Here is a 71,028-nt window from a genome sequence, read left to right on the forward strand (position 1 = left end):
TAATAATAATAATAATAATAATAATAATAATAATAATAATAATGCAGAATAAGAATTTAAGTACAACAACTAGACAAATAACAATTACATTGTGGAATGATATAACATGTACAACACCATATACCTGCTCTTTTAAAAAAATTTAAAAAATGAAAATAATAATAATAATGATGATGATGATGATGATGATGTGTAGGTGTGGTTCCCAACAGCAAGGAATCGTGAGAAATCTCACTACTGTCCTTTCTTTTTTCCTCTCCAGCGTTTTCCAACTCACCCACGAGAAGTACAAGCCTTTTGTCTTTGCGGCAGAAACCCTGGCTGATCTGAGCATGTGAGTAGCCTTTAAGGCCCCATCAGGGTTGTGTTTGACCACTGGGTAAGAGGGCGTGGCCAGGGTGTCCATGGCCAGCTCAACATCAGAGGGGCCTGTGGGGGGCTCGAGTGCTCTGCCAGCAAAAACAGGCTCCTGAGCTCCGTTTTCGTCTGCTGCGGCCTCCCACAATCCTCTACCAGTGCAGCCCTCCCAAACTCCATTTACACCGGCAAAGGGTTGCAGGAGGCTGTGGCTGCCAAAAGTAGAGCTTGGGAGCCTGCTTTCTCTGGTAGAAGCACCGCGGTCCTTTGCTGTTTCCAGAGTAGCTCCCCGGGCCAGATCTAGGCCCCACCGCAGCCAGATTCGGCCCCTGGGTCTTGAATTTATCACCCCTGCTCTAATGCGTTTGATGCACACCTGTGAAGAGCTTGCGATTGTTCCTCAAGGAATATTGGCAGATCCCAAAGTCTTGAATGCCACTCCATCATAGAGGGTCACAGGAGCAGAGAAGGAGGTCTAACCACTTCTTAAAAAGAATTGGACTTCTTTACATATATTGTTTGCATTTATAATGTTGTATGCCACCCTGAGTCTCCTCGAGAAGGGCAGCATAGAAATAAATCAGATAGATAGACGGACGGACGGACGGACAGACAGACCGACAGACGATAGATGGATAGATGGATAGATGGATAGATAGATAGATAGGTAGGTAGGTAGGTAGGTAGATATAGATGATAGATAGGTAGATAGATAGAAAGGTAGGTAGGTAGGTAGATGGATGGGTGGATGGATGGATAGATAGATAGATAGATGATAGGTAGATAGATAGATAGGTAGGTAGGTAGGTAGGTAGGTAGGTATAGATGATAGATAGGTAGATAGATAGATAGAAAGGTAAATAGATAGATAGATAGATAGATAGATAGATAGATAGATAGATAGATAGATAGATAGATAGATATAGATGATAGGTAGGTAGATAGATAGATAGATAGATAGATAGATAGATAGATAGATAGATAGATAGATAGATAGATAGATAGATAGATAGATAGATAGAAAGATAGATAGATAGATAGATAGATAGATAGATAGATAGATAGATAGATAGATAGAAAGGTAGGTAGGTAGGTAGATAGATAGATAGATAGATAGATAGATAGATAGATAGATAGATAGATAGAGATGATAGGTAGGTAGATAGGTAGGTAGGCAGATAGGTAGGTAGGTAGGCAGGCAGGCAGGCAGACAGACAGACAGACAGACAGACAGACAGATAGATAGATAGATAGATATAGATGATAGGTAGGTAGATAGGTAGAATGGTAGATAGGTAGATAGATAGAAAGGTAGATAGATAGATAGATAGATAGATAGATAGATAGATAGATAAATAGATAAATAGATAAATAGATAGATAGATATAGATGATAGGTAGGTAGATAGGTAGATAGATAGAAAGGTAGGCAGATAGATAGATAGGTAGGTAGGTAGGTAGGACACCTTGCAACCTGGACAAATAACAAGCTGTATTTCTCCCCAGGTGGGTCAGCCGTTTGATCACGTCAATGACTAAATATACAGTGTCCCGTAAATCTGGGCCATCTAACCAAGAAGGTGAGTTCCAAGTGAAAGTACCGGTAGCTCATTTTCTTCTGGTCAGGTACATAAGACATGATACATCTGCATCACATGTATTAAATAAGGGATTCACCTGGAAACAAGAAGAAAGTTGATCCGGAAGCAAGAGGACAATTCTGAAAATATGAGACAAAGAAATCTGCCTCCGTTATAATATTTTGACCTAATATTAGTATTGGTATCTGTTCTGTGCACGACCCTCGGATCAAAACCCCTGACTCAAAAATCCTTTATTTTATGAATAAATCAAACTCTTTATTGATAGAAGCACAGATAACGAAAAACGGCCAAAAAGAACGGAGTATTTTCTCGTTAGAGCTAAATGTCAACAATATCGAGGAAAGGCACCAAACTCGGCCTAATCAGTAACAAAGTCCATTTAAGCATATAATTCATCCTATTTCAGTGTTTCCATTCAAATATTTTTTTCCCCATCAAATTCGACATAGATTGCTACAGCGAAACAGAAGCTGAAGATCCCGAGGATGACTGTCCTAGGCATAGCTTTGATCAGGTCAGTATTTTTTTTCGCCCCACTCCGAGTCTCCGGAGAGGGGCGGCATACAAATCTAATAAATTAAATTAAATTCTTGATGGAACAAGCAGGAAGAGGGAGATTGTGATCCCACTGTATAGAGAGCACTGGTGAGACCACATTTGGAAGACTGTCCAGTTCTGGAGACCTCACCTACAAAAAGATATTGACAAAATTGAACGGGTCCAAAGAAGGTCTTAAGCATAAAAAGTATCAGGAAAGACTTCATGAACTCAATCTGTCTAGTCTGGAGGACAGAAGGAAAAGGGGGGACATGATCGAAACATTTAAATATGTTAAAGGGTTAAATAAGGTCCAGGAGGGAAGTGTTTTTAACAGGAAAGTGAACACAAGAACAAGGGGACACAATCTGAAGTTAGTTGGGGGAAAGATCAAAAGCAACGTGAGAAAATATTATTTTACTGAAAGAGTAAGTAGATCCTTGGAACAAACTTCCAGCAGACGTGGTTTACTGAAAGAGTAGTAGATCCTTGGAACAAACTTCCAGCAGACGTGGTAGATAAATCCACAGTAACTGAATTTAAACATGCCTGGGATAAACATATATCCATCCTAAGATAAAATATAAAAAATAGTATAAGGGCAGACTAGATGGACCATTAGGTCTTTTTCTGCCGTCAGTCTTCTATGTTTCTAACATAATTGTAAAAATAGTGGGCTGTTCTTGCTTTAAAGTATCTTAATACTTTTAATAGAAACATAAAACATAATAAACTCATTTGGGACATTATTATTATTTGGGGGGAATGAGTGGCAATTACAACAGGCATCCTGAATCCTAAGGGATTGGGTGGCATAGAAAAATAAGTAAATAGATAGATAGAGAGAGAGAGAGAGAGAGATATTAGAGAGATAGATATTAGATAGATAGATAGATAGATAGATAGATAGATAGATAGATAGATAGATAGATAGATAGATAGATAGATAGATAGACAGACAGACAGACAGCATCCTGAATCCTAAGGGATTGGGTGGCATAGAAAAATAAGTAGATAGATAGATAGATAGATAGATAGATAGATAGATAGATAGATAGATAGATAGATAGATAGATAGATAGAGTAGATAGATAGATAATGATAGACAGACAGATACATAATGGTAGATAGATAGAGAGATTGTGATTTCCAAAAAGGCCCCGATTCCAGTATGCAACTTAAGGTGGGAATCCATTCATTTGACTGTTTTTGGAAGCGATTGCAATGTAACCATTGGAAAGATCACTGCAGAAGAATGTTGGATATGATGAGGTTAAGCTCGAGGGAAAGGAGCATATTTACTCATATTTTGTCTCCATCCTTTATTATCTTTCTTTATTCATTTCTGGCAGATAAAGCAGAAGGAATTGGAGAAAGCTCAGTTGCCATCAGGGGCTACCGGGAGTAGCCAAAACCTTCTGGGCAGCCCAATTTTGCAGAACAATGTAGATGAGAAAATAGCATCTCCCTCTTCTCCAGATAAGCTGACCTTCGATACCTCCCCAGGTTGCACTGGAAATAACGTGGCAGGTGAGATGTTGGGAAAAATCAACTATAATTGAACATCATCCCTAAAGCAGGATAAAACAGTGCAGATTTCTTTAGAAGTTTTCTGAAGTGTCCCCTTAGCAAAAGGCAAATTGAAGTAAGGTAAGTTGGAATAGCTGTCTCAGTCCATCAGCTTAGATGTTCAAGCTGATGAACTTGGACAGAGGAAATTTGATAGTAAACTTTAGGGCAGCTTTCTCCAACCCGAATCGTTCAAATATTTCAGACTACAATGTTTATCTTTCTCTGCCAAACTGACAGGCAGCATTGACACGAGTGTGCATACATCAGTAGCCAAAGATTTGACAACTGGGTATTTTTCCCATATTGAGACTGTGTTCTAAGTCAGTGTTTTCAACCTTGGCAACTTGAAGGTATCTGGACTTCAACTCCCAGAATTCCCCAGCCAGCGAATGCTGGTTGGGGAATTCTGGGAGTTGAAGTCCAGATATCTTCAAGTTGCCAAGGTTGGGAAACATTGTTCTAAGCACAACAAAATTGTAAATTAAGTGACTAACCAAAACCAATTTTCTTACATTATCGCTCGTATCAGCCGTCGAATTGACTTACTCTAAGATGTGTTTGATGGATATGTACAAAATGATTAATCATTCGATATTTTTGTTTGTTTGTTTGTTTTGTTTGTCTGAGGTTTTTTAATGTTCTGGTTTTAATATAAATAATTCAATAAAACTATTTTAAAAAAGAGAGAGACTGTTCCATTGGTACTATTATTTAGGACTTCCTGATGCCAATAAGTGTAAATAGATGGTGCCAATCTGTTCTTGAAAATGGAACTTTCTCCCCTCTTTCTATCGTCCTTTTTCTCTGTGTGTCTTTCTCTTTTTCCCCAAGTGGCGGGCTGGTTTTGTGGCTCTTGCCAAGGTCTGAATTGCTAATCTGCACAAAAATAAAGGATATTTTTAGTTGATGGCCAAATTATTATTATTATTATTTATTAGATTTGTATGCCGCCCTTTTCCGTAGACTCGGGGCGGCTCACAACACAATAAAAACAGTTTATAACAAATCTAATAATTTACAATTTAAAATATTAAAATATTAAAAAAAACCCATTATTAAACAGACATACACACAAGCATACCATACATAAATTGTATAGGCCTGGGGGAGATATCTCACTTCCCCCATGCTTGACGACAAAAGTGGGTTTTAAGGAGTTTGCGAAAGGCGAGGAGGGTAGGGGCAGTTCTAATCTCTGGGGGGAGCTGGTTCCATAGAGTCGGGGCCGCCACAGAGAAGGCTCTTCCCCTGGGGCCCGCCAACCAACATTGTTTAGTTGACGGGACCCGGAGAAGGCCCACTCTGTGGGACCTAATCGGTCGCTGGGATTCGTGCGGCAGAAGGCGGTCCCTGAGATATTCTGGTCCGATGCCATGAAGGGCTTTAAATGTCATAACCAACACTTTGAATTGTGACCGGAAGTTGATCGGCAACCAATGCAGACTGCGGAGTGATGGCGAAACATGGGCATACCTAGGGAAGCACATGACTGCTCTTGCAGGTGCATTCTGCACGATCTGAAGTTTCCGAACACTTTTCCAAGGCAGCCCCTTGTAGAGAGCATTACAGTAGTCGAACCTCGACTACTGTAAATTGACAGCTCCAATTAAAGAAATGAGCTAAATTTTGTTTCTACTTGGAAACCACTTTTGGACTTTGAGATGGAAATAAATGAAACTTTGATTTGGGGTTTTGTCAATTGGAAAGGTTTGTTGTTACAGGAATGGCTGGTTTATGTTATTATATAAAAGTAAAAAGTTGAGGTTTGATGTTAACACAGTGGTATCTTGTATCTTATGAAGATCCAGCAGAAGAAGAACTTCAGTCACTGATCAAGTGTCTGAAACAAGGAGGAGTGTCGCTTATGGGGAAACAGCAGGTGTTCACACGCGAATATTACCGGAAATCGTTTGTCAAACGTAACAAGAACCCAGAGATCAACGAGAAAGTACACCTGATTCGGACACTTCAAAGCACGCTGAAGGCAAGTGGAACATAACTTTGTGCTGAGAAACGGCTCCGTTTATGGGATGGATTCAGGGGTGGGCTGCTGGGGATTCGAAAGGGTTTGGGAGAACCTCTAGCAGTTCGGAGACACCCCCCCCCCCCCCCCAATGTCACTCCTGGCTGGTTCCACCCATCCCACCCCTCCCAGGAGTCCCCACGTGGCCAGTTTTGGATGCAGGTAAATGAGGGTGCATGCAGGGGCTTGGGAAGGGCGAAAAACACACCTACTGGAAGTTCAGGAAGGCCAGAAACGGCCCTGTTTCTGTCTCCAGAGCCTGGGGAGGCCGTTTTTGCCCTCTTTGAGGATCAAGGAAAGCCTCCAGAGCCAGGGGAGGGCAAAAATACATTTATTTATTATTTAGATTTGTATGCCGCCCCTCTCCGAAGACTCCCCCCCTGTTGTACAAGAGGCTGGATAGGCTACGCCCACCGTGGCCATGCCCAGTGATGGGCTGCAAAAAGATTTACTGCAGTGGACACTCCATTTGATGTTTCCTATGGTGTTTTTGTATGGCATTTTATTTGCTGTTTGTTTGTTTATCCTTTTAAAAGTGCAGAAAATTTCAATAGTTTTAAAATCCTTTCGGAATCTGGCCAGACACTTTTGGCTCTTGGACGCATTAGAAATATAATGAATAAAATCAATACGACCTCACGGGAGGAGAATTTGTGTCTGGAAGTATCGGGACTCACTGCTCACAGTCACTCATGCCCTCATCACCTCGAGACTCGACTACTGTAATGCTCTCTACATGGGGCTACCTTTGAAAAGTGTTCGGAAATTTCAGATTCTGCAGAATGCAGCTGCGAGAGCAATCATGGGCTTTCCCAAAAATGCCCATGTAACACCAACACTCCACAGTCTGCATTGGTTGCCGATCAATTTCCGGTCACAATTCAAAGTGTTGGTCATCACCTATAAAGCCCTCCATGGCACCGGACCAGGGTATCTACGAGACCGCCTTCTGCTGCACGAATCCCAGCGACCAGTTAGGTCCCACAGAGTGGGCCTTCTCCGGGTTCCGTCAACAAAACAATGTCATTTGGCGGGGCCCAGGGGAAGAGCCTTCTCTGTGGCGGCCCTGACCCTCTGGAACCAACTCCCCCCGGAGATTAGAATTGCCCCCACCCTCCTCGCCTTTCGTAAGCTCCTAAAAACCCATCTCTGCCATCAGGCATGGGGGAACTGAGATATTCTTTCCCCCTAAGCCTTTACAATTTATGCATGGTATGCTTGCTTGTATGTATGTTTGGTTTTACAAATAAGGGTTTTTTAAAGATATTTTTAGGATTGGATTTACATGCTGTTTTTGTTGCTGTTGTTAGCTGGCCCGAGTCGGCGGAGAGGGGCGGCATACAAATCCAATTGATAGATAGATAGATAGATAGATAGATAGATAGATAGATAGATAGATAGATAGATAGATAGATAGATAGATAGATAGAAAGATAGATAGATAGATAGATAGATAGATAGATAGATAGATAGATAGATAGATAGATAGATAGATAGATAAATAAATAATTGCTGTACAACAGGCTCAAGCTGAAGTCGCCAAAATATTTTCCGACAGCTTTGTAAGGACGGTGTGGGCCCTTGTCTCTCTCGAAAGGGATCTAGCGAACTATTTAAAAGCCCCTGGAAATGGCTGGGCTATTCTGGTCTCTGTTGTCCTTGTCAAAGTGAGTCATGTGCCAGTCTTAGAACATTCCTTTCCTTCCCCAGGCCAAAACTGCTGAGCTCCAGTTACTTGATATTCTACTCGAGGACACCGAACTGAACTCCGAGAAATTCAGGAGCTGGAAAGAACAACATCAGGAGTTATACCAGGAAATACAGACGTGGTGGGTTAAAAAACTGGACCAAGACAATGGCTCAATAGATTCAACTTTCGATCTCAACTTGGAGGCAGCTGCAAATCCGTAGCACCTGCCCTGTGACTTAAAACGTCCTTCCTGCTCAGCTCCATTTACACAGCACCAGACAGAAGTGCAGTTTCGTCATTTCTAAATTTTAGATAGGAATGCTTTACGAAAAGCGTCATCTTTAGAGGGCATTGGGATTACGGTTGGGGCGGTCGAAAAGTTTTATCCAGAGGGCAACGGCGGCTCCAAATGATTCTCTCATTTTAGAGAGATGGATTACAAAGACGGTGGCCATTGAGAAAGGATTGTTCGCTTTTTAAATATATATAACGATGGAGATTTCCTGACTGCAAAATAGAAGACCAACAGAGAAGAAAGTGGTTTTTGGTGCTAAGCATCTGGGAAAGAGCTGGCATTGACAGACTTTGCGCCCTTCAGATTTCTTCGAACCAAGCCATTTCCTCCAACATCTTTCAAGATGAAACTTTCTCTCGAGTATATTTAGCAACCGGGAGACATCTGAGTAAACCAGTATGTGGTTCGCAATAATGATAGTTTTATATTGAAAACCAACTTGTATTCGAAGCGGGAAACTGTAAACATGTAAGGAATGAGTTACATAAATAAATGGTACAATATGTTTCTAAAGGTAGTTAAATGGGCGTTTTCCTCCCCTTATTTTCATTTTCAAAATGACCATTTGCCAACAATTCAGCTGCAATATAACAGAATGAATGGCAATAATAATGGCACTTAGTCTTAGTTATATACTGCCCCATAGTGCTTTTCAGAAACATGGAAGATTGATGGCAGAAAAGTCAACGAAGCAGTGGAAGTGATGTGCCGGTGCCTGGAGGCTGTTGGGGCCTGGATCGGTGTCAACAAACTCAACCCAGACAAGATGGAGTGGCTGTGGGTCTTGCCTCCCAAGGACAATTCCATCTGTCCGTCCATCACCCTGGGGGCGGGGGAATTATTGACCCCCTCAGAGAGGGTACGCAACTTGGGCGTCCTCCTTGATCCACAGCTGACATTGGAACATCATCTTTCGGCTGTGGCGAGGAGGGCGTTTGCCCAGGTTCGCCTGGTGCACCAGTTGCGGCCCTATTTGGACAGGGAGTCATTGCTCACAGTCACTCATGTCCTCATCACCTCGAGGTCCGATTACTACAATGCTCTCTACATCGGGCTACCTTTGAAAAGTGTTCGGAAACTCCAGATCGTGCAGAACGCGGTCGTGAGAGCCATCGTGGGGCTTCCTTGATTCACCCACGTATCTCCAACACTCCGTGGCCTGCATTGGCTGCTGATCAATTTCCGGTCACAATTCAAAGTGTTGGTTATGACCTTTAAAGCCCTACATGGCATTGGACCAGATTACCTCCAGAACCGCCTGCTACCGCACGAATCCCAGCGGCCGATAAGGTCCCACAGAGTTGGCCTTCTCCGGGTCCTGTCGACTAAACAATGTCGTCTGGTGGGACCCAGGGGAAGAGTCTTCTCTGTGGTGGCCCCGGCCCTCTGGAATCAACTCCCCCCGGAGATTAGAACTGTTCCCACCCTCCTTGTCTTCCGTAAAGTACTCAAGACCCACCTGTACCGCCAGGCATGGGGGATTTGAGACATCTTTCCCCCAGGCTCCTTATAATTTATGTTTGGTACGTATGTGTTGTCTGGTTTTAATATGATAGGGTTTTAGTTATTTCTTTTAATATTAGATTTGTGCCATTATAATATTGGTTTTATCATTGTTGTTTAGCCGCCCCGAGTCTTCGGAGAGGGGCAGCATACAAGTCTAATGAATTGAATTGAATTGAATCCTCTATAATTTAATTTAATTAACCTTTTTTTTAAAAAAAAAAAGCTGTTCTGCCTTTTGTCTAGCAAAAAACAAAGCTGACAGAGGAAGGCAGAGTTTCATTCAGCAACAGGTTCCCGGTCACGGCCGCCCCTAAGGCAGCATCATGGTCAGATAATCAACTTAGGTCCATTCTTACATGATTTAAATCAGGGCTCTCCAACCTTGGCAACTTTTAAGACTTGTGGACTTCAACTCCCAGAATCCCTCAGCCAGCTTGAAGTCCACAAGTCTTAAAAGTTGCCCAGGTTGGAGACCCCTGATTTAGTTTCTACGGCCAGCGGCAGGGAACAATTTTATTCCGCTCTCAATTTCAATTGGGGGCGAGGGGCGGAGTTTGTCGCCAAAATAGAGTTTCTAATTGGACAACCGCAGGCGGTTCTAAGCCGAGGGTGAAGACCAATCAAGAGACAGCGAGCCGGACGCCGCGAGCTGTTAGTGGAACCCGCGCGTCTGGGATGTCGTAACCCTCCTGCTGGCAACGGTTGCTGCGCACGCGCGGTAGCCACGGGGGGCCGGCGGCGGTCTCTGAGGCGCAGTTTTTTCGCAGGCGGTGGTCGTTTAGTCTCCATTTAAAGTTCTCTTAAGTGGAGGCCCGGAGGTCCCTCGGAGGTAAATAATCAAATATTATTATTTAAACTCCTTGGTTTAAAAGTTTCCCAGCCCTGAAGAGCGTCTCCTTTTCCTCTCCTCGGTGCTTCAATCTCTGGAATTTTATTGAGGGGGGGGGGGGGAGAGCGCGACGGAAAGTGAAATTATGTACTTTGCTTTACCTCAATCGGAGCGCTCGAGACAGCGCGAACTGCAACGTCCATCTTTCCTAAGCTTCGACTTTCAGGCTGGAGATAATTGACGTCTGATGGGTAGAAAGGGCTCCCGGTTGGGGAAAGCGGCTTAGTTTGGAGCATGCGCAGAACTGATGCTGGAAGGGGGTCTTGTTGCATTGGGGAATCACAAAACACACACAACACGCACACGTATCCCCCCCTCCCCGCAACTTTGCTCGTTGAAGAGAGATTCTTGGTAATATAATGGTGACAGGAATGATTAATTTACAAGGATAGTCAAACAATTAACAATTATAGGATGGTAATTTGTACAAATAAAACGTTAGAACATTAAAATCATGCCCTCATCACTTCGAGGCTCGACTACTGTAATGCTCTCTACATGGGCTACCTTTGAAAAGTGTTCAGAAACTTCAGATCCTGCAGAATGCATCTGCCCCAAATATGGCCATGTCACACCAACACTCCGCAGTCTGCATTGGTTGCCGATCAGTTTCCGGTCACAATTCAAAGTGTTGGTTATGACCTATAAAGCCCTTCATGGCACCGGACCCGGACCAGATTATCTCAGGGACCGCCTTCTGCTGCACGAATCCCTGCGACCAGTTAGGTCCCACAGAGTGGGTCCTCTCCGGGTCCTGTCAACTAAACAATGTCGGTTGGCGGGACCCAGGGGAAGAGCCTTCTCTGTGGTGGCCCCGGCCTTTGGAACCAACTCCCCCCAGAGATTAGAATTGCCCCCATCCTCCTTGCGTTTCATAAGCTTCTTAAAACCCACCTCTGCCGTCAGGCATGGGGGAAGTGAGATATTCTTTCCCCCTAGGCCCCACAATTTACACATGGTATGGTTTGGTTTTATAATAAGGGGTTTCTTAGTTGTTTAGTATTGGATTGTTACATGCTGTTTTTTATTACTGTTGTTAGCCGCCCTGAGTCTGCGGAGAGGGGCGGCATACAAATCCAATAAATAAACAAATAAATAAATAAATTAGATAAGTCAGTGTTTCCCAACCTTGGCAACTTGAAGATATCTGGATTTCAACTCCCAGAATTCTGGGAGTTGAAGTCCAAATATCTTTAAGTTGCCAAGGTTGGGAAACACTGAGATAAGTAATGATAAAAAGTAATGATAGAAGATAATAGAACAGTAGGACAGGGATGGTAAGAATAGTGGTGCACTTATACACGCCCCTTATAGTCCTCCACTTATGATCACATTTACCAATAGCATTTAGGCTTATATACATGAGATTTTGAGAAGGTTTCAGACCAGTCAAAGAGCTTTGATTCAGTTGGTCTGATTGCATCATACCTCTGAAGAACTGATCCAAGCAGAAATCCATGAAAGCAGTCACCAGAATTGAAGTTTGGCTCAGGAAGATTGTTATCTTTTTATATTTATCCAAGTGTTATATTGTTGCTCTTATGTTCAACTCCCTAGGTATTGTCTGAAAATTCCAGATCAATCTGTGGTTCTAGAGAAAAGCTTTTATCAAATGAAGAATGGCTGCCTCTGGGGGAACATTTATTGGAATCCCCTTATCAAGCAATAATGATGGTAAATATTCACTTCAATCCCTTAATTCTTAGTCCCTTTAATTTTTTAACACCCTTTATTAGATGTAATTATAAAAATATTGAGACAAATAATACACTCGAGTATTGAGTGAGGACCAGTAAATTAGAGAATAGCTTCAACAGTTTCTGCAGGTTGCAACAGATTAGTGTGATCAGTTAAGTGGATCACATTCTGAGATTCATCCTCATAATTCTGTCTCCTTGTATATTCAGGCATGGAGATCTAAAAAGCAGTTTAATGTCCTGTGTGCATCCAAGTCTCTAAAGCATTGACTCCTCCTGCATGTGCTTGCCTGACAATTCTTTTAATAATTGGATACCTTTCTCCAAATACTTGTCCTATTTGACATTAAGAAACAGGTATTACTGCCTTCTATTGAAAATCTGTATACTGCATGAGTTTAAAAGAGGGCTGTGAAAATATCTACAGAACCTTCACATCCTGGACATAAATTGTTTCAACTTCTACCCTTAAAAAGACTAGAGCACTGCACACCAAAACAACTAGACACAAGAACAGTTTCCCCCCAAATGCCATCACTCTGCTTAACAACAAATTCTCATAACACTTTCAAATAAATTATTAACACTGCATTACTATTATTCTTTTCTTCTTTACTAGTATCTATGTCTTCCTGCTAATTACTATAACCATGTTGCTTGTATCTTTCAATTATATTGTTTTATTTGTTTCCTAGTATGATTTGATAGCTTATTAGTAACCTTGACTATCACTAAGAGTTGTATCTTTTTATTCTTGATGAATGGATTTTATTCTCCTTTATGTACACTAAGAGCATATACACCTAAGACAAATTCCTATTCTATTCTATTCTATTCTACTCTACTCTACTTAGTGCCAGGGATATTCTTCCTAGAAAATTTTATTTGGCATTCCTTCCTTATTTTGTTTGTGTTTGTTTTTCTTTTCAATTTAAAAATTACAGAGACTAGTATATGCAGTTTTCTTGACAATATCCCCATCCCGCCCCCCCTGAAATGGTTTGCCATTGTCTTTTTCTGGGGTTGAAAGGGAGTGACTAACCCAATATCACCCACTTGACTTCTGTGGCAGGATTAGAAGTCAGATAGCCATGTTTATAGTCCAGTATATTAACCACTAGATCAAACTGTCTTTCTCTAACTAAAATATAAACAGCACTAAGCTACTTTTCTGCTTTGTTGTTTTGGACAAATTTTTGATCAGTCCATTTTCCCCACATTTTTAAAATGGATTTTAAACTTTACAATCAACTTGCATTCCTAATAATCTGATTTGGTGTTATATATACATTTGAAATTTATATGGTAAATCTCACAAGAGGGAAACACTGTTAGAACACCATGCTCCTTGCAAACTTTAGCATAGTTGCTGTTGTTTTTCCTGTATTGAAATCGGAGAGCTACTAAGAATAACTTCATACGTCCATCTAGTTAGCTCTGGTATTTCCACGTCAGTATTTTCAGCATTCAAGACCTCCTTATCCCATACAGTGATTGGCAAAAACACTTATTTTAAGAAAAGCCTGGTGCTAACATAGAACCATTTACTGCATTTTCATAGCAGTAACTAGTTAACTGCTTTCTTGGAATATGTCTGGGAACAAAGGAGGATTTCAATTCAGTGGATGGGAATATAATTAAGATCTAAGGTCTTGATTTCTAAGTAAGTTTTGACATTTTCTAAAGCTTTAACTTGTGTTTTATGAGCAGTTAGAATGCTACATGATTACAAAATCTCATTTAATCAAAAAGGCTTACTCTGATTGCCTGTCTAGATCTTATTATTAGTCATAGCACACTATTAAGAAAGCTATCATTACTATAATTACTGTAAGCAGTAATTATTCTGGGCAATTTTCTAGATACTTGGTATACACAAAAGCCAGGGTAAGTGAAATATCAGCTGATATATAATGTTTTGTTTTCAATTCTGGTATTGTATTTTTTTTCCTTTCTAGCCTCCAGCAGTCCCAACTATGGTTCTTCATTTCAACCCATCAAAACCCAAGTGGCCATTCCTACAGCTCACGTCATGCCCTCCACATCGGACAGATCCCCCTGTCTAGCAAGTGAATCAAGCTTTCCTCAGACCACTTTGCCTTCCTCCATGCCAAATTCGCTAGGTGACACAGGAGGACCGATGTCCAACTGTGACTCTGACATTTTGAGGCAATCCCAGGTGATCAACCGGAATTCTCTTTGCCTGAATCAGCCTTCAACAGAAAATGGTTACAATCACGCATTGTTTTGTAGTTCTGGTCAGCCAGGTGTGGGATGTGTTCAGAAACCTATCAGCCCAGATGCTGAAGTTACCCAATCTGCTTTTCTAGATAGGCATTCCCTTGGTCCTTGGTCACAACTCCAGATGTATGCTCCAGGCAATTCAAACAGCACTTCTTCTGGCCTAGAAAAAGAATGCAATAAAATACTGCCGAATACTAAACCATCAACTGATTCCAGTAGAGTCTGTGGAAAACAAGCATCCTTGGGACTTAATGCTGCTAGTATGTTTTCTACTCCTTTGACTGCTCAACCTCAGACATTGAAGCAGGAAGCTTGTACAATACATCCACATGAAAATTGTGCACACGGTGCTTGGAAACAACATCTGGATTCTGTTCGACTGCAACTGGAACAGATACATGTAAGTTATTTATTTATTCATTCGATTTTTTTATGCCGCCCTTCTCCTTAGACTCAGGGCGGCTTACAACATGTTAGCAATAGCACTATTGCTATTGCCCCCACAATCTGGGTCCTCTGTTTTTAACCTCTGTCTCTTGGGAATGTCTGTAAATGTAGTTTTTCTGCCTGTAGCCTTTCTGCCAGGGCTCATGAGGAGTATGTAGACCAGAGCTAATGTTATTGCATATAATTTTCAAAGGGAACAAATGTTGAATGAGGGTAAATCTGTAGAAGCATCTTAATTTTAAAAACTGGCGTATTCTAGTATTGTACTCTGGAGAAATAATCCCCTAAGGGCTCTTATTGTAGAATCAAACCTTTAGTAAAGAAAACAAGAACTTGATGGCTGTAGATGTAGCTTTATAGGCTTTTGAAAAATGGTGGCACTGTATGTTTTCAAGGAGAGGTTGCAGGTAAAAGATATAGCATGAAACATGGGCAATAAAATTTCAATAAACATGAATCAATAAAAGAAAAATGCAAATATATACTGCCAAATTTAAAAAATGCAACCTCCAAATTAATAATTATAATAATTAAATAAAAATGGGGAATGGAGAAGAAATTAAAATTGTTATTAATCGTTCCAAAAACCATTATGGCATTGCTTGAAAGTCTCTTGATTGAAAAAAAAAGTCAACTGTTGGCAAAAATAATATCAGCAATACAGTAGAACCCCGACTTACGAGACTAATTGGTTCCGGAAGGAGGCTCGTAAGTCGGAACGCTCGTATGACGAAACATTGTTTCCCATAGGAAACAATGTAAAGTCAATTAATCCGTGCAACAACAAAAAAAAACCGCTGCCGCCGAACGCGGAAGTTAGCGTTCAGAGACAGCTGCGAAGCAGCGCGCGTGTTTTAAAACGTGGCAGCCGGCCTGGGGGGCTCGGGGGGAAGCCCCCGAGCCCCCCAGGCCGGCTGCAACCTTTTAAAACACGTGTGCCGCTTCGCAGCTCTCTGCTGAATCCGGAACGCTAACTTCCGCGTTCGGATTCAGCAGAGAGCTGCGAAGCGGCGCGCGTGTTTTAAAAGGTTGCAGCCGGCCTGGGGGGCTTGCCAGCACCCCCCCGAGCCCCCCAGGCCGGCTGCAACCTTTTAAAACACGCGGGATACGAGCGCCAAGGAGCTGTCTCCTGAAGCCGAAAGCGGAAGTTAGTGTTCGGCTTCAGGAGACAGCTCCTTGGCGCTCGTATCCCGAATGTGAGCTCGGGAGGCGAACAAAAATGTCGCTCCCCTCCCAGCTCTTATCTCGAGTAGCTCGTAAGTAGAGCTGCTCGTATGTCGAGGTTCCACTGTACATCATTGCAAATTAAGTGCAGATTTCTTTTATCAGTACAGTGATACCTTGTCTTACAAACTTAATTGGTTCCGGGACGAGGTTCTTAAGGTGAAAAGTTTGTAAGATGAAACAATGTTTCCCATAGGAATCAATGGAAAAGCGATTAATGCGTGCAAGCCCCAAATTCATCCCTTTTGCCAGCTGAAGCACCCGTTTTTGCACTGCTTGGATTTCCCTGAGGCTCCCCTCCATGGGAAACCCCACCTCCGGACCTCTGTGTTTTTGCGATGCTGCGATTTTACTGAGGCTCCCCTCACTGGGAAACCCCACCTCCAGACTTCCGTTGCCAACGGAAGTCCGGAGGCGGGGCATCCCAGCGGCGGCGGTGGGTTTGTAAGGTAAAAACAGTTTGTAAGAAGAGGCAAAGAAATCTTAAACCCCGGGTTTGTATCTCGAAAAGTTTGTATGACGAGGCGTTTGTAAGACGAGGTATCACTGTATTGTACAATAATTACTTTACCCCAATTTCATATATAGATATTCAGCAAAGAGAAATATTCACCTGCAAAATCCAGTAATCAATCAAGTCATATTCATATTATTTATGATAGCCAAAGTGCAACATTAATAAGCCAGAACCAAACTTTGGAAAATTGAATGTGCTTCAAATGAATTCAGGATGGCTTTGTTGAGTTAATATTGCTGCCGTTGACTTCTGTTTTCTGAATGGAGTGACTTATTAACTTGTTTTAAGGAGCCCTGCCATAAAATATGCATTATCTTCTAGATATATAAGGAGCTCTGTCATAAAATATGCATTATCTTCTAGATATATGAAGTAATTGGTGCTTTTATAGTGGCACATAATGATATGAAATTGTGTCAGAAATATTATGTATGCCTGATGGTGTTTGGATATAGACTGAAATAAGAGTTTCTAACACATAGAGGAGAGAATCAAAAAAAATCTAAACACAATCCTCCTTCCCACCCACCCCACCCCAAAAATCTAACACTGAGGTTCTCTTTGAGAACTGAATCTCATGCCTTGTCTCTAAATGTCATAATTCCAGCTGCAAAATAAAGCAACTTGTTACTATCCTTTGGTGAACAGTAGTACTTCACTGCACACCCTTGATCCAACTCAGTGGATTAGCATTGCCAGCACAAATGAAAATTTGCTCTTGGAGAAAGAAATTCTCATCGACAGGTAAGAAATTAGACATTAGTTTACCTTCTAGATTTTTTTCATCAGAAAGTAACAATGCTTAGATTGTATTTCATATTGATAGAAAGGCAAATTATATTCGGCATAATAATAATAATAATGATAATAATAATAATAATAATTTATTCGATTTGTATGCCGCCCCTCTCCGAAGACTCGGGGCGGCTCACAACAACGATAAAAACAATATTATACTGGCACAAATCTAATATTTAAAAAACCCTAAAAACCCTCATAATTAAAAACCAAACAGCACATACATACCAAACATAAATTATAATGAGCCTGGGGCAAAGATGTCTCAAATCCCCCATGCCTGGCGGTATAGGTGGGTCTTAAGTAGTTTACGGAAGACAAGGAAGGTGGGAGCAGTTCTAATCTCCGGGGGGAGTTGATTCCAGAGGGCCGGGGCCGCCACAGAGAAGGCTCTTCCCCTGGGGCCCGCCAGACGACATTGTTTAGTCGACGGGACCCGGAGAAGGCCAACTCTGTGGGACCTTATCGGCCGCTGGGATTCGTGCGGTAGCAGGCGGTTACTGAATACTCCACAATTTACTTATGGATGGTTAAGTTCGTGCTTTATGTTTCCATGAAATAAATTAAATGGTTCAAGAGTATTTTTACCCAAATACTAAACAGTTTGCTGTGTCAGAAACATAGGAATAAGTAGGGAAGAACACCACTTTTTAAAGAGAGGTTTTCTTCCTTCTCTCCATTAATTAAAAAGGAGATATGTGGCTTCTTCTGGTTACACTAAGATGTAGTTTGTCTTTTAACTGGGATAACAAAGCTTTTGCTTCTAGGGTGAATTGTGATTTCTCTTGAGTGCATTTAATTGGTTTTTATTGACTTATGCGAGGAATTACTAACTCTTTCTCAGTTAGCTTTTCCCCATACATCACTCTGTGAGTCCATATATTGATTTTCTGCTCAGTTACAAACATGAAAAACAAAGTGCTATTTAACCATTTTACTGAAAGCCCACTCATGCTCCCTTTTATACTTTTAATTTTGTCAGTGTTAATATAGTGCACGGGTTTATTCTCACAGGCAGAGGCAGCACATTTCCCAGCTGGAGCAGAAACTACAGGAAAGTGAAATGCAAGTCCACAGTGCCCTCTATGGCCATCCTGCTCTTTATGGGGATATGCATCTGTTCAGAACGCAGGTAACCCTTATAACTGATGGTACTTGAAATATGCTATTGGGAAAAGGGTTAGAAAAGGCATGGATGAAGAAGAGAAATGCTCTGTAGCTGCTCCTTCAGGAACCTTTAATTTCTGCAATTATTTTTTCTTTAAAATTCCTTTTATTAGAGTGGAGTCAGGGCAACTGAATGAGATTTTGATTGGCCAGATGCCCTTTCTGATGCCTATGCAAAGATTGCAGCAAATATTTTCTCTTTGTGCCCTGATAGAGAAACATCTGCTGCTGTCTAGGATTGAACTCTTAGCCACCTGAGGTGAGCATCTTCACCTCTAGGCCAGCCAGCACGCAGGTGTTTTGTTCCCTAAGCGTTGGAGCATGGTTGATTCTCTGGGGAGGACACTGAAGAAAGTCAGATATTATGTTTTGTTTTATTTATTTATTTATTAGACTTGTATGCCGCCCCTCTCCGAAGACTCGGGGCGGCTAACAATAACAAAGACGACAATGTAACAAATCTAATATTAAAAAATAATCTAAAACCCCCCAATTTAAGAAACCAATCATACAAACAAGCATACCATGTATAAATTCTATAAGCCTAGGGGGAAGGGAAAATTTCAATTCCCCCATGCCTGACGACAGAGGTGGGTTTTAAGGAGCTTGCGAAAGGCGAGGAGGGTGGGGGCAACTCTGATATCTGGGGGAGCTGGTTCCAGAGGGTCGGGGCCGCCACAGAGAAGGCTCTTCTCCTGGGTCCCGCCAAACAACATTGTTTAGTCGACGGGACCCGGAGAAGGCCAACTCTGTGGGACCTAACGGGTTGCTGGGATTTGTGCGGCAGAAGGCGGTCTCAGAGATATTCTGGTCCGGTGCCATGAAGGGCTTTATAGGTCATAACCAACACTTTGAATTGTGATCGGAAATTGATCGGCAACCAATGCAGACTGCGGAGTGTCGGTGTGACATGGGCATATTTGGGAAAGCCCATGATAGCTCTCGCAGCTGCATTCTGCACGATCTGAAGTTTCCGAACACTTTTCAAAGGTAGCCCCATGTTTGTCCTTCAAATATTGATTTGTTTCCCTTCTTGTCCCCAGTATTTACTGAGCTCACATTCAGTTTGAGCAATTCTTCAATGAATATAATGACAAGTGTGGATTTTAGGAAAGGTTCTGGCTAGTACTATTTTATTTCATATCTTTTGCAGGAGTTGCAGCGGGAGAATATATTTTTACGGGCTCAGTTTACTGAAAAAACAGAGTCGCTTAATAAGGAAAAGATTGAATTGGAAAGGAAACTGGCTGCTTCAGAAGCTGGTATTAAACGGATCCAGGAGATTCACAAAGAGACCGTACAGAAGCATACAGTAGAATTGAAGAAACAAGAAGAAAGGGTAGGCTTTTTGGGTGAAGCTGTTAGATGTCCCAGTGTCTGTTTATTTACATGGGAATGCAGTTTTTTGTAATATTGGATTATTCTAATATTCATGCTTCAAGCTTTGATACATTTCATACCCTATTGTATAATAGAGAAGAGCTATAGGAAATGATGTTTTTAGGAGTTAATTAAAGAAAGAAGCAAAAGGTTTAATGTTTCCAAATGTAAAATAATGCACTTGGGGAAAAGGAATCCTCAATCTGAGTATTGTATTGGCAGTTCTGTGTTAGCAAAAACTTCAGAAGAGAAGGATTTAGGGGTAGTGATTTCTGACAGTCTCAAAATGGGTGAACAGTGCAGTCAGGCGGTAGGAAAAGCAAGTACGATGCTTGGCTGCATAGCTAGAGGTATAACAAGCAGGAAGAGGGAGATTATGATCCCGCTATATAGAGCGCTGGTGAGACCACATTTGGAATACTGTGTTCAGTTCTGGAGACCTCACCTACAAAAAGATATTGACAAAATTGAACGGGTCCAAAGACGGGCTACAAGAATGGTGGAAGGTCTTAAGCATCAAACGTATCAGGAAAGACTTCATGAACTCAATCTGTATAGTCTGGAGGACAGAAGGAAAAGGGGGGACATGATCGAAACATTTAAATATGTTAAAGGGTTAAATAAGGTCCAGGAGGGAAGTGTTTTTAATAGGAAAGTGAACACAAGAACAAGGGGACACAATCTGAGGTTAGTTGGGGGAAAGATCAAAAGCAACATGAGAAAATATTATTTTACTGAAAGAGTAGTAGATCCTTGGAACAAACTTCCAGCAGACGTGGTTGGTAAATCCACAGTCACTGAATTTAAACATGCCTGGGATAAACATCTATCCATCCTAAGATAAAATACAGAAAATAGTATAAGGGCAGACTAGATGGATCATGAGGTCTTTTTCTGCCGTCAGTCTTCTATGTTTCTATGTTTCTAGGTAAAGCATTAAAAATTTCCCAAAATGATTGCAGTAAAGTTAAGCTGGACTATTATTACACTGCTTCAGAGTTTCAGCAGAAAGCTAAATCCCTGCTCTGTATGTAATGTGAAATGTAGAGTGGGTTCCATAACTATGTTTCTGGAAAGTATACTTTTTTAAACATAGGCTATGCCCCAGAATCACTTCTTTTTGTTCTACATAATGGTCCATTATTGGGTCATGAGCATTTTTGCACCTGAAATCAATAGCAGAAAGTGCTGCTACCTAACCCTGATATTCTATCCTGCAGATCAAGGCCAGAGACAAGCACATTGAATATCTGAAAAAGAAGTGCCAAAAAGAACTGGACCAAAACCACGAGAAGCAGCAGAGAATTGAGACTCTGGAGCGCTATGTTGCTGACCTCCCAGTATTGGAGGATCATCTGAAACAAAGTCAACAGGTAGGAGGGCACTTCTGGATGCAGCTGGCTTTAAAGAGTAGCTGGATAGTGTAGGTCTGCAAGCTTGAACAGAGTAAATTTGTTAACTTTGTGAATAGTTCCAATTGTCTTGGGCCAAAGATCAGCAAGTGCCATTTTTAAACTTTTCCACACAAATGGAGGATATTATGTCCCTGCCGCAAATAAACTTTTTCTAGCCAAGTTGCTAGCACAGCTTCTTTATGGGACCTTGCTCGGACCGTCAGCCTCGGGTTTTAAAACATTAGAAATAGATCAAAATCATTAGATCAATTCTCCAGATGCCACGTTTCTCAAATTAAAAATCAAAATAAGAAAAAAACTAAAATCTGAATGATGAAATATTTATATATATATAAAACTATAGGTAATGGCAAAATATATATACTAAGTTAAACGGTAAAATAGGCACCTGAGGACAGAATTGACAAAAGTCGAAGCAAGAATCTGTGTAGCGTCCTTAAATTGCTGGCTAAACTTTTTTCCTCAAGGCCTTGCTCTATTCTACTTCTCCCTCCTGCTCCTACAATGCAGTCGCCCCTTAATCCACTTGGAAGCTCACTTCCCATCTCTTTGTAGGATCCACCTCTTTTCCAGATTCAATCGGATTTTCTTATGGTCCAATTCTACTACTTTGGCATGTTTACGGTTTCACTCTTTTTGCTCCCATTCAGTCTTTATGAGGCCGTCTCGCCTCTGGACCAGGCCATAAGGTCGGTCTTTTCCCCTGCCAGATTTGGGGGTCTTCTCCAGTAGGACAATCACCCCTCTCCCCACCACCCCTGAAGTCTCCCCTTTGTTATGCCGACTTCTCCAGGGTCAAAGCTCATCTTTTCCAGGTGCAAAAAAACCAGGGAAAAAAAGAACGAGCGCTGTTCCTCCATGCTGCCTTGTTGTGATGTCACCCCGAAAGTCCAGAAAGCATTTTCACCTGCACAGGGCATTGGCAGAAAGACTCTGTCCCTGCGGCTCAGGAGAGGTGGAGACTGTGGGTCACATGCTCCTTATATGCTCCGTTTATACAGAGATTAGGAAAAAAAACATATTCTGCCAATAACTGCTAGGTATCCTGGCCGTTTCGACAATACCTATCTTCAGTGACTGCTTAAGGATAAACAGTCCATAACTACAACACAGGTGGCCAGATTCTGCGCAGCAGCACTGGGGATTCGTTGCAAACATATGTCTTCCCCATAGTTACGTATATAACAAATGTGGCAACCCTTTGCCCTGCTTAATCCTTTCCCCTTTAGCATTGAACCTACAATGGGCCACACAATTTATGGATTGTAATTTTAGTATAGCTAGGCATGTATAATATGTATAATTGACAGAGTTGATTTTATTATAGATTTTAGTTCTTATTTTTTATTTTATACTAGAATTGTTAATTGCATGTATACTGAGTACAGTGTTCCCTCACTTTTCGCGGGGGATGCGTTCCGAGACCACCCGCGAAAGTTGAATTTCCGCGAAGTAGAGATGCGGAAGTAAATACACCGTTTTTGGCTATGGGCAGTATCACAAGCCTTCCCTTAACACTTTAAACCCCTAAATTGCAATTTTCCATTCCCTTAGCAACCATTCAGATTATTACTCACCATGTTTATTTATTAAAGTTTATTAAAAAAAATATTTATTAAAGGCACACGAAAGTTTGGCGATGACATTTATTTATTTATTATTATTATTTATTACTTAGATTTGTATGCCGCCCCTCTCCGAAGACATATGATGTCATCAGGTGGGAAAAACCGTGGTATAGGGAAAAAACCCGCAAAGTATTTTTTTATTAATATTTTTGAAAAACCGTGGTATAGACTTTCCGCGAAGTTCGAACCCGCGAAAATCGAGGGAACACTGTACTTTTATTTATTCTGGTCTCTGGTCTGAGACTGTAATAATAAATTGATGGATTGAATAGTTCTAATTGCTGGAAGACATTCCTTATATGTCTGATGTATGTGTTTGTTCTCTCTCCACCCACCTCACTCCACCCCCACTGTTTTAGCTAAAGCAGTCTCAGGAAACAGTTGGCACTTTGCAAGAAACAGTGACTACTCTTGAAAGGGAGCTCAGAGGTGTCCACACTGACTGCCGAGAGAAGGAACGGCAGCTAGAAGGGCAGAAACACAAAGAAATGGAACTGCTTTCCACAGTGCGCAGGTAACACCATGGAAGTGGGGAAAAACAAGAATGTTGGCTTCTAGGATAATCTAGAACAGTGGTTCTCAACCTTGGGGTCGGGACGAATCCCAGCGACCGGTTCGGTCCCACAGAGTTGGCCTTCTCTGGATCACGTCGTCTAAACAATGCCGTCTGGCGGGACCCAGGGGAAGAGCCTTCTCTGTGGCGGCTCTGACTCTCTGGAACCAGCTCCCCCCTGAGATTAGGATTGCCCCCACCCTCCTTGCCTTTCGCAAACTCCTTAAAACCCACCTCTGCCGTCAGGCATGGGGGAACTGAAACATCTCCCCCTTGCCCATGTTGTTTTGGTGTTAGATTGATTGTGTGCTTGTTTTTTAATATTCTGGGGTTGTTTTTTAATGAATTTTTTAGCTTAAATTGTAATTGGATTGGTGGGTATTGGATTTGTTATTATGTATTGTTTTTACCTTGTTGTGAGCCGCCCCGAGTTTGCGGAGAGGGGCGGCATATAAATCCAATAAATCAAATCAAATCAAATTTCACGGGGGTCGCCTAAGACTGTGAGAAAAGACAAATTTCCCACAATGTTAGGAACTAAAGCTTCTATTCTGACACCTTGGAATATATTTTTACAATCCGACCAATCAGGTGTTTATGGTGGGGGTATCCCTCTGACCTTCCTGCCAATCAGCTTAAAGCTCCGTTGGGAGAATTGGCACTAGACTTATGGTTGGGGGTCACCACAACATGAAGAACTGTATTAAGGGGTCGCGGCATTAGAAAGATTGAGAACCACTGATCTAGAAGAACATTGTGCTGTCTGGCAATAAGCCTTCCTACAAATAGTAGACACAGCAGGCCCATATAACAGAGACTTAAGTATTAGAGAAAGGTGTGGAAATTAAGAGATAGAGATTCTTGAAGAAGAGTGACTGAACTATGTTTAGCCTTAAGGAAAAAAACAACTGAGAGGGGATAGAGTAGCATTTTAAAAACTCCTTCACTCACAATAAAAAAAATTGGACTCAATTATGGTCATAAGTTGAAGACTGTAATATATATGAGCTCTTTCTCTGTTTGGGGAAGGATAATTCTTTCGGGAAGGGGATTGTGTTTGTATCTCCTTCCAACACATGCTCTTCCCTCAACTGGGTGCCCCTCCTTGGTGGATACTCTATTTATTGCATCTTTTAGGACTCGCTTCTTTCTGAGCATCTTACAAAAATCAGCCTCACCAGGCATTTGGTTTGTGGGGTGGAGGCAACACAATTGGATCAGGCTTTGATGGCATCTTTATTTGCCTGCTTCCACCATGTTTTTCCTTACATACAGGGAGGATTTAGTAACACTGGTATGAGAAACTGCCTTCTTAGACTTGATTGTGAGAATGGAAGGGCATCATCTGTAGACTGTGTTAGCTTTTCAATTTCTCACAGACATGAAACTTCAACATGCACAGAATTGAAACCGAAGAGTCTCTTTAATAGTTTGGGGGGGGGGGGAGTTGTATCACTGCAGGTCTTTGGAATGGAGCCATGTTTTTAATTGATTTTAGAGGCAGAATTATGAAGCTCACTTTCAAAGGGTGAGCTTATATAAAGTCGGTTTCGTTTAATGAAAACTTCTTGTTTTGTAGTTTACAAGATAAAATGCAGCAGATGAAGCCTTCAGTGCCAGAAGATTATGCTCAAGAGATAGCGAGGGAGAAAGGAGAGAAAGAGGCCCTGCACAAGGAGCGTGACCTTCTCAGGAAGGTAACTCCAGAGATGAGAGTGGAGCTCTTAAGGGGGTGTCTGTTCTGTGCTGTTCTAAAGCTTCCTCATTTGTATATACAGTGGTACCTCGGATCTTGAACGCTTTGGTTTTCGTACATTTCGGATACCAAACAAAATTTTCTGCAAAAATTTGCTTCAGTATCCGAACAAAAATTCGGATACTGAACAGAAAATTTTGTCTACTATCTGAAATGTAAGATCTGAGGGGACGAGGTGAGAGGGAATGGGAGTCGGAATCCCGACACGCCCCTCCTGGCCGCCCTCTTAACAGCCGCCCAGTCTCTACCTTGTAACTGCTCCAAGCTGCAGGAAGGGTAGGGCTGGCTGCAATACCGGCAGCTTCGGGGGGCTCCTTTCCTCAGCGGTTCGGTTGGTTACCTCCAGGCAGCTGCACCAACTTTTTCCTTCCCAGCGGCTTCCCTTCATCACGTGACGTTCCTGACGCTGCTGTTGCTCCTCGAAGGGAAGCCGCCGGAGCCGCCGGGAAAGAAAAAGTTGGTGCAGCTGCCTGGAGGTAACCAACCAAACCGCTGAGGAAAGGAGCCCCCCGAAGCTGCCGGTATTGCAGCCAGCCCTACCTTTCCTGTAGCTTGGAGCAGTTACAAGGTAGAGACTGGGCGGCTGTTAAGAGGGCGGCCAGGAGGGGCGTGTCGGGATTCCGACTCCCATTCCCTCTCACCTCGTCCCCTCAGATCTTTATCCCATAGGAAATGGAGGAAATACTGTAGATTTAATTGGTTCCCAGCAAGTCAATGGGCTGGGAACCAATTAAATCCATTTCCATTATTTCCTATGGGATAAATTAATTCGGTTCTCGACCAAATCAGTTCTCGACGACACTTCTGGAACGGATTGTGGTCGAGAACCGAGGTACCACTGTATATCAATATTCTTGTATTAGGATCTCATATCAATATCTCATTGACTAGGCTGGGATGTACTTGATCAAGATTATAAACCCATTCAAAGTTTTGTATCATAAAAGATCAAAATTTACAGTCACATTCACTTAAAATAAGCATTACATGGGTTAATTATGTAGTCTCCAGTTACAAATATGGGAATCTTCCCACGTTGTCTTTGAAGAAACAGTGTCTCGAGTGGGATGTTTGCCTAGCTTATTATAACCTTTAATCACAGACAGGGAGTCATAGTTACCGCAACAGTTTTCCAGTGACTAACTGACTATTTATTATTTTATTTGTTTCTCAATTTATAAAATTTGTTAATTTGATCAATAAATAAAATTTTAACAATGTCAGTGTTCCAAATAGCATCCAAAACTAAATCAGAGTCCGAGGCAAAGTATTGCTCAAAGTTTCAATTTATTAGCAGAGCCATGTTGGCACATCTGGGAGAAACCCGAATCTGAAGTCCCAGGGGGTTTTCTCCACCCAATTGAAAGTTCAAGCCCTTGTCCCCAAACACCCTCAAGTCTATCATATTGACCAATCTTCACCTGCCAACTTGGCAGCAGCTCCCATCTCCTTCCGTGCAGGTGCAGGAGTGCAAAGACAAAGGATGACCTTGACAGTCCAAAAGGAATTTGTTATGGCTACATTCAGGCATCCCTCATGCAATGACCCCTCCCAAATGCCCATAGCCAAGAATACATTTTAAAATAGCATAAAGTGTGGCAGCCAAAGCCCCCAAGTAAAATGGTTTCAGCCTGACAAACAACATATCCCACCTATTATTTTCATAGATTAAGAAAATTGTATGAGCGGTCATTATGACTTTATGTCTGTAACAGCGTAGCCGAAATAGTACGTCTGTGGTTAAGAGTTGACCCTTCTAAAAACCCTAACACATTTTTCTTTGTTTCCTGGTGGTGATGTCTTATCTTTAACTCTTCATCTTCACTCAGTTTTGTATTTTCATGCAGCTTTTTGCTGTTATTTGCGCAGAAAGGATTAATTATATAAATAGAGCATATGAGTTTAAAGCAATTATTTAAAGTAAGTTCAAATACTATTAAACTGCTGTTTTAGAGTAGCTTCTGGTGGATGTTCTATATGCATGCATTCACATGGGGTACGCATTTATTGAAGAGATCAGTTTTTCAGGAAATTTAGGCATTGTATAGATTTGAGGTGGGTTGTTAATTTTGTTCTGTCTCTTTGGATAAATATTGCTCGAATCTTTTTTTATGATGAACACAGATGATTGGCAGTTCGGCTTTTCCTGCAAATATGCTTTTAAACAAAGACTGCATTGTATAGGATCAGGGGTGAAATGTACTTACCTTCCCTACCGGTTCGGAAGTACGTGTACTGTGCACATGCCATTGTCACATCCAATTTTTGATCCTTTGCGCATGCACAGGTGGCCTTGTGCATACGCAGAGGGTTAACTAGGAAGTAACAATGTCCAGGAGGGTGGAGCCACATGCTGACACTACAGGGGATTAATCCAAGGAAGTAATGACATCTGGGCAGGTGGACGGAGCCTTGCGTTGCTGCCACGGTTCACCGAATCACGCCCCGCCGCTATCGGCACGCACAACCTTGACAGAACTGGCATGATTTCACCATTGTATGGGATAGGTCAGGAGAAAAACTTTTCAAGTATTTTAGGTTAGATCAGGCACAAGGCTACAATTGCTGGTGAGCATATCCATCCAGCAGCAGGCACATAATGCTGGAAGATGTATGGGGGCATTTGATCATTTTGACTCTTTAAATTTAGATTGTGGAAAATCAGAAGAAGAAATTCGATCACTTGTCTTCACAAATAAAGGTGAGTTTCTAAGTGAAGCATTCAAGGCAAACTTCTTGTTGAAGGGGCGCATCACCGGTGACATCATCTCCATCTGTCTTTGACCCCCAGGATCTGGAGGAGCAGATTGCCCAGGAGGATGGTACAGCCCAAGCTCTGAGATCAGAAGCCTTGAAGCAGGAAAATGCCTTGCAGCAGCTACGCAGAGCTGTGAAAGAGGTACAGCTTCCTTTTAAAAAATGTTGGCAGTTTTAACGACCCCAATGATCAGACTGTCTGATTCTTCTCACTAGTTTACTATCGCTTTTTCTCTTTTTGCATAGTGCATCCTTGTCCATCTGATTCGCAGTTCAAATCTGTAGCCTGGTTTGTATGTTCTCTCTTAATTAGTTCAGAAGTGCACAATCTGTTTTAAAATTAATGCCTGCACTTTGACTTTGAGTAGAATAGAAAAGGTAAAAGAAGGTAAAAGGAGGAAAAACTCCCACTGGATTTAAATTTAATTAAAACAGACTTATGGTAACAAGAATGTCGTTTGGCGAGACCCAGGGGAAGAGCCTTCTCTGTGGCAGCCCCGGCCCTCTGGAACCAACTCCCCCCAGAGATTAGAATTGTCCCCACCCTCCTTGCCTTTCGTAAGCTGCTTAAAACCCACCTCTGCCGCCAGGCATGGAGGAACTAAGATACACTCTCCCCCTAGGCCTTTAAAATTTTATGCATGGTATGTCTGTATGTATGATTGGTTTTTATATTAATGGGTTTTAACTGTTTTTTAGTATTGGATTATACTGTTTTGTTACTGTTGTTAGCTGCCCCGAGTCTGCGGAGAGGGGCGGCATACAAATCCAATAAATAATAATAATGCTATTTCTCATAGGTGTTAAATAAGTGTCCTTTCTATCACTTCAAAGTAAAAACAAATACAGTTGAGACGGATTTCATGAGATCCGGACAGTGCTTATAGTCGCGTGATTCAAGTCTTTTGACCAGCACATACACTTATTAGTGCTTTACATTATTGTAAGTGAGATTGTGGTTCCACTAGGGCTGGTTCCCACAACTCTGTTACCCTGCTGAGAAGTGATTTACATCTAGTACCATCTACATTTTCTCCTTCCGTACTAAAACGTATTGTAGTAAAAGAAGGTTGGGTGGAGATTCTTAGATCTCCTGGAGCAGGGGTAGGCATCCTTAGCAACTGTACAACTGATGGACTTCAATTCCCAGAATTCCTCAGCCATTATGGGAGTCCACAAGTCACAAAATTGTTCAGGTTGGAGATCCCTGTCCTGAAGACTTGATTGCCCAGCTGAATCCAGCAGAAGTTGTATAGTGGGTGAAGCAGCACAATCCACATTTTGCCCCCCCCCCCCTCCCACTGCTTTAAATAGTCTGGGGGAAGGAAGGAGTTGGACTGCAAACTTCTATCTGGTGCCAAAAATGTCTGAATCAATTAAACACAATCAATCACAAAGTTCCATAGAATATATGCAAATCACTTGTAACTTCTTCATTCCCCAATACTTTGTAAGCGAGAATCCCAGCGACCGATTAGGTCCCACAGAGTTGGCCTTCTCCAGGTCCCGTCAACTAAACAATGTCGTTTGGCGGGACCCTGGGGAAGAGCCTTCTCTGTGGCGGCCTCGGCCCTCTGGAACCAACTCCCCCCAGAGATCAGAATTGCCCCCACCCTCCTCGCCTTTCGTAAGCTCCTTAAAACCCACCTCTGCCGTCAGGCATGGGGGAACTGAGATACTCTTTCCCCCTAGGCCTCTACAATTTATGTGCCTGTTTGTTTGTTTTTTGTTTTTTGTTTATATATATATTGGGATTGTTTTATGAAATTACTATTTTAAATTGTAATTAGATTGGTGGGCATTGGATTTGTTATTATGTACTGTTTTTATTATTGTTGTGAGCCGCCCCGAGTTTGCGAAGAGGGGCGGCATATAAATCCAATAAATCTAATCTAATCTAATTTATGCATGGTATGTCTGTATGTATGTCTGGTTTTATAATAAGGGTTTTTAGTTGTTTTAGTATTGGATTGTTACATGCTGTTTTTTATCACTGTTGTTAGCCGCCCCGAGTCCACGGAGAGGGGCGGCATAAAAATCCAATCAATCAATCAATCTATACCAATTCCTACTTCCCTGAAATGTGTCTAAGGGATATTATTAAAAGTATGCTAGATTGTCTTTCCTATTTTATTTTTTCTATATTTTGAGCTTATTACCCTTCTCTTAATCAAAGATAGATTGCATTTACTTCTTGGAGTGGGGAAAAGAGGTCAAATTACAGCTGTCTCCAAATTGGAAATTCTGTTCTGTGAAGCAAGGCATACAATGTATTGGAATGTCTCCTGTCAAAATACTTACAATAATTCCCACTTTTCTTTGTAAGACCATTTTCCCTGATAGCACAAATGCAATAATCTAAACTTTGTGGTTTTCCTTCCTTGTAAAAACCAAATATCCCAGCCCTGCAAACGTATCTTCTCCGTCTCCCAGCTCTGTGATGGTTAGCCTGGACCAGGGTTTTGAAACTTGCAGGCCAGATGTGTCACATGCTGGCCATGCCCATGCCCAGTTTAAAGATGGGGAGAAAGCCATGATTCATCATGTGACCACACGGGTTTGATACCCCTGGCCTATACTGTGCTAAGAGTCGTCTCAAAACTAAAGGCAAAAGCGACAGGTGTACCGTATTTTTCGCAATATAAGATGTACCTTTAAAAGGGCTGAAAATTTGGGTGCGTCTTATACTCTGAACATATCTTTTAGAATAGAATAGAATTTTTTATTGGCCAAGTGTGATTGGACACGCAAGGAATTTGTCTTGGTGCATATGCTCTCAGCGTACATAAAATAAAATATACATTTGTCAAGAATCATGTGGTACGACACTTAATGATTGTCATAGGGGTCAAATAAGCAATGAAGAAGCAATATTAATAAAAATCTTAGGATATAAGCAACAACTTACAGTCATACAGTCAACATGGGAGGAAATGGGTGAAAGGAATGATGAGAAAAGTCCGACAGTGTTGAGGGAATTATTTGTTTAGTAGAGTGATGGCGTTCGGAAAAAAACTGTTCTGAGCTTTTTTCCCCCAGCCCTAACAAGATGCTAACGATCTTCCCAGATTTTTCTGGCTTGCAGGCTTTTTTATTGTTACTCGCTCCAAATAAGGTTTTTTTCAGCCCTAACCAGTGGATAAAATAATATGCTGAAGTTGACCAGACTAAGGACGCTAGCCAGATTAATACCTGGGAAGCAGATTCTTTTCCCCTATTTTCTTCCCCCAAAACTAATGTGCATCTTATACTCCAGTGCGTCTTATGCTCTGAAAAATATGGTACTTTCTGATGTCCAAGTTCCCAAACGTGTTTGTGAAATCCTGAGCCATGGAATCATGACTAGTGAAGAACCAGGAATCCTTTTTGAAAGCCCTGATTTTTTTTTACATTTTATTTTTAGTTGTCTTCTCAGAACCAAGAATTAATGGAAAAAAACCTGACCTTCCAGGAGCATCTCCGGCAGATGGAGCAGGGCCAACTGCTGTCAAGTGACACAGCCAGCCTGACCCAGGAGCTGCACAGTGAACTAGCCAGCTGCCTACAGGACCTGCACTCTGTCTATAGTGTGGTTACTCAGCGGGCTCAAGGAAAAGATCCCAATTTGTCATTGCTGTTAGGCATTCACAGTAAGTCATGGGAGCCCGTTGTCCAAGGTGACAGATTCTGGTCCCCTTCGCTTGTAATACTTTGGGATTGTAATACCCTTGTAGCTTTCTTAGCATGGTGTCCACAGCAAACCATGACATCACCTACCCAGTGATACCTTCATGCAGATCCTCCCATTACTTACTGTTCTGTCGGGCTCTCTGGTAGACTCCTCCCAAAAATTCACAGGTACAAATTTCAGACACACACAAATGTTTGAAAATTCAAAACAATGTTCTTTATAATGAAAATTCACTTAAACTAAGCCCTCTTTTGGGATAGCAAAGAGCCCTCGTCTCCAAACAAACTGGTAATTTGTACAAGTCCCTTATCAGTTCTGAGATACTTAGCTTGCAGCTGTGAGGCAATTCACAGTCCTTCTTCTTTCACAAAGTGAAACACACTTTGCCCTGGTTTAGTTTCAAAGCGGGGGGAAATCAGCACACAAAAGGTCAAAGTCAATAAAGCAGTCACGAAACACAACAATCAGATAATCCTTCACAATGGCCAAACCCACAGGCTGCTCTTTATAGCAGCCTCACTAATGACCACAGCCCCACCCAACCACAGGTGGCCTCATTTTCTTTGATAATAATCTCTCAGTTGTTGTTGCCTATGCATCGCTCTCCGCATGCGTGGCTGTATCATTAACTCTTGTTCTGAATCCAAGGAGGAGCTAGAGAATTGATCTCCTTCTGAGCTGTCTGCCACACTCTCCTCCTCCCTGTCACTCCTGTCTTCTTGGTCAGAGGAGCTTTCATCGTCAGATTCCACCGGGTGGGGGGAAACAGGCCTGCAGCATGTGGATGTCTCCCCCACATCCACAGTCCTTGGGGCAGGAGCTGGGCCAGAGCTAACCACACCACTTACCCTGTTTTCCCCCCTAATAATAAGCCCAATCGGGATTTTGAGTGCATGGCAATAAAGCCCAGCACTTATTTCAGGGGTCAAAAAAAATATAAGACAGGGTCTTATTTTGGGGGGAACAGAGTACTTGGGTTGTGATAATCTGACTCAAATCTCTTAAATCACAGCACTTGCATGATTATGTCAACATGTACATTTTGTTACTTGCTGTTCTTGCCTTCCCTGCAGGCATCCTTAAGTCCTACCTTGCCAATTGATGTTCTTTAATAGAACCTTATGGAAGTTAGGGGATGATACTGTTTTGTGCTGAGAAAATCTTTTAACTCTTCCCTCCACTTTATTTATTTAAGCTTCTTTTGATTGCTTCTTTTGGAGCTGCCTAGAGTTGCAAAGTCCCTGATGAAGACAATGTCTTCAAAGGGGCTAAGAGCAACCCAGCCAAAGGGGGGGTCATTCACGAACGTGAATCCTAGAAAGAAGACTTGAACACATTTTCTCTCTGGGTGAAGTGACACAGTATAGAGTTGTGTACCTCTTTTTATTTGGGAGCATAAGCAAATGGGGAAAATTACACGTACAGTAGTCCCTCACCTATCGCTGGTGTTACGTTCCAGACCTGGCCGCGATAGGTGAAATCCGCAGTGGGGAATTTATCGACTGATAGTACTTATTTAAGTATTTATATTGTAATTGTTTGGTAAGTTTTCATTGTTTTAAGTGTTTATAAACCCTTCCCACACAGTATTTATTTTAGATACAGTATTTAAATACAGTATTTACAATTTTAGATTTTTTTTTTTTTTAAACTGCCGATCGAGTTCGGCGGGCTGTTTAAATCTGCCGATCGACTTCCTCAGAAACCCGTGATGAAGTGAAGCCGCAGCAGGTGAAGCGCGGTATAGCGAGGGACTACTGTACATGTCAAGTGATACACAAACATCCAGTAACATAACTTCAAACATGACATATCTTTGAGTCCTTCCTTTCCCACAAACCAATTTCCTAGAAACTGTTCCTTTGAGCAAATGTTTCTCACACCTAATTTCTCTGAAGCCTTCTGCCTTATCACAACCAATCTCCTATTAACACAGTCTCGTCCTGTTTTTGCTTCAGGCAATGTAAATCTCCCCCTTTGACCATATAACAGTCCTGTCTGGAGCATAGTTCCCTCTAAGCTGAGCAGTGAGCAATCGCTCACTTAAAAATCATCATCAACTCAGAGTTTTCCAAACCTGCCCAGAAGCCGAGAGGGAAAGAGTGAGAGGGAAGGAGAGAGAGAGGAAGAGAGGAAGAGAGAGAAACAGATAGAAAAAAGAGAGGAAGGAAAAGAGAAAGAAAAAGAATGGGAGTAAGGAAGAGAGAAAGAAAATCAAAATCTAGTTTGAAACTAGCTCAACTATTTAAGTGGCATTTTGATATTGATAGAGTTGCCCTATTATGAGCTCACTGTTATAGACACACAGTACAGTATTTTATTTTGAAATTCTCTGAGGCAAAACAGGGTGGGTTGTTTGTTTGTTTATTTATTTATTTATTTAATATTTCTGTGCCGCCCAGTCCCGAAGGGATTTCCACTCAGACAGTATACTTTTCCACCCCCCCCCCCCCCCCCCCAAATAATTAGAGGGAACACTGGTCTGGAGTGATGTAAACTTGTTTATCAGTGAGCTGTTTATTGAGCCCTTTTATGGTCAGTTGTTTCCCTGTTGTAATTCACCAGAAATACAGATTAAGCAGTTAGTACCGTCTTATCCTGGCTATAATAGAATCAGGGTAAGCAGAGCATTTTTATGCTAGAGGCCCAGATATATATGATATAATCCTATTCTAACATTTTATGCTATACTGCAACAGTTTTCTTGTAGATTGTGGTGTAATGGTTATATTTGTGGTATTCTGCACTATCCACCTACTTGGAGGTGGTCCCCATGATCATTAATAAGAGTTTTAAAAACTGCATTCATTTTTTTAAAGGGAAAAAAATCCCAACTTCATACCTGTTATAAGGATTAGATACCAATCCCTAATGCTGATTTCTCACTGGAAACTGACTAATCTGAGAACCTTCCTCTGATTTCACAGCTGTACATTATTCTGTTCAACAAGAAAAAGACTTGCTGAAACCAGACACGCTAGCAAAGAAGGTGGAGGATGTAAAACAGTTACACAAAGAGATTGAAGATTTGCGGACTGCTATTTCCGACAGATACGCTCAAGATGTGGGTGATAACTGCATTACTCAGTGAAGGCCAAATAAGTGGCAACCAAGTTTGTACTGTGCAGGGTGAGTTTTCAGAAGGTCTTTATGTCCTGATCCGGTGAAGATGTTCCTGGAAATCAGATTTGCTCTTGACAGGAAAACTCTAAGGACACCGAGCCTGAAAGGGTGTGGCGAAAACCTTTTTATTTATTTTTTTGGTATCCTGCATTTCTGGATTTGGTTCCTGTTAGCAGCTGCAGTCAGGAAAGTGTCTGCCAGCATTCATTTCTGTAATTTATGGCAGAAACGTTTTTTCAGACATTACAATCATGGAGACTCTCTCTTTCTTTGTAATGTAATTGCTGCAAGGTTGCGAAAGCTTTGATGACTTAGGATTGAATATAAAATGTCAGTTCGTATTAGGAAAAACTGAATCAGCTGTGGTAAGTAAAGCAAGTCTGAAGGGAAAAAAGATCTGGTTTTTTAACAGGTTTTTGCAATTGCTAAAATAATCCTGCACTCTCAGGGTTTTTTTTCTGATTCCTTCCTGAAACTAGAAATAATAGGATGAAATTGTAGAAAGCGTTGTTGCATTTCTCCTTAAATGTTTTAGATCTCCAAAGCCTGTGCTGGTCCCCCAGGTTTCAGGATATGGTCACTGCTAATGGCACGGACACTTTCAGTGTCGGTCTGCCATCCCGGGTTCACATGTTTTCAATGCAGATGCACTTTTTAAACTATTATTTTCATATCACGGCTCTCTATGCAAGCATTAACTTGACATTCTAGAATGTATGGATTCAAATGTCGAAATGCCTTAATTCTCCTAGAAATAAACCTTTGGAAAGAGAGAGACTGAATTTTCATATTGTTGCAATGTGGGCAATTAGGTTTATACACTGTAATGGAAAAAAATTACAGGTTGCTTTTAAAACTAGCCCTTCTATGAAATAGGAAGGTGACAATTTGCTAGTCCTTGAATGATTGACTGCTCATTCTTCTACCAGGTTGTAATATTGGAGGGGTCTTTAATGCTGTGCCAGCAGTTTACAAAAAGACCTTACATTAGGACAAACATGGCTGGTGGTAGTTATTGATGTTGATGAACTCCTGTCAACTATAGGTAGCATGATCGATGATGAAGGCATGTAGACAGTCTACGCTTGCTCTTAAAATTGAAAATTGACCTTGAAAACAAAGTACCTTGATTATGTTCCTGCAATACGTCAAATGTTCACCAGTGGAAATTATTCAAATTATTCAAATGAGAGAACTGCAAATCAAACATTCTGCATTCTTTGGATTACTGTCCTTTGGATTACAATCCCAGCTGTACATGTATTTAGCCAAGTATATGAATGTTTGTGTAATTTAGTTAGACAGGTTGCTTATGATAAATTAACTTCATTTAGTGGCGTCTCCTGTAAAGGTTGGCTGTAATCAATGCTATTTATTTTTTGAAAATAATATTTTTGACATATTCTTTGAATGTTCTTTCATATAATTAAGATGGACATTTCTCATTAATTTAGGGTCCTAGATATTCCAATTTTCTTTTTTGGATGAAATTCACTATTTCCCTATCTCTGCCCACTCTCTGGAGGACTGACTTATTTTGTATTGATTCAACCTTTACTTGAAGTATTTTTCTAAGTCCCGATTGTCCTTCTATTTTGATAATTATATAATTGCCCACAGTCTCTGAGGATCAGGCAATATATAAGTAACATAATTATATTAAAAAACACTAAAACCACAGTTGCCAGTTCTTTAGTTTGTGCTGACCTTCACACGCATGGTTTCCCCCCCAAGAGTTTAGAATATCATAATGTATCGTAGTAGTTTATGTATGAATCTAAGCAATGTGTCCTTTGGTAAATATTTGTTCTTTTAAAAAAAACATGCATATGTATGCTATTACACATACTAAGTTCTAAGCTTAAAACTAGCAGTAAATATGTTTACTTATTTTTGCAAAAGCTACTTTTGCCTCATCAATCCTATCCTTTATGTCCACACTTTGGTTCCATCTATTATCAAAACCGAGCCAAAGTATTTGTACTGCTCCAATTTCTGCATTTATTTTCCTATAATTGGTTTGTGGATTTTATTTTTGCTGAATACCTATATTTTTATTTTGAGTTATTTACTCAGTTAACCTAATTGAATAAATTTGTAAACAATGGTTGCTATTTGCTAATAGACTGGACACGGTAAATTTATTGTACCAATTTGTATACCTTCTTGACATTCTACTAAAGCTTTAGAATATATAATGGTATGATAATGCACACCCTTGTCATTTGACAATTTGACATTTGTTGGTTTGCAAACAGCTATTTCCCAAATTTGGTACACACCAGATTCAATAGTTATAACAGTTAGTATTTTGACAACTTTTACTATCCTTTAATAAAAGTTTTGACGACTTTTAGTTTCCTTTAGTAAGAGATCAATTTAAAAAATAGGAGATAGTGTTTGTAAAGCTATGATCTGAAATTGACAGAAGCTGCTTTATTGTCAACATTTGGCAAAAAAATTGGACTTGAACTTTTTGTATAGGTATAGGGAAAGTTTCAGGGGTATAACATTCGTTGTGTTTGCAGACAAGGAAAATCTGTTTATATAGTGGTTGTTTTATTACAAGAGTAGAATTTTTTTAATAAAGTATACCCTTAATACAAGGATTGCACTGAATTTCACTATAAGATTGTAGTTTACTGCACAATTTCTACATTGCATTTCCAAAGTAGGAATATTTCCTTCATGGAAAAGCTGCAACTGTATTCATTGTTTTAACGTATTTGTTTCAGAAGAAATTAACTTTATTTTAAAAATAATAAAAAGAATAAAGGTCTTTGTACTGGCAGAGTTGACCTAGTTGCTTTTAATCAAATTATATGAAATGTTTTGAATTCCAGCTCTGATTTTTTTGGACCTAATCTCTGACTCTTAAATGAGAAATTTGGAAAATATATTTTATTGAAATTACCGTACACACATTTCTTATTGATGCAAACAAGTGTAGCAATTAAATTGCTGCAAATCAATTCGCACTCAAGATTTTTAAAAGTTATTGAAATAAGTTAAGGGTGACAGTATATTATTTATGTTACACAATTATAATACACTGCTAAAAATATAAAACGGAATATAACTTCAAGTAAATCAAACTTCTGTAAAATCAAACTACCCACTTAGGAAGCAACACTTATTGACAGTTAATTTCACATGCTGTTGTGCAAATGAAATATTCATTGAGAATATTTCATTCATTCAGATCTAGGATATGTTATTTGAGTGTCCCCTTTATTTTTCTGAGCAGTATATAATGTAACATACATAATATAAACCCTCCTTACTAAATATGATGTGTGGTTGTGACTGAATTGGTTGACTGATTTTAATATATTGGGCTTTTGGCTTGTAGTTTTTAATTACAGTGTTCCATTGACTTTCACGGGTGCGTTCCAAGACTGCCCACGAAAGTCAAATTTCCGCGAAGTAGAGATGCGGAAGTAATTACACTATTTTTGGCTATGAACAGGACATCCCCTAACACTTTAAACCCCTAAATTACAATTTCCCATTCCCTTCACAACCTTTAGATTATTACTCACCATTTTTACAGATACTCACCATTGAAGAAAATACTTATTATTAACATAATTATTTATTAGCAAATGACAGCACTACTATAATATTGTTTTCATTATTGTTGTGAGCCGCCCCAAGTCCTTGGAGAGGGGCGGCATACAAATCTAATAAATTATTATTATTATTATTATTATTATTATCATGGGCAGAAAAAACTGTGGTGTAGAAAAAAACCCGCAAAGTATTTTTTAATTAATATTTTTTGAACAACATGGATGTCGGACTGTGAAAGCCAAGGGAACACTAATTATTTATTTATTTATTTATTTATTTATTTATTTATTGGATTTGTATGCCGCCCCTCTCCAGAGAATAAGAATAAGAATAGTAGTAGTAATAGTAAGTAATGTTTGTGCAACATAGTTGCATGTTACACAAACACAATTACTTACAAATTACTACTATCCTATACATATTTGACAAACAAGTAAAAAATAAATAAATTGCCTAGCTTTCTAAGAAGCAGAGTGAGCCAGACGCAACCGGGAACGCAAACAAGCAGAAAGAACTTGTAAAAAAAGAAAAGCAAAATGTGTGCAACGGAGACTTAGAGCAGTGTTTCCCAACCTTGGGAACTTGAGTACAAGTGCACTAGAGTGCCTTCCGTCCCCTGTCCTATTGCTCTCCTATACCTTTCTTCTATTCCTATATCTCTTCTTCTATTCTTTCATTGATATGTTCTATTCCTATATCTTCTCTTCTCTTCTTTCTTAGATATATTTTACTATATCTCCTCTATAACCTTCAGCATGTATTTTACTATGTGTATATAGATATATACCCACTAAAACCCTCATTGTGTATTGGACAAAATAAATAAATAAAAATAAATACAATATCTAGACTTCAACTCCCAGAATTCCCCAGCCAGCGAATTCCCATCTCCAGGGAATTCTGGGAATTGAAGTCCAGATATCTTCAAGTTGCCAAGATTGGACTGACAGAGGAACAATCGTTCTCTATTCCTTGCGATCGAATTTGCGCAGAGCAACGCACGCAGAAGCGCGGCCAGCCGATGAGTCAGACGCCCCCCTCCCTCCCTTTGCCTTGGCAGGCGGCCACCCCAGCTGCGTTCTGGGCGGGGGGGGACTCCGGAAGACCTGCAAGGGGTCCCGTGGAGGTTTGAGGCCGCCCGACCGGCTGCAGCTCCGGAAGAGAAGCGGCTGGGGAGGGAGAGAAGCCGAATCTCTGCAACCCCCTCCGACCGCAGCTTGGAGAGAGCGGAGAGCCGCCTCTTCCGCATCCCCGAGGCCGCCGTTCCCTCATTGGTCCGGCTGCGGTCACGTGGCCTGCTGGGGAGGCGACGGAGCCCCGCCCACCCGCTTGGCTTGCCTTCCCCATCCATCCACGCTCCCCCGCCTTCCTTCCACCGGGCGACCCAGCGAAGAGGAGCAGCAGCAGCAGCCATGGCCTGTCTCACCATCTACGGCACTTCGGTCACCGGGTCTCGGGAGGTAAGGCCGGCGCAGGCGCAGAGGGGGGCTGCTGGGGCGGCTGTGGGACGGGGAGGTGTGGTCGCCCCCGCGGCTCTGAGCGCTCTGGGGTGGAAGTCTTTCTCCCCCCCCTGCTCTTCCAGATGTGCTCGCCCCTGCATCCTCCGGCCGCTGGACATCTGGAGGGCGGACGCTGCAGCTTTGGGTGGGCTTCTCTTCCCCAGGGGATCCCCCGCCGGGCTGGGTTCCATTCAAGCGTCGAGGGGAGAGCGGCTCCTTTGGGGCAATTCCCGCCCGCGGCCGTGGAGACCCCTTGAGCAATGGGAGGAAAACCCGGACGGGAAGGAATCCGATCCGGTGACAAAGGGGAGAGGGTCTTCCTTTGCTAGAGCGTCTTCCCCACCCCCCCGAGGCGTGGAGTTTTCCTTCCTTCCTTCTTTTCCTTTCTTTCTCTCCTTCCTCCCTTTCCCTCCCTTCCTTCCTCTCCCTCCCTTCCCATTCCTCTCTTCCTTCCTTCCTTCCTATTCCTCTTCCATCCTTCCCATTCCTCTCTTCCTCCATTCCCATTCCTATCTCTTCCATCCTTCCTTCCCATTCCTTCCTTCCTTCCTCCTTCCCTTCCTTCCCCATCTCCAGGCATGGAACCATCTCTGCTCCCGTTGGGGGGCTGCCATCTCCTTGATCACTAGTGGAGAGGGGCGGCATACAAATCTAATTGATTGATTGATTGACAGACAGATAGTGGAGGATTCTGCCTGCATTTAGCTAGGATTGGATTCCTTCGCTCTGGCTCTTAGTATCTCAATTGCCTTCGCTGCCTATGCCAATGCAGGGCAATTCACCCTCTTCCCCTTTTTCTCTTCTTCCTCTTCTTTCCTTTCCTCCCCCCTTGATACACGTGTCCCGCAGATCAAATCCCAGCAGAGCGAAGTAACCAGGATCTTGGATGGAAAGAACATCAAGTACAACATGGTGGATATCTCCCAAGACAATGCCCTCCGGGAAGAAATGAGGACCAAATCGGGCAACCCCAAAGCCATTCCTCCCCAGATTTTCAACGGGGACCACTACTGCGGGGTGAGTGAGCCCCCTGGCTGTATGTAAGGAGTAGGTGCTCAATTGTTTGGGACGAGTGTTCTCTGGGGCAGCAGTAGCAACATTTAACACTGTCCATGTGCCGCCTCTATGTTGGTTGAGGCAGGCAGGGTTCCCTTGGGTCCCATTTGTTGGAGGTCAAGGGAAAGGGAGTGTTTTGCCTTCTCTTTCTGCTCAAGATCTCCCTGGACAATTGGTGGACCATTGGGACACAGAATGCTGGACTCGATGGACTTGGGCCCGATTCAGCAGGGTTCTTCTTATGTTCTTATGTTTTGAGCCACTTGAACGCATCCTGATTGGTGTGGCTATTTCCCATGCCAATGTGTTCATGCCAACAAAACTGCAAATTTGTCCAGCTGGTCAAAACTGACTCAAAAAAAATAGAGGTACTCACAACTTCCACAACCAAATGGACTGGCTGGTTTCTTGTTCAGTTCAGAGTAAATGAACTGGTGGGTGTTTAATTGATCTAATCACATGGCCAAGGATTTCTGTCTCTGGAGCCTTTAGCAAGAGGTGGATAAATTAAAAAAATTGGAGGGGGAACCAATAATGATAAATATGGTAAATATGTCTTTGAGTCAATCTCTTGGTGTGGGAGGATCCGTGAATTTGGCTTCACTACAGAGAGGAGGCTTGGCAGGGCCACTGACTTTTTCCAGGGCGTGTCTCGTTTTTAACTTCCCAGTCTGAGCTGCAATCTTGAATTTCCTGGTAAATATTATGCCCATCCCTGCTCTGATCAATTTTTCTCCTCTCTAAAGACCAGCCAAGGTTGACCGAGTGCTGCCATCTGGTGTCCCTCACAATTGTTTGACATGAATTGCTCTTCGGTGTTTCTTTTGTTTTCAACCTGGACTTTGTTCTGTTGGCCCCCTTTTCAATGAGAATGAATGGTCCCCTTCTCTCTCTCTCTCGCTACTTTCCGGGTATGCGTTGGCCTTCTGTTCACCAGAGTTCCCTTGTCAGCAAAGACTCTTGGCTAGGCCAGCTGGAAATTCTGGCTTTTAATAATTAACTTGTAAATTTTGCATGAAAAGGCTAGTCTACAACCGTAGGATGGAATATTGGCTCCGACGGCCTCATTTTGTGACTGGGCCAAGATTTCAACATTAATGCTAAATGAATGAATGGCTGCATGACAAGGGCTGTGCATGAAATAGCTCAGAGTAACAACTCTTTGTGAAATATGACTGGGGTGGTATTCTTGTTTGTGTCACATTGTATTATTTAGAATGGTGAAAGGAAGCTTCTAACCTTCCAAATACAGTAATCCCCCCACTACATCGCGGTTCATAGAAACATAGAAGACCGACAGCAGAAAAAGACCTCATGGTCCATCTAGTCTGCCCTTATACTATTTCCTGTATTTTATCTTACAATGGATATATGTTTCTCCCAGGCATGTTTAAATTCAGTTACTGTGGATTTACCAACCACGTCTGCTGGAAGTTTGTTCCAAGGATCTACTACTCTTTTAGTAAAATAATATTTTCTCATGTTGCTTTTGATCTTTCCCCCAACTAACTTCAGATTGTGTCCCCTTGTTCTTGGGTTCACTTTCCTATTAAAAACACTTCTCTCCTGGACCTTATTTAACCCTTTAACATATTTCAATGTTTCGATCATGTCCCCTCTTTTCCTTCTGTCCTCCAGACTCTACAGATTGAGGTCATTAAGTCTTTCCTGATACGTTTTATGCTTAAGACCTTCCACCATTCTTGTAGCCCGTCTTTGGACCCGTTCAATTTTGTCAATATCTTTTTGTAGGTGAGGTCTCCAGAACTGAACAGTCTTCCAAATGTGGTCTCACCAGAGCTCTATATAAGGGGATCACAATCTCCCTCTTCCTGCTTGTTATACCTCTAGCTATGCAGCCAAGCATCCTACTTGCTTTTCCTACTGATTTTTTGTCAACGGTCCTTTTTCAGATATGAAGTGTAGGGCAACACTAGCTGTTTCCAAACATTTTTAATAGCACCTGTTGAAGTGAAAGTCCCTTGAGTAAATTAAAGGGAAGCTGTAATCTTGCTGGGCTTGGCATGAAACTAGACAGGGAGTCTTGCTAGGACAGGGAGGGAAAATCCCATCTCTTTCCTTACATTTCCATACTCCTTTAGGTGCTTATTATGAAAGTCTCAGACTATGAAATGAATCATTAATGTAAAGGCGCGAGGAAGAGTTCTTTGGTTTGCTGACAGTGGGAGGAAATATTATTAGACTATGGGGATGTATCTCTTTGAAAGGAAAATGAATATTGACTCCAGTAATGTCCCTGTGCCATTTCCAGACAAAGTCAAAGGGTCATTTGCAGAGGGAGGAGCCCTGTGGGCATATTAAGGATGCTCTCGTTTTCCCTCTACCTGAAAGTATCTGTCAAAATAAACTTAATATTAACCACTTCAAACTTGACTGTAAAAAATATGACTTCAGTAACCGAGTTGTCGAAGCGTGGAACTCATTACTGGACTCCATAGTGTCATCCCCAAACCCCCAACACTTTACCCTTAGATTATCTACGGTTGACCTATCCAGATTCCTAACAGGTCAGTAAGGGGCGAGTACAAGTGCACTAGAGCAGTGTTTTTCAACCAGTGTGCCGCGGCACACTAGTGTGCCGCGAGACATGGTCAGGTGTGCCGTGAAGCTCAGAGAGAAAGAAAGAAAGAAAGAGAGAAAGCAAGAGAGAAAGAAAGCAAGAAAGAGAAAGAAAGCAAGAGAGACAGAGAGAACAAGAGAGAAAGAAAGCAAGAGAGAGAGAGAGAACGAGAACAAGAGAGAAAGAAAGCAAGAGAGAGAGAAAGAGAGAGAAAGAGAAAGAAAGAGAAAAAGAGAGAGAGAGCAAGAGAGAGAAAGAAAGCAAGAGAGAGAAAGAGAGGGAGGGAGGTAGAGAGAAAGAGAGCAAAAAAGAGAGGAAGGAAGAGAAAGAAAGAGGAATGGAGAGAGAGAGAAAGAAAGAAGGAAGGGAGAGAAAGAGGGAGGGAGAAAGAAATAGAGCGAAGGGGAGGAAGAGAGAGAGATAATTTTTTTGTCCAAACTTTTTTTAGGCTTCCCCCTCCCCCGCTCAATGTGCCCCAGGGTTTCGTAAATGTAAAAAATTTGCCGCGGCTCAAAAAAGGTTGAAAATCACTGCACTAGAGTGCCTTCCGTCCCCTGTCTTATTGCTCTCCTATATCTCCTATTCCTTTCTTCTATTCCTATATCTCTTCTTCTGTTCTTTCATTGATATGTTCTATTACTATATCTTCTTTTCTATTCTTTCTTTGATATATTTTACTATAACCGTCATCATGTATTTTACTATGTGCATATAGATATATACCCACTAAAACCCTCATTGTGTATTGGACAAAATAAATAAAATAAAATAAATAAATAAAATTTCTAATTCTGTGCCTCAATACTGATAGTGACAAGTGACATATTGCAGGTTAAAAGGCATTTAGTGTTGAAAATGTCATCATGCCAAAGTGATTATTAGCCTTGTTCTGTGGGAAAAAAAGGGGATTTTTCAGACGTCGTCTAGCATGTATGGACTGTATTGATGGCTGAAAGTTACAGGCCCATTCCTTATAATTCCTTGTGTGTCCAAACTCATTTGGTCAATAAAGTATTCTATTCTATTCCATTCCTATTCCTATTCCATTTTATATTCCTATTTCTGTTCTATTCTATTTTATATTCCTATTCTGTTCTGACCAAATCCTGAATAAAGGCTCATAGTGGGGAGTGACTCAGTTTGTATCATACAGAACAGCTATGAAAGGAAGATAGCAGAGGATATATAAGTTATAATTGTGACCGGATATACAACCAGTCTAGTGTCTGAGCAAAAGCACCAACTAGCCATTTAGTTGAAAGTTTTAGGTGTTATCTCCTAGGGATTCTGCAGATGTTTCCAGGTTGCAACACCCTGATCTCTTCAGCCTTGAAAGACGGCGTTTAAGGGGTGACTTGAAGTGTATAAAATCATGCATGGGATAGAAAAGATGGATAGAGAAAAATTATTTTCCCTATCACACAATACTAGGACGAGGGGCACTCCCTAAAACTCAGGTAAGAAAGTGAGGACAAATAAAGGGAAATATTTCTTCACCCAGAGAGTCCTTGGTTTATGGAATTCACTTCCAGAAGAGGTTGTGACAGCTGTCAACCTTGATAGCTTCAAGGCAGGATTAGAAAGATTCATTGATGCCAAGTGTATCGGTGGTTATTGAAACGGATGTCCAAGTGCCGCCTCTTTGTTGGTTGAGGTTTTCCCTTTATTTGTCCTCACTTTCTTACCTATGAGCTTTAGGGAGTGCCCCCTCGTCCTTGGGTACCATTTTGGGGGGGTCAAGGGAAAGGGAGGGCCTTGCCTTCTCTTTCTGCTCAAGATCCCCATGGACAATTGGTGGGCCACTGTGTGACACAGAATGCTGGATTCGATGGGCTTTGGCCTGATTCATCATGGCTCTTCTTAGGTTTTTATGTTCTCCCACCAAATTATTGTTTTTGGGACAAAATACACAGAAGCAATAGTATCAACTGTACTTAAGCGATGTAAGTATGATTATAATTATCTCAAACATTACTTTTGACGTGATTAACCTCTCGGTTGTTAAGTGGAGATAAGTGTCTAGAGAGGATTACAAAGGAGAGGGCTCCATAATCGGCTTTGAGGCACAAGAAGAGGTCTTTAGCTGGGCTTTGAACCTTCTGTAATGAAAGCTCTTCTCCTGTTTGGCTCCAGAAGCTGTTTTGGCTTGGTGCTAAAAAGTTCTTAGCGTTTCGCTGCCTATATATTTTTTTAAAATCACTTTTCTCCCACCTGGCAGGACTACGAGCTGTTCGTGGAAGCGGTGGAACAGAACACCCTGCAGCAATTCCTGAAGTTAGCCTGAGCCGCCTCCTTCCCCTGCCCCACGGGAAAAACGTGCCTGCCCACATGAAAAAACCATCCAGGACTTGGAAATTCTGCATTCCAGGTGGACCCCCTCCTCTGCGCCATCCATCTCTTCTCCAACTGCCTCATTGCATTCCCTCTTTGGAGATGGTGGTCCCCAAAGGCTGGCCCATTCCCTTGAATGCAGCTGGGGGAGCCTCTCCTTGTGCCTATAGAGGGGGGGCTGTAAACTGATGCTAACCTTCTAATTAAGGACCTTGGAAAGCGGAGCTTATCCCTACCTTTCCCCTATCCCAACTCCCACCCCCCCAAGCTCAGACTGCCCTTCGTATTAAAAGAGGAAGAGCTGGTTGCTTCTTCCTTCCTTATCTACCGTGTGTCCTTCGATGTGCAAAAGTCAATTCCTGTAGTTCCTTATTTTTTTTCCATTTTAACCCACAAAAGAGAGCAGCAGACATCTCCTCTTGCTGGGATGATTCTCGTCTAGCAATGCACAAAATGCTGCACGGGGTTGTGTGCTCTCGTTGCCATCTCTGCCAGCAGTTAGTGGAGGGGAGGGTGTGGAGGTGTCCCCTGTCTTAAAACATGGGGAAGATCGCTCAGCCTTTCTTAAAGCAGTTCTCTGCAGAGCAGGGGGGCAAGTCTCCAACCTTGGCCCCTTTAAGACTTGTGGACCTCAACTCCCAGAATTCTGGGAGTTGAAGTCCACAAGTCTTAAAGGGGGCCAAGGTTGGAGACCTCTGCTCCAGAAGGCGGCAGCAAGAGCATTTCTCCTAATCCTGTGATGGCGAACCTGTGGCACGTGAGCCATTGCCCTACGACAGCTCCAGCGCGCATGCACAGGATGATCAGCTAATTTTCAGCCTTGGGGAAGGCCGTTCCACCCTCCAGAGGGTTCTGGGAAGCTTCCTGAACCTCTGGAGTGCAAAAAACAGCCCAACGGACAAACCAGAAGTTCGGACAAAGCACTTCCGGTTTGCCCATTGTGCTGTTTTTCACACTCCGGGGCAGAGGTCTTCAAACTTGGCAACTTGAAGACTTGTGGACTTCAACTCCCAGAATTCTCCAGCCACCAATTTAATTCTGGGAGTTGAAGTCCACAAGTCTTCAAGTTGCCAAGGTTGGAGATCCCTGGTTCAGAGGTCTTCAAACTTCAAGCATAGCTGGCTGGAGAATTCTGGGAGTTGAAGTCCACAAGTCTTCAAGTTGCCAAGTTTGGGGACCCCTGCTCTATGGCTTCAGGAAGCTTCCTTGAACCCTCCACAGTGCCAAAAACAGCACAACGGGCAAACTAGGAATCCATTCCGAACTTCCAGGTTATCCATTTTTTTTCACTGTCCCAGACTTCGGTGAGACCTGTGCGCGGGAGCAGGGACCAGTGTGCATTGAGGGGGGAGTGTGGGCATGTACACACATCATGCTAGCACACCCATGCACCCATATTGTCACGTGAATCAAAAAAGGTTCGCCATCACTGTCCTAGTCCATTAGTGCTTTTTTCCTTGTGTCCCACCTGGCAATGAAAAAAAAAGTCCCTGCTCTCGAAGAAGGGAAGGCAATTTCCACTCTTATTTTAGCCTCAACTTTGTCCTGCTTCCCCCTTTTTCGGAACTGACTTTTCGCAAACGTGGACCAAGTGCATTTTCTTCCTTCCTTCCTTCCTTTCTTCCTTCCTTCCTTCCTTCCTTATTTCCTTCCTTCCTTCTTTCTTTCTCTCTTTTTTTTATTTCTGAAAACATTCATAAACCGCCTTGTTTTTGTGAAGATGCCATTAAAGATTGCTAAAAACCTCCACCCAAGTGGTTCTGTGTTTTCTTTTAAATGGATGGATGCTGAAGTTGGATGCTACTCTGTTCATTCATTTGCAAATCTCTTTTTTCTGACTCTTAGCAACTCAATTATTTTCATCGTTAGACGTGAGCAATATTATTATCGTCTTTTTAACTACAAATGTGCCAAAAGAATTGCAGAAGTGCAAGGAAGTTTTTGCCACAATTGCCTCCAGCAGCGGTGGTTTTTTTAAAGTAGGATTTAGCGTTTGGGCTTTTTGCAGCCATTTGTAATGTGAGGCTAAGTCCGTGATGGCGAACCTATGGCAGGCGTGTCACAGGTGGTGCATGGAGCCATATCTGAGGGCATGTGATGCATTGCCTTACGTCAGCTTGAATGTCCGTTTTTCACTGTCCCCTGAAGCCTGAAGTTGTTGTGGTTCCGTCTGGGGCCCCTCCGGGAAGGGCTGATCTTCTGTCGGTTTCTGGCTCAGAGGGGGAGGATGAGGCACAGGAGGGGCAGGCAGACGAGGAGGTGGAATCGCAGGCAGAGGAAGAGGGGGAACAGCCAGAGTCCCCCCCAGAGGGAGCTCTCCCCAGCAAGCAGCCTGGATTCCTTAGAGGAAAATGCACAAGCCATAATAGATCTGCGACAGAGAAGAGCTACACAGCGAAGGGAACAATTAGTTAGGTACTTTCAGCATTAAAGAGGCAACAGCTGGGTTTGGGTGTGGTGCTCTCTGGAAAGGATAAAAGGCAGACCCACCCTTCCTGGCTTGTGGAGTATTATCTTTGGGAGTCTTGGGACCTGGCTGTGAACTTTGGCGTCTTGGAATCCTGGTTTGTGACTTGGAGTACTGAAACCTTGGGAGAAAAAGGTGGGGGTCTTATGCTCTACAGTGGTGGGTGTGCCAGCAAGAAGCTTGCTGTATTGTCTGGACATCAGGACTCTGCTGTAAATTCTTATAGTCTGTCTGTTAGGGAGAACAGATTGTTCTCTGTGTTTATTTTTTCAGTTATAAAATACTTTTGCTTTTACCAGAGTGTCTGGCTGTTTTTCCCAGTTGGTGTTGAGGTCTGGGGGAACCCAGACAGAACAGAAGTCAACGCCCCAAATAGCACAGTATTTGGGAGCATTCCTCAGGAAGACCAGGCGTCTCGCTTTAAGGACCAATCAGCATCATTCTCTGCCTCCCAGAGAGGAGGAGGTAGTAAGGAAATATCAAATGTCAGCTGCTGTTGCAACTTTACAGTTGTACAAGTTGCCAAAAAGAGTTCCCTCGGTAATGGAACATGTTATTCAGTCCCCACCCCACCCAACTAAGTGTAGGTGGAAAACTCGGTAAGAGGCTAAGTTGGCTTACTACAACTTCCCTCTTCTACTCAGACAACGTTGCTTTGGTTACAATACAGAGAAACATTTGGAGAATGAGTCTATTGTTCAAGGAGAGAAAGAGGAAAAAAGAAACACGTCCAAGGGAGACATGCAAAACCCTAAATCATAGTGGGCTTGGCTTGTTATGTAAATTTGCAAATTATGTAAATTAAGATGCTACAGTTATACCACCGTTAAGCAAATTTTGGCTGAGCATACTGTATTAATGAGGGCAGTGTTCAATGGGCATATTTTGGTATGTTTATGGCCCAAATAGCATCACACAGAATACCTTCTGTTGTGGTTAGCTCTGACCCAGCTCCTGCCCCAAGGACTGTGGATGTGGGGGAGACATCCACATGCTGCAGGCCTGGAATCTGCTGATGAAGGCTCCTCTGACCAAGAAGACATGAGTGACAGGGAGGAGGAGAGTGTGGCAGACAGCTCAGAAGGAGATCAATTATCTAGCTCCTCCTTGGATTCGGAACAAGAGTTAATGATACAGCCACGCATATGGAGAGCGATGCATAGGCAACAACAACTGAGAGATTATTATCAAAGAAAATGAGGCCACCTGTGGTTGGGTGGGGCTGGGGTCATTAGTGAGGCTGCTATAAATAGCAGCTTGTGTGTTTGGCCATTGTGGAGGATTATCTGATCGTTGTGTTTCGTGACTGCTTTACTGACTTTGACCTTTTGTGTGCTGATGTTTCCCCGCTTTGAAACTAAACCAGGGCAAAGTGTGTTTCACTTTGTGAAAGAAGAAGGACTGTGAATTACCTCACAGCTGCAAGCTAAGTATCACAGAACTGATAAGGGACTTGTACAAATTACCAGTTTGTTTGGAGACTAGTGCTCTTGGCTATACCAAAAGAGTTTAAGTGAATTTTCATTATAAAGAACATTGTTTTGAATTTTCAAACGTGTGTGTGTGTGTCTGAAATTTGTACCTGTGAATTTTTGGGAGGATTCTACTGGAGAGCCCGACAGAACAGCTTCTAAAAATTCTGGTTGAAAGCCCGAGCATTGTCATTTTAAAATATTGCGCCTCGAAAATCAGAAGCCAACTTACTGCTTTTTTTTTTTTTTTGCGGCTTAGGAACAATGGCAAAAGACTTGCTCGGGCACACTTAGCTTTTACAGATTCTGAAGAGTCACTCTGAATTGAATATTAGGCTTACCACATCTGTTCTGTAAAAAGCCCGATGACGCCCACGCAGCAGTCATCAGCCCCGAATCAATAGCCCTAATGGTTACCACAATTTGTAAACTTTTATGGAACCAGGGTGGCAGGCAACCATGAAGCATTTTCATGACAATGAAGCATTCGCACATCCCCAGAGTGATTTCGCTTCTTTGCATGCAAAGGAAGCAAAAACATGCCAAAATCTCACAAAGAGATGCATGCAGAAGATTTCACCGTTCTTTTGTTTCCGTGCATGCATAGAAGCAAAAAAATTACCGATATAAAAGCAAAAAAAATACCGATATAAAAGCAAAAAAAAAATACCGAAATCTCACATGTGCAAGTGTCCCCTTGTGAGATTTTTCTTCTGTACATGCACAGGAAGCAAAAAAAAAAAGACCAAAATTTCAAGAAAAAAGATGATGGTGCCCGAAGTACAGTAGTACCTCTAGATACGAGCTGCTCCACATGCGAGTATTCCAAGTTACGAGCCGCAACGTGAGCGAAATTTCTGTTCGACACCCGAGCTCAAATTCAGGATACAAGCCGAGCTGCCACTAGGTGGCGCAAGAATCTCCTTGCTTCCGGTTATCTCGGGGCGAAAAACAAAGTCTAAAGGCATTCGTTCGAGATGCGAGTTGATCGACTCGGGTCTGGAACGAATTAAACTCGTATGTCAAGGTACCACTGTACCAGCACTGAAGCAGTTGTGTGCAAATTGCACAGTCTGGTGACTGCTACCGGTGCAGAATTACCTACCGCACCAGTAGTATTCCACCATTGCCAGACTATCATTAAGTGTTGTACCTTATGATTCTTGAGGAACCTATCTTTTATTTACACTGAGAGCATGTGCACAAATACAAAATCCTTTGTGTCCAATCATACTTGGACAATAAAATTCTGCTCTATTCTATTCTATTCTATTATCTGCAACTCTGTAGCAGAGGAGGAATGGTAAATGTTTTAAGACAGGAGTCCCCAAACTGGACAACTTTAAAACTTGTGGACTATGCTGGCTGGAGAATGCTGGGAGTTGAAGTCCACAAGTCTTAAAGTTGCTCAGTTTGTGGACCTGTGTTTTTAAAGATATTCCTCCTGGTCAGAAAGGCCTGGCACCCAGATCTCATGGGCTTATATAACACCATACCATTCGATTCTTATCCTTTCTGTTTCTATCATTGTTTGCGTAATTTTTTTGACCGATTTAAGACATTGTACAATACACTGCGTATCAGATATTAATACAATCGAAGGAGTCCAGAAATACTTCACAAGAAGAGTCCTTCACTCCTCCACATGTAACAAATTACCCTACTCCTCCAGACTTCAAATACTAAATCTAGAAAATTTACAACGTCGTCTCCAAACTGATTTAACTGTTGTTCATAAAATCATACACCATAATGTATGTCAGTGACTACTTCACCTTTAACAACAACAATACAAGAGCACGTAATAGATACAAACTGAATGTAAATCGCTCCAAACTTGACTGCAGAAAATACAATTTCAGCAATAGAGTGGTCACCGCCTGGAACTCATTACCTGACTCTGTTGTCGCTTTCCCCAACCCCAAAATCTTCAACCTTACATTGTCTACAATTGACCTCTCCCCTTTTCTAAGAGGTCAGTAAGGGGTGTGCATAAGTGCACTTATGTGCCTAATGTCCCTGTCCTACTGTCTTATTATCCTTTCTATTACTACGTTCTAATTATGTTATTTTTATTTTATTTATTTATTTATTTTGTCCACTACACAATACATATTGAAGAGAATAGACATGAAATATTATATATAAAAAGAAGATATAAAAATAGAGGAGAAGATATATGAAGGAAGAAAAGATATATGATATATAAGATCAGGAGAGACAATTGGACAGGGGACTTAAGGCAGGCTAGTGCACTTATGCACGCCCCTTACTGACCTCTTAGGAACCTGGAGAGGTCAATCATGGATAGTCTAAGGGAGAAATGTTGGGGGTTAGGGGTTGACACTACTGAGTCCGGTAATGAGTTCCACGCTTCGACAACTCGATTGCTAAAGTCATATTTTTTACAGTCAAGCTTAAGTTTGAATTTGTTGCGTGCTCTTGTGTTGTTGCGGTTGAAGCTGAAGTAGTCATTGACAGGCAGGACGTTGCAACATATGATTTTATGTTATGTTAATATGTACTATAATACTATACTTGTTTGACAAATAAATTTAAAAAAAACAAGAATAATGTAAACTATGAAATAGAGGTTAAAGATTATGTACTGTCTTTTTCAATGTATATATATTCAATAAAGCTTTTTCTAAATAAAAAAACCCACCATACCACTATAGATGCCGTTGCTGGCAAAATGTGCTTTCAATTATTAAAGCCTATTTGCTCATCTCGCTTCCTGCATGAAAGGAACTGCTGCTACAAGGCGGCGGGCAGGGGAGAGGGATCGTAATGCATAATTCGAAAGGTCCAAACCCCAAGGGAGAGAAGACTGGGCATCAGCAGAAGATTTCATGTGGAAGAAATCCAGCCTGCCTTCTTTTGAACTCTACAAAGATCCGGAAAGTGCCCTTCGCTTAAATGCTTCAAGTCCTCACCCAAATAGACAAACACAAAGAGAGAGGGAAATGAACCTGTTTGAAAAATGGGACCCAGTATACGCAAAACTAATGACAACACTAAGAAATAAGCTTACTTCGGGACTCTGGATACTTGGTATTACCCACGGTAATAGCTACAATGAGTAGTAATAGCTACAATGAGTAATAAAAGGCTTAGTTAGGTAAGTCATTAAAAAGCGCTTCCCGTTGAAGGACAAGACAAACAATGAGAAGGAAGTTGGCTGGAACGGGCTGCATTGTTGCACTTGGTGACTCCCACTCAACTCCTATTCAGATATGCTGATTATTCCCATTCTCTTCTACTCTCTTGTGCATCAGTTCCAGCCCTATTTAGACCAGGAGGCTCTTCACACAATCACTTAGATGACTACCTGGTAAGCGGGTGCTTTTCTCTATTTCCCTCCCCAAAAACTAAGGTGCGTCTTATACTCCGATGCGTCTTATACGATGAGTTAGAACCCACCCCTGCGTTGGAGTAGAAAGAAAACGAAGGCATAGCTCGCTGGGGTTGATGCCTCAAAGAGGCATTGTGTTTTACAAAAGCTTTATGATGCTCAAGAATTTGCCACCTGGCATTAATGGTCCAACTGTTTTTCTTGCGGAAGTAGACTGACATTCCTAAAGGGATGGTAATTGTTGTGGTTAGCTCTGGCCCAGCTCCTGCCCCAAGGACTGTGGATGTGGGGGAGACATCCATATGCTGCAGTCCTGTTTTACAACCGGTGAAATCTGCTGATGAAGGCTCCTCTGACCAAGAAGACATGAGTGACAGGGAGGAGGAGAGTGGGGCAGACAGCTCAGAAGGAGATCAATTATGTAGCTCCTCCTTGGATTCGGAACAAGAGTTAATGATACAGCCACGCATGCGGAGAGCGATGCATAGGCAACAACAACTGAGAGAGTATTATCAAAGAAAATGAGGCCACCTGTGGTTGGGCGGGGCTGTGGTCATTAGTGAGGCTGCTATAAAGAGCAGCCTGTGGGTTTGGCCATTGTGGAGGATTATCTGATCGTTGTGTTTTCGTGACTGCTTTACTGACTTTGACCTTTTGTATGCTGATTTTTTCCCGCTTTGAAACTAAACCAGAGCCAAGTGTGTTGCACTTTGTGAAAGAAGAAGGACTGTGAATGGCCTCCCAGTTGCAAGCTAAGTATCACAGGACTGATAAGGGACTTGTACAAATTACCAGTTTGTTTGGAGACCAGTGCTCTTTGCTATCCCAAAAGAGGGCTTGGTTTAAGTGAATTTTCATTATAAAGAACATTGTTTTGAATTTTCAAACATCTGTGTGTCTGAAATTTGTACCTGTGAATTTTTGGGAGGAGTCTACCAGAGAGCCCGACAGAACAGGTAATAAAGGCCAATTTATTTCAGTTCCTTTGGGGCTGGGTAGAAGGAGACAGGTTAAGTCTAAAGTCTTTACCTCTGTCAGGGTCGGAAAGAAAATGTTGCCTAAAGCTCTGTGGCTGGCTGGGGAATTCTGGGAGTTGAAGTCCACATAGTTCAGTGTTTCCCAACCTTGGCAACTTGAAGATATCTGGACTTAAACTCCCAGAATTCCCCAGCCAGCATCCGCTGGCTGGGGGATTCTGGGAGTTGAAGTCCACATAGTTTAATGTTGCTAGATATTGACAGGCACTGCTCTATATCTAAGCCATAACATTCCTTTAGTTTGCCCTGGCTTGTTTACTTGGGGGGAGACGGGGGGGGGGGGGAGCAGGGAGAATACAGTGACTAGTTCTAATCTGTGTAGCTGGAACTACAGGTTCTGTTTCCCTCCTGGACCTGCTTTCATACAGTTAGACCCTGTTTTGGACCCTACCCGAGCAGCTACCTTGGAGAAGGAGAAGAAGGCACACAACGTCCTTAGCTGAACAGCAGCCAAAGCCTGATGCATCATCTACTGTGAACCATTACAGCTATTCCGGGCCTGCTTTGGTGGGAGGGAGCTTTTTCCGCAGCCGAAGAAATGCGTTGGGGACCAGTCCACATTCCTCCAGGCTCGCAGCATCGTCGTTATACACCTGGAGGGGAAACGTGCTGAGAATCTCATAGGGCTGCAGTTCTTCACCCCTGGAAAAAAAAAGCAGAACCACGTTTGTCAACAGGCTCACTTCATGCCTGCCCCAATTTTTCGAATCCGGTGACTGTTCTATCCGGCCTGGTTAATGTTCTGTCTGAGTCACTCCGGAAGCCAAGACCAACCCAAAAAGAGAAGCCAGACACACCGGTAAAAGGCAAAGGCAGTTTATAAAATTCAAGAAAAACACAGCTAACAGAAAATGTCCTTACAAACAGGAAAACGCTGTATCTTCAGATATATCCACGAAGGCAAAAGTCCATGCAGCAATACAGGATTCTTGCTGCCAAGACGAGGCTGTAGATAGCAGACCTACACCTCCCACAGGTCTTCCAAACTGCTGGGCCACAAGCCAGGAACAGAGACGTCGAGAACAAAGCAGGTCACCGTAACTCCAACTGATAACACTGCACATGGCTTCAAGGGCTTGCCTGCCTTTTAAACCCTGCTAAGGAGGACCACACCCAAGCCCAGCTGTTCCTAATTCAGTGCTGATAATACTTCTTTAATTGCTCCTTTCTTTGATCTGAACGTCTCTGTCGCATGTCAATGACGGCTTGTGCGTCATCACCTAATGACTCCAACCTACTGGCTGGGGAGAGCCCCCCCCCCGGGCTCTCATGCTGTTCTCCTTCATCCCATTCCTGACTTGCCTCTCCCCCGTCCGACTGTTCAGCCCCCTCCTCTTCGCTGTCATCCTCCTCCGGGCATGGAGCCAGCAGAGACACAGCCGGTCCCTGAGCAGCCTCAGGCTGAACCACAACAGTTAATTAGCAGTAGTTTAGCCCCAATGAAGACTCAGAAGCAAAGTCACTATGTACCGTATTTTTCAGAGTATAAGACACACCAGAGTATAAGACGCATCTTAGTTTTTGGGGAGGAAAATTTATTTATTGGATTTGTATGCCGCCCCTCTCTGCAGACTCGGGGCGGCTAACAACAATGATAAAAAACAACATGTAACAATCCAATTTAATAAAACAACTAAAAACCCTTATTATAAAAACCAAACATACACACAAACATACCATACATAACTTGTAATGGCCTAGGGGAAGGAGTATCCTAACTCCCCCATGCCTGGCAACAAAGGTGGGTCTTGAGTAATTTGCGAAAGACAAGGAGGGTGGGGGCCGTTCTAATCTCTGGGGGGAGTTGATTCCAGAGGGCCGGGGCCGCCACAGAGAAGGCTCTTCCCCTGGGGCCCGCCAAACGACATTGTTTGGTCGACAGGACCCGGAGAAGGCCAACTCTGTGGGACCTTATCGGCTGCTGGGATTCATGCGGTAGAAGGCGGTTCCGGATGTATTCTGGCCCAATGCCATGTAGGGCTTTAAAGGTCATTACCAACAGTTTGAATTGTGACCGGAAACCGATTGGCAGCCAGTGCAGGAAAAAAAAATTGGAAAATTGGAAAAAGAATCTGCTGACCAGGTATTCATCTGGCTAGCATCCTTAGTCTGGTCAGCTTCAGCATATTATTTTATCCCCTGGTTAGGGCTTTTTAAAAAATCATTATTCAGAGAGAGTAACAATGAAAGAGCTTGCAAGCCAAAAGCTGGGAACATCATTAGCATCTGGAAAGAAACATTTGGAGCAAGTAGAGCAATGAAAAAAAAACCCTGCAAAGATTTAGGACTTGGAAAACATTCTTCGCAGAGAGTAACAATGAAAAAGCTTGCAAGCCGGTAAGAGCTGGGAACACAGTTAGCACCTGGTTACAGCTGGAGAGAAACATTTGGAGCAAGTAAAGCAATGAAAGAAAAAAAAATGCAAAGACAAGATTTGGAAAACATTCTTTGCAGAGAGTAACAATGAAAGAGCTTGCAAGCTGGTAAAAGTGGGAACATTGTTAGCCCTTGGTTAGGGCTGGAAAGAAACTTATTCAGAGCAATGAAAAAAACACTGCAAAGACTTAGGCTTTGAAAACATTCTTCGCAGAGAGAAACAATGAAAGAGCCTGCAAGGTAAGAGCTGGGAAGATTGTTAGCAGCTAGTTGGGGCTGGGGGGAAAAAACTACATTCAGTGTATATGACACATTATCAGCCTCTTTTGGGAAGAAAAAGGTGCATCTTATACTCAGAAAAATATGGCATATTTGTCTATTTACAAAAAACTTGCTGGAAACCGCAATGAAATCAGAGGAATGTCAGTTCAACTGCCAAAAGTCCAGCGTTATCAGCACTGCTGATAACAACCATCCAAAAGAAAGTCATAAATTCAAGTCATTAATTCTTGGAGTAGACAAGTACTCACAAATGCCTTCCAAAACTAGGATTGCAGGATTGCAGGAGGATTTAAGAGAGAAACTCTTTGGCTGCTAGTTCTCTTTCTCTCCATATAGGAACATTGAACTTCTGCAACGGAAATTCCCATCCTCCTCCACTATCTCTGATAACAAGCTATGCATAGAAGTATCTACATTGCCGGAGATGCTCTTGTCTCCCTCGCATTCTTCTTACTCTAGCGTCTAGTATTGGGTCCACAATATCCCCCTCCTCATCTGACTCCGAAATTACCACAGCTGGGGGGGGGCGTCCCCAGGCCCTAACTCTCCCACACTCTCACTTTCCAATTCCTCTGATAAGCACACTGGCCTAGATACCCAGACAGACCTGGTTCATTCTCCTCAAAATCTATGATCAAAGGATGAGCCAACCACAACAGTGACCGGGGTGAAATGCTCCCGGTTTGCTTGTGCCTGTCAGTTGATGGAGAGTTGGTTGTGAAGGGAGCGTGAGGCTCCGCCTACTGCCCGGATGCCACCATTTGGGTTCTTCTATCCTCTGTGCATGCACAAAGTGTTCAGAGCTCACCTCAAAATCAGGAAGAAAGGACATTATCCCACCTCCTCAATTTTATGCTGAAAACAAATCCTCTTCCTTTTGTTTACAGAAGAGCAAGTCACAATAATTTGTCTCCATCTATGGTTTGCCCCGAATATTGTGACTGTAGTGGGAGGAAGTCAGGATCTGTTGTGGTTCAGCCTGAGTCAGATGAAAGACCAGCTGCGTCTCTGCTGGCTCCATGCCCGGGGGAGGATGAGAGCGAAGAGGAGAGTTCTGGGCAGTCGGACAGGGGAGATTACAGTCAGGAACGTGACAAGGAAGAACGGCCTGGGAGCCCTGGGGAGGGTCTCTCTCAAGCCAGTAGCTTGGAGTCTCTGGAGTCATTGGGTGACGAAGCACAAGCTATCATTAGTATGCGACAGAGATGCATAGATCAAAGGAGGAATCAATTGAAGAAATATTATCAGCATTGAATGAGGAACACCAGGGGGTTGGGTGTGGTCCTCATTAGCAGGGAAGGGTTTAAAAGGCAGGTAAACTCTTTCGGCAGTGTGGAGTGTTATCAGAGTGGAGTTGCTGTAATCTGCATTGTCTCTCAGCGTTTCTGTTCCTGGCTCGTGGCCCAGCAGTCTTGAAGACCCGTGGGAGGTGTATGTCTGTTATCTATAGCCTCGTCTTGGCATCAAGGATCCTGTGTTTCTGTATGAACAATTGCCTTCATGTATCCATTTGGAGTTCCAGTGTTTTCCTGATTTGTAAGGACATTTCCTGTTGGCTTCTTTTCTCTTTACCATTATAAAACTGTGTTTGGATTCTACCGGTGTGTCTGGCTTATCTTTTTGGGTTGGTCATAGCTTCCGGAGTGACCCAGACAGAACAGGATCTAGTCTAGTGAAATGGTTGGCACTCAAAAACAACATAAACCAAGTTGCGGGAGACCCCAGTCACGAGTGGGGTTCAGATCCTTTACCAATAGATTCGCTGCCCCATTGCTGGGTGGGCGTGGGCACGGTGGGCATGGCCAAGTCAGCAGCCTGCACCACGAGGGGATTATTTGGCCCTCCCCAGACTCCGAAGGGGTTTTTCAAGCCTCCAGGAGGGCAAAAACAGCTTCCTCGGGGCTCCGGAGGCCAAAAACAGGCCTGTTTCCAGATTTCTGGAACTTCCGGGAGGTCCGTTTTTTGCCCTCCCCAGGCTCTGGAGGCTTTCCTCGAGTCCCTAGGAGGGTGAAAAAAGATTCCCCTGGGCTCTGGAGGCCTTGCAGAGGCCAGAAACAGGCCCGTTTCCAGACCTCTGGAACCTCCGGTAGGCCCGTTTTTTCCCCTCCCGGATTCCCTCCATGCGACTCCTGCACTTACCTGGAATAATGAACAGGCCGCGAGGACATTCCTGGGAGGGCAGGGGATGGGTGGGTGTGGTAGGGTGGCATTTGGGTGTTCGCCGAACACCGGCGATCCTTAGTTAGAGGATCAACTGAACCCTGCCGAACTCCTAGGAGCTCACCCCTGACTCAAGTTTGTTTCAGGCATGGCTCTAAACCCATGATTAAAAAAATGCTCCCAAGGCTCTTATATTTCTTGATCTTGGGGTTGGCAAATGTTAAGCTTAAAATGCAAAAAAAAAAGGGTCAGAGCTTAAGTTTTTCAGTGCAAACCGAAGTTTGCCACAAATTACCATCCTTTTCAAATTCTGCCGGAACCCTCATTCTTCCTACCTATTCTGAGCAAGATGTTGTCGCAAGTCTCCAATAGTCTCTGTGAATGACATTTTGACAATGTACGTCTTCTCTCCATTCTCTGACTTTATCCGAAGAGTTGAAATGTTGGCGTCAGGCCTCTCTGCCTTCTGTTTCCCTTCCAGCCTAAGAGTTAAAGGGAGATGGTGATGGTCACCATGGCTTCTTTAAGGAGAGCAGAATAACCCAGGCACCCTGGTAGATGTGATCATCCTTTTTAAAAAAAAAATAGATACAGTCTGTCCTAACATTCTCCAGATGTATTGGGTCTGCCACCTGTTGTGAGTGCTCCTTGTCCAATAGCTCCCCCGGGCTATTGCAACCGTCCTGCTAGTGAAAATGGGACTCGGGAAAGCCGCATTGGCAGAGGGCTGCAGAAGGCCACAGCAGCCAAAAACAGAGCTCGGAAAACCACACTGGCAGAGGGCTGCAGGAGGCCACAGCAGCCAAAAATGGGACTCAGGAAAGCCGCACTGGCAGAGGGCTGCAGAAGGCCACAGCAGCCAAAAATGGGACTCGGGAAAGCCGCACTGGCGGAGGGCTGCAGGAGGCCACAGCAGCCAAAACTGGGACTCGGGAAAGCCACACTGGCAGAGGGCTGCAGAAGGCCACAGCAGCCAAAAATGGGACTCGGGAAAGCCGCACTGGCAGAGGGTTGCAGTAGGCCGCAGCAGCCAAAAATGGAGCTAGGGAAAGCCGCACTGGCAGAGGGTTGCAGTAGGCCGCAGCAGCCAAAAATGGGACTCGGGAAAGCCACACTGGCAGAGGGCTGCAGAAGGCCGCAGCAGCCAAAAATGGAGCTAGGGAAAGCCGCACTGGCAGAGGGTTGCAGTAGGCCGCAGCAGCCAAAAATGGAGCTAGGGAAAGCCGCACTGGCAGAGGGTTGCAGTAGGCCGCAGCAGCCAAAAATGGAGCTAGGGAAAGCCGCACTGGCAGAGGGCTGCAGGAGGCCGCAGCAGCCAAAAATGGGACTCGGGAAAGCCGCACTGGCAGAGGGCTGCAGGAGGCCGCAGCAGCCAAAAATGGAGCTCGGCAGCTTGTTTTCGCTGGCAGAGTGTTCAGGCCGCCACAGGCACCCTTGACAGGAGTAACGTCGAGCTGGCCATGCCCAACTTGGCCACGCCCATCCCATTCCTCCCCCACCACCCAAGGTCAAACCCAACCCTGATGCGGCCCTCAGTGAAATCAAGTTTGACACCCCTGTTCTGGAGGCTTGTTTACCTCTTCCTCAGTGCTGTAAGACTGGGCGTCTCCACCAAAACTACTTCATGGCTCTGTGCTCCATCCAGGCCCTGGAAGCAAAGAGGGAAATGTCGGCCCATGTTCGAATGCCCTGAGAGACATTAAGTCAGTTGATGCCCTTCTGGTCAACCAGCCCACACATGTAAAGATCCAAATGAAAGGAAGCTTTCTTGACTAGAGCTATTTAGAAAAGAACAAGAGGGCCTGGCAATCATTCTAAATAGCTTTATGAGATCTCATTTGTTATTTGCGGGGTGGGGTGTTTGTTTGTTTGTTTGTTTGTTTGTTTGTTTGTTTGTTTGTTTGTTTATTTATTTATTTTGTCCAATACACAATGAGGGTTTTAGTGGGTATATATATATATACACACACATAATAAAATACATGATGAAGGTTATAGAGGAGATACTCATAGTAAAATATATCTAAGAAATAATAGAAAATAAGATATAGTAATAGAACATATCAATGAAAGAATAGAAGAAGAGATATAGCAACAGAAGAAAGGTATAGGAGATATAGGAGAGCAATAGGACAGGGGACGGAAGGCACTCTAGTGCACTTGTACTCGCCCCTTACTGACCTCTTAGGAATCTGGATAGGTCAACCGTAGATAATCTAAGGGTAAAGTGTTGGGGGTTTGGGGATGACACTATGGAGTCCTGTAATGAGTTCCACACTTCGACAACTCGGTTACTGAAGTCATATTTTTTACAGTCAAGTTTGGAGCAGTTAATATTAAGTTTAAATCTGTTGTGCGCTCTTGTTGTGTGTTGTGGTTGAAGCTGAAGTAGTCGCCGACAGGCAGGACGTTGCAGCATATGATCTTGTGGGCAATACTTAGATCTTGTTTAAGGCATCTTAGTTGTTGGGGTTTTGGGGTTTTTTTGGAGCTTTGAAGAGTGGGGATGAAAATTAGAGACGGGGAGCATCTTACCTGAAGGGTCTTTTTAAGATCTTCCCGGATATCTATCACTTGCCCCTCTCGAACTAGCGACTTTGGAAGTTTGTCCAAAAATTGTTCCATGGTGAGCTTGGGACCTGCCAGAATAAAGTATTTCTCAAGCAGATGTTTTATGGGTTATGTCAACAATAGCGAAGCCATGTTTGAGGTTTCATTTTAATCAATTTAAATATCTTTTTTTTCTGGGGAAAAATCCCCTCCAATTTAGTTGTGTTAAAACCACCCACAATCGTAGGAGAAACAGAAGGAGGGAGAACCAGGTATGGCAGCTTGAGTTCCAGAAAAAAATTGGAATATACGTCTAATATAGAAACCGATTTTTTAGCATCAAAGGGAATAAAAGTGTCTGAGGGGTGTAACACTTACTCAATATTGTCTACAGCTATTGTACGTTCTTTTTCAACTTTTCTTACGTCTGATTTGTAACTATCTACACAAACGACTATTGTAAAGGGACATAAAGCCCTTCATGGCACCGGACCAGATTATCTCAGGGACCGCCTTCTGCTGCACGAATCCCAGCGACCAGTTAGGTCCCACAGAGTGGATCTTCTCCGGGTCCCGTCAACTAAACAATGTCGTCTGGCGGGACCCAGGGGAAGAGCCTTCTCTGTGGTGGCCCCGGCCCTCTGGAACCAACTCCCCCCAGAGATTAGAATTGCCCCCACCCTCCTTGCCTTTCGCAAGCTACTTAAAACCCACCTCTGCCATCAGGCATGGGGGAATTGAGATCCTCTTTCCCCCTAGGCCTTTACAATTCTATGCATGGTATGTATGTATGTTTGGTTTTTATATTAATGGGTTTTTTAATCGTTTTTAGTATTAGATTACTATTGTACACTGTTTTATTGTTACTGTTAGCCGCTCCGAGTCTCCGGAGAGGGGCGGCATACAAATCCAATAAATAAATAAATAAATAAACAAATAAATAAATAAATTTTCAACAGTGTCTTCACTCAATACACCTAATCCTCAACTTAAGACCACAATTCACCACCACCACCCAGTCATAAGTCACTCTTCCTAACGCCGTTGTAATTTTGAACAGGTCACTAAATGAACTGTTGTAAGTCCAGGACTACCTATATTTATCTGGCGAATGAGATATACCCAGGTTGCAATTAGCATGATATTATCTGGATACAACCCAGTTCAGCTCTGAGCATATAATAAATGGTCCTATGCGTAGAGTAGGACAAGCTTTGGGGATCTGATCCCCTTGGCATCTGGGAATTAATGAGAGTCGCAATCCCCTGCATAACTTCAGGACAGGAAGGTTGGGACCAGATTTTCTGGACTTCCTGAACTCTCAAATGTATCTGCAATAGACACTTATAACTGCTGGAGCAAATTGGAATAAAAACCAACTGACCTGAGATTTCGTTTGTCTCCTTTATGCCACTTGGTTTGGAACGCCCAACAACCTGGCCAAAGCCAGGAAAATACCCAGGCAGTTTCCTTTCCTGAAAGAAGACGTCTGTCTTGTCGATGACCTGTGGAATAAATCCCAATGCTGTTAAGTGCCCTGTGGGATTCCAGACTCCAGAGGGCGCTGTTAGATTACAAAGCAGATGAAACTGGATGTCAGCGGCAATAACATATGCTATGGAAACAATCCCTTCCTCCTTCTGTCAACACTCAAAGGAAATACTGCATTTCAGATACCAGAAATGTAACACCCTGTTAGAGGAAACCAAGAAGGAGTTGTCTTGCACATAATTAGAATGGAATGGAATGGAATGGGACAGGAACAGGAACAAGAGATAGGATAGGATAGGATAGGATGGGAATGGGATGGGATAGAGATAGGATAGAGAAGGGACAGAATAGGATAGGATGGGATGGGATAAGATAGAGAAGGGATAGGATAGGATAGGATGGGATGGGATACAGATAGGATGGGATGGGATAGGGATAGGATAGAGATGGGATAGGATAGGATGGGATAGAGATAGGATAGACAAGGGACAGGATAGAATAGGATGGGATGGGATAGAGATAGGATGGGAATGGAATGGGATAGAGATAGGATAGAGAATGGATAGGATAGGATGGGATGGGATAGGATAGAGATAGGATGGGAATGGGATGGGATAGGGATAGGATAGAGAAGGGATAGGATAGAGATTGAATGGGATGGGATAGGGATAGGATAGGATAGAGAAGGAATGAATAGAGATAGGAAAGGATGGGATGGGGATAGGATAGAGAAGGGATAGGATAGAAATGGGATAGGATTGGATGGGATAGAGATAGAGATAGGATAGAAATGGGATGGGATAGAGATAGGATGGGGATGGGATGGGATAAGATAGAAAAGGGATAGGATAGGGTGGGATGGGATAGAGATAGAAGGGACAGGAGAGGATAGGGTAGGATGGGATGGGGATAGGATAGAGATAGGGGTGGGGTGGGATGGAATAGAATGGAACAGAACAGAATAGAATAGAATTGGCCAATGGTGATTGGACACACAAGGAATTTGTCTTGGTACGTATGCTCCAAGTGTACATAAAAGAAAAGATACGTTTGTCAAGAATCATAAGGTACTGAACATTATGATACCATAAACGCATTGGTCTTACAAAGGAAGTTAAAGAATGAATGCAAAAAAAGAAGCGTTAGAAGCCAACAATGGCAGATATCTAATAATAATCTAGATCAGTGTTTCTCAACCTTTCTAATGCCGTGAACCCTTAATACAGTTCTTCATGTTGTGGTGACCCCCAACCATAAGTCTGGTGCCAGTTCTTCCAACAGAACGTTTGATTGGTAGGACAGTCAAAAGGACATCCCCACTGTAAACGCCTGATTGGTCGGATTATAAAAATATGTTCCAAGGGGCCAGAATAGAAGCTTTAATTCCTAACACTATGGGAAATTTGTTTTTTTCCTATGGTCTTAGGCGACCCCGGTGAAATGGTTGTCCCGACCCCCAGGTTGAGAACCACTGATCTAGATGCTCAAATAATGAAAACACATTTTCTCCATTTAGAAACATAGAAATATAGAAGACTGACGGCAGAAAAAGACCTCCTGGTCCATCTAGTCTGCCCTTATACTATTTTCTGTATTTTATCTTAGGATGGATATATGTTTATCCCAGGCATGTTTAAATTCAGTTACTGTGGATTTATCTACCACGTCTGCTGGAAGTTTGTTCCAAGGATCTACTACTCTTTCAGTAAAATAATATTTTCTCATGTTGCTTTTGATCTTTCCCCCAACTAACTTCAGATTGTGACCCCTTGTTCTTGTGTTCACCTTCCTATTAAAAACACTTCACTCCTGGACCTTATTTAACCCTTTAACATATTTAAATGTTTCGATCATGTCCCCCCTTTTCCTTCTGTCCTCCAGACTCTACAGATTGAGTTCATGAAGTCTTTCCTGATACGTTTTATGCTTAAGACCTTCCACCATTCTTGTAGCCCGTCTTTGGACCCGTTCAATTTTGTCAATATCTTTTTTTAGGTGAGGTCTCCAGAACTGAACACATTTATTAAAAAAAAACAACACCAAGGATTTCTCATTTGTCTTTCCCAGACCATATTTCACTAGATTTTAATTTTCATACAACTCTAAATATTTGAACATTGAAACTATGATACTTTACAGGCGTATATCTCCAAAGAAATCTCCTTGGACTCTATTGAAATGTGAAATGAATGCTGATTGATGTAATGAAACTGGGGTAGAGAACTTCTCCAAAGTTTGATTAATTTCTTAAATCTGTTTTCTTACACAACCCCAAATCCTCATAAAATCAACAGAATTAGTACAAAATGACAGGTCACCTACATTTTTCAGCTATTGCTGAGAGAACATTTATCTTTCTTTCTCATGGTCTTTTATTTAGAAACCATGAATATATTCCAGATATTATGAACAGAAAGAAGTTTCATTTCGAAATGAGTAACTATCTGACAGGCATTGGTAGCCGTAATACCACAATCCAATCATATCATGTGTCATGCAGCTAGTCCTCAATTTATGATCACAAATGGAACTCGAATTTCCATTCAAAGCAAGAAGGCTAATTGAGTCACACCTGATTTTACGCCCTTTCTATTAAGTGATTCACTGCAAGTGACCCTCGTGATCATTAAACAAATCCAGCTTTCCCCACTGACGGCTTGAGAATCGCGTGACTTCAGGAGGCTGCAACTATCATAAACGCATTCAGAGCCAGGGTGGCGCAGCAGGTAGAGTGCTGTACTGCAGGCCACTGAAGCTAACTGCAGTTCTGCAGGTCAGTGGTTCAAATCTCATCCCCGGCTCAAGGTTGACTCCGCCTTCCATCCTTCCGAGGTGGGTCAAATGAGGACCCGGATTGTGGGGGCAATAGCCTAGATCTGTTAAAAAAGTGCTATTGCTAACATGTTATAAGCCGCCCTGAGTCTAAGGAGAAGGGCGGCATTAAAAAAATTGAATGAACCAATCAATCAATCAATCAATCAATCAAGTAAGTAAGTAAGTAAGCAAGTAAGCAAGTAAGCAAATAAGCAAATAAGCAAATAAGCAAATAAGCAAATACATAAATACATAAATACATACATACATACATACATACATACATACATACATACATACATACATACATACATACATAAAAATATAAATATAAAATAAAATGCAATAAAATACAATAAAATAATAAAATACAATAAAATAATAAAATAATAAAATACAATAAAATAATAAAATACAATAAAATAATAAAATACAATAAAATAATAAAATACAATAAAATAATAAAATAATAAAATACAATAAAATAATAAAATAAAATAATAAAATAATAAAATAAAATAAAATAAAATAAATTCAGGTTGCTGGATGCCCAAATTTTGTTCCCTTGACTGTGGGGACGCTGCGAAGATTGCTTGAGGACTGGTCACAAAGTAGCTTCCACCACTCTTGCAAACAAACAACTTTCTTCAACGCTGTTGTGACTTTGAACGGTGGCTAAATGAATAGTTGTCAGTCAAGGACTACCAGGATGCCACATGCTAAGTATTGCTTTGGCTTCTCCAGAGCCGAGGACAGATATAACCAGAGCCCTCCATGGCAGAGGCAATGTATCGGTTGTTGGATTTAACTTTTTTTTACTACGGGTTCTGTGGGCGTGGCTTTGTGGTTGTGGCATGGCTTGGTGGGCGTGGCAGGGGAAGGACACTGTAAAATCTCCATTCCCTCCTAATCAGTTGGGACCGGGAGACAGAGAATAGATAGGTCCGGGGCAGAGGTCGATTCCTTCCACTTCGGACCAAATCTATAGAACCGGTAGTAAAAAATAAGGACTGGTTCTTCAAACGTGGTCAATAACGGCAGCCTGACCACGCCCCTGAGTCAGTTCTTTCATTTGCCACTTCTGCTCAAGTGCAGATGCTTTGTTTTAGTACCACGAATGCGTGAAGCACCTGCAAACCCTCACAGCCCACCACTGAGCGAACCAGTGGAGAGACTGGGGGAATAGGAGCTGCAGTCTAAGATACAGGTCTTCAGACTTGGCAATTTTAAGACTTGTGGACTTCAATTGTCAGAATTCTCCAGCCAGCATATGATAGGGCACGCTTGGCTCTGTGCTTTGACTTGAATGGGATGTGAAAGAGTCCTAACCGTAGATAGATGAATTTGTAGTCAGTTAAATCAAAATAATTACCAAGTACAGTGGTACCTCTACCTAAGAATGCCTCTACTTATGAACTTTTCTAGATAAGAACTGGGTATTCAAGATGATTTTTTTGCCTCTTCTCAAGACCCATTTTCCACTAACAAACCCAAGCCTCCAAAATTGTAACCGGAAAAGGCAGGGAGAAGCCTCTGTGGGGCCTCTCTAGGAATCTCGTGGGAGGAGACAGGGCCTCCACCCTCCCTGTGATTTCCCCAATCACATGCATTATTTGCTTTTACATTGATTCCTATGGGAAAAATTGCTTCTTCTTACAAACTAGTCTACTTAAGAACCTGGTCACAGAACGAATTAAGTTCATAAGTAGAGGTACCACTGTACTCTACTGGACTGAACTAAGCATCCAACCACCAGATGGCAGCAAAGAAATAGAGGGGGAACAAACCATCTGGCCACCAGATGGCAGCAAAAGCGAACTAACCATCTGGCCACCAGATGGCAGCAAAGAAATAGATTGGGGAAGAAACCATGCTGCAATTCACAGCAGGGGTTTCCAACCTTGTCATCTTTAAGACTTGTGGACTTCAACTAGCTTTGCTGGCTGGAGAACTCTGGGAATTGAAGTCCACAAGTCTTAAAGTTGCCAAGATTGGAGAACCCTGGTTCAGAGGTCTTCAAACTTCAAACAGAGCTGGCTGGAGAATTCTGGGAGTTGAAGTCCACCAGTCTTAAAGTTGCCAAGGTTGGAGATCCCTGGTTCAGAGGTCTTCAAACGTCAAGCAGAGTTGGCTGGAGAATTCTGGGAGTTGAGGTCCACAAGTCTTAAAATTGCCAAGGCTGGAGATCCCTGGTTCAGAGGTCTTCAAACGTCAAGCAGAGTTGACTGGAGAATTCTGGGAGTTGAAGTCCACAAGTCTGGTCTAAGACTTTGAGAATGCACCAGAATTCTGGGCTTTGACTTTGCCGCACTCTGTTTCCACCTGTCTGTGTTTCCTCTCTAGAACTAACCAAGCATTCATTTTTAGGGTCCACACCCCAACCCTCAACTGCTAAAAAAACATGTTTTCCCCAGCAATAACCACCAGCCCAAAGGGCACACAGGCCGATTCTAGAAACAGGGCTCATGTTTCCCTTTTTTCAACAATACTTTCTCATGCATCTCTAAACAATGAAAGTTTAAAGATGTTAATAAAATTCCCCCACCCTTGGGTATGAGGCATACACCCTACGTAAATGAGGCCTTTCTCCCGATAAAGATCAGTAAAACGATGTGTTTGATTTATTCTAGCTAAGTTCTAGCTGATAATAGGTTCAAGTAAGTTCCAACAGTAAATTCCAGGCATCTGTAAATAGCCTCATAACTTTCCTCCCTCACTTAAAGTTGCTGAGTTTCTAAATTGTGCAGACTCTTTCATGTGCCCTGTTCTCTTTCAAGAGGCAGGAAGGGGTAGATTTGTTAATTAAGACATGTCCTAGGAATTATTCAGATCTTAAAAAACCTAGAGCTGCGTCACTTTCGATCTGATCTAAATGTAGCCTCATAAAATCATCTACCACAATGTCCTACCGGTCAATGAATACTTCACCGTCAACTGCAGCAACACACGCACACAAAATAAATTCAAACTCTATGCAACTATCATAAACACATTCAGAGCTGGGGTGGCGCAGCAGGTAGAGTGCTGTACTGCAGGCCACTAAAGCCGATTGTAGATCTGAAGGTCAGCGGTTCAAATCTCATCACCGGCTCAAGGTTGACTCAGCCTTCCATCCTTCCGAATTGGGTCAAATGAGGACCCGGATTGTGGGGGCAATAGGCTGGCTCTGTTAAATAGTGCTATTGCTAACATGTTGTAAGCTGCCCTGAGTCTAAGGAGAAGGGCGGCATAAAAATTGAATGAATGAATGAATGAATAAATAAATAAATAAATGTAAACCGCTCGAAACTTGACTGCAGAAAACCCAACTTCAGCAACAGAGTGGTCAATGCATGGAATGCACTACCTAACTCTATGGTTTCGTTGCCAAACCCCAAGAATTTTAACCTTAGGCTGTGTGCAGTCGACCTCTCCCCATTTCTAAGAGATCTGTAAGGGGCGTGCATAAGCGCACCATCGTGCCTACCATCCCTGTTCTGTTGTCCAAATTTACCTATACAGTGGTACCTCTACTTAAGAACTTAATTCGTTCTGTGACTAGATTCTTAAGTAGAAAAGTTTGTAAGTAGAAGCAATTTTTCCCATAGGAATAATTGTAAAAGCAAATAATGTGTGCAAACCCATTAGGAAAGAAATAAAAGCTCGGAATTTGGGTGGGAGGAGGAGGAAGAAGAGGAGGAGGACAGTTGCTGCCCAGAGCGAAGGGAGCGTTGCTTTTCTCTGGGTGCTGGCAGAAGTTTATTCCTTCTCCAAGCGCCCAGAGAAAGGAAAATGCTTTGTTCGCTCTGGACTGCCAAAGCCTCCTTAAGCGCCATCGAAAGGCTCCTCTGGCAGCCCAGAAAAGCCCAAGATGGCCGGGATTAAAGGGGGAATGGCAGGAAACTGGCCGGGCCTTCGTCTTGCTCTCAAATTTCCTGGGAAATTTTTCCGGGCTCGGGTTCTTAAGTAGAAAATGGTTCTTAAGAAGAGGCAAAAAAATCTTGAACACAAATTCTTATCTAGAAAAGTTCTTAAGTAGAGGCGTTCTTAAGTAGAGGTACCACTGCACCTACATAGCTGGCTGGAGAGTTCTGGGAGTTAAAGTCCACAAGTCTTAAAGTTGCTAAGTTTGGAGAAATGCTACTCAGGAAACAAATAAGAGAGGCAGGAATCTGCAGCCAGTTAACAGAGAAAGAAACTGAGGAAAGACCTTGCACCAACAAATCAAGTAGTTAAAAAGGGAGGCAAAATTTGCCCCTTGGGACATTGTTAGTACTATGTACAAAACAGTTGAGTTTGCAATATATATACAAGCTAAAAATGCTTACATGTATTGAAGTACTATAGCTTCAAGAGGTAGTGTTGCAAATTGCCATAAGAGGGAGCCAGAAAGCATGATTCTCGCTCTCTGCTCTCTTTGTTCTTTCTGTTGATTCACTGTGACTGCTGTAGTAAGCTCTGTGTTATTTGATGATAGTTTGATGTATTTGTAAGCTGTAAAGTATGTCTGATATGTAAGAAACATAGAAGTCTGACGGCAGAAAAAGACCTCATGGTCCATCTAGTATGCCCTTATACTATTTTCTGTATTTTATCTTAGGATGGATCTATGTTTATCCCAGGCATGTTTAAATTCAGTTACTGTGGATTTATCTACCACGTCTGCTGGAAGTTTGTTCCAAGGATCTACTACTCTTTCAGTAAAATAATATTTTCTCACGTTGCTTTTGATCTTTCTCCCAACTAACTTCAGATTGTGTCCCCTTGTTCTTGTGTTCACTTTCCTATTAAAAACACTTCCCTCCTGGACCTTACTTAACCCTTTAACATATTTAAATGTTTCGATCATGTCCCCCCTTTTCCTTCTGTCCTCCAGACTATACAGATTGAGTTCATTAAGTCTTTCCTGAACTCAATCTGTATAGTCTGGAGGACAGAAGGGAAAGGGAAATTAATATTGGGACATATTTTAGCTGATCTTGCCGGGGCATAATGCCACCGGTAAAACATCTTATACAAGTTTTCTTTATAAGGTACTGATTGAGTTATTTAAGTCTTTCCTGATATGTTTTATGCTTAAGACCTTCCACCATTCTTGTGGCCCGTCTTTGGACCCGTTCAATTTTGTCAATATCTTGTAAAATATGGTAAGATTAT

The 71,028-nt window shown here is 42.5% G+C and overlaps 4 protein-coding genes across 7 annotated transcripts in view; 3 read left to right on the plus strand and 1 right to left on the minus strand.

Annotated features, from left to right (window-relative positions):
- Nucleotides 1-8,600, plus strand: part of CNKSR1 (connector enhancer of kinase suppressor of Ras 1) — a 48,248-nt gene extending 39,648 nt beyond the window's left edge. For both annotated transcript variants that reach the window (XM_070764167.1, XM_070764166.1), the window contains 6 exons: nt 263-334; nt 1,863-1,936; nt 2,410-2,474; nt 3,850-4,027; nt 5,872-6,053; nt 7,803-8,600. In XM_070764167.1, coding sequence (XP_070620268.1) covers nt 263-334; nt 1,863-1,936; nt 2,410-2,474; nt 3,850-4,027; nt 5,872-6,053; nt 7,803-8,003 — 772 coding nt within the window. In that variant the 3' untranslated portion in view covers nt 8,004-8,600. The remainder of the gene's footprint in view (nt 1-262; nt 335-1,862; nt 1,937-2,409; nt 2,475-3,849; nt 4,028-5,871; nt 6,054-7,802) is intronic.
- A 1,588-nt stretch (nt 8,601-10,188) lies between these two features.
- CEP85 (centrosomal protein 85) lies at nt 10,189-35,621 on the plus strand. The gene is made up of 13 exons (XM_070764168.1): nt 10,189-10,412; nt 12,030-12,146; nt 14,128-14,813; nt 17,209-17,345; nt 18,414-18,531; nt 19,720-19,905; nt 21,167-21,319; nt 23,349-23,503; nt 25,122-25,239; nt 27,949-27,999; nt 28,090-28,197; nt 31,459-31,684; nt 34,653-35,621. Exons 2-13 carry the CDS (start codon nt 12,092-12,094, stop codon nt 34,814-34,816), a joined length of 2,157 nt encoding a protein of 718 aa, XP_070620269.1. The 5' UTR covers nt 10,189-10,412; nt 12,030-12,091; the 3' UTR covers nt 34,817-35,621.
- Nucleotides 35,622-39,757: 4,136 nt separating this feature from the next.
- SH3BGRL3 (SH3 domain binding glutamate rich protein like 3) lies at nt 39,758-47,637 on the plus strand. Its single transcript, XM_070764706.1, has 3 exons — nt 39,758-39,881; nt 40,770-40,937; nt 45,776-47,637. The coding sequence occupies exons 1-3, from the start codon at nt 39,834-39,836 to the stop codon at nt 45,839-45,841; spliced, it is 282 nt and encodes a 93-aa protein (XP_070620807.1). The 5' UTR covers nt 39,758-39,833; the 3' UTR covers nt 45,842-47,637.
- A 6,497-nt stretch (nt 47,638-54,134) lies between these two features.
- Nucleotides 54,135-71,028, minus strand: part of UBXN11 (UBX domain protein 11) — a 55,157-nt gene continuing 38,263 nt past the window's right edge. For all 3 annotated transcript variants that reach the window (XM_070764704.1, XM_070764703.1, XM_070764705.1), the window contains 5 exons: nt 62,972-63,092; nt 61,573-61,676; nt 60,615-60,685; nt 59,373-59,519; nt 54,135-54,861 (listed from right to left, as the gene is read on the minus strand). In XM_070764704.1, coding sequence (XP_070620805.1) covers nt 54,708-54,861; nt 59,373-59,519; nt 60,615-60,685; nt 61,573-61,676; nt 62,972-63,092 — 597 coding nt within the window. In that variant the 3' untranslated portion in view covers nt 54,135-54,707. The remainder of the gene's footprint in view (nt 54,862-59,372; nt 59,520-60,614; nt 60,686-61,572; nt 61,677-62,971; nt 63,093-71,028) is intronic.

Source organism: Erythrolamprus reginae, chromosome 11, assembly GCF_031021105.1.
Source record: "Erythrolamprus reginae isolate rEryReg1 chromosome 11, rEryReg1.hap1, whole genome shotgun sequence".
In the NCBI taxonomy this organism is placed as follows: Eukaryota; Metazoa; Chordata; class Lepidosauria; order Squamata; family Dipsadidae; genus Erythrolamprus; species Erythrolamprus reginae.

What these genes read in the sequence shown, in the direction of transcription:
- CEP85 (XM_070764168.1), top strand. Translation starts at nt 12,092, where the DNA reads ATGGCTGCCTCTGGGGGAACATTTATTGGAATCCCCTTATCAAGCAAT. An exon ending in TGCAACTGGAACAGATACAT is followed by an intron (nt 14,814 to 17,208) that starts GTAAGTTATTTA and finishes TCATAATTCCAG; the next exon opens with CTGCAAAATAAAGCAACTTG. An exon ending in TGAAGAAACAAGAAGAAAGG is followed by an intron (nt 19,906 to 21,166) that starts GTAGGCTTTTTG and finishes TCTATCCTGCAG; the next exon opens with ATCAAGGCCAGAGACAAGCA.
- SH3BGRL3 (XM_070764706.1), top strand. Translation starts at nt 39,834, where the DNA reads ATGGCCTGTCTCACCATCTACGGCACTTCGGTCACCGGGTCTCGGGAG. An exon ending in CGGTCACCGGGTCTCGGGAG is followed by an intron (nt 39,882 to 40,769) that starts GTAAGGCCGGCG and finishes CGTGTCCCGCAG; the next exon opens with ATCAAATCCCAGCAGAGCGA. An exon ending in ACGGGGACCACTACTGCGGG is followed by an intron (nt 40,938 to 45,775) that starts GTGAGTGAGCCC and finishes CCCACCTGGCAG; the next exon opens with GACTACGAGCTGTTCGTGGA.